The following is a 72089-nucleotide window of genomic DNA, read 5'->3' as shown; positions in this document are numbered from 1 at the left end:
TCCCAGGATAACTCTGTAGTGTTCAATGTACACATCTTTTGACTTCCTGACTTTTGACGATACTGTCTTGTTAATTTTAATGTCACTATAAAATATCAATTAATGATTTTATTTTTAGATGGCTAAATATTACATAAGAACTCCAAATAAAGTGTGTAAAATTGTAAGTCACAAAGAAGAGTGATGCAACTTTAAACCTGTTAACAGCAAAGCATTAGCATGTTTTTCAATTTTACTCAGCATGATAGTTCTAAATTTATATAAAATAAAAAAAATTGTGTCATATTTAAGGATTCATAAAACATTTCTGCCTGCATATAAATTTTGCTTTCCCTAGTTTTGTAAGTAAGCTTACTGAGACTTTAAGGGACAAGTTTCCTATCTATAATAATATTTAGTAATACAGCCATGTCTTCATATTGTTTAAAATATTACCCACATGAATGATTAATCAACAACATAAATTTGATTTCTGATCAACTTCACAGTTACATTAGAAATTGCATTTTATATTATTACAAAGTATGTAATTCATTGTTTAGTATACTATATACTAAAAATGTATATGTTTCAAGAGAAAAGCATTAAGTGATAATTTACATATTATCTATCTAAATTTCTGTTATGTTTGTTTTAGTGTTCCCTCACTATCACAATCATCTGAAGTTATGACATTATTAAAGGAAAAAGATTTACTTTTATTTCAGTGCATCATTTATTTACTAGGATTCTTTTAAGTCTGTTATCAATCATCATGGTGGGAGTACAGAGCAGAACAAAACTCCTTACCTCATGATAAAGAATCTAGAAGACTAAATTCAAGTTAGGAAAATACATTCCTACAATCTCCTTCATGGACATATTCCTAGTCATCTCATGATTTTTTTTCTAAACACCTTCTCTTTTCATCTCTTAAAGTTTTTGTTTCTTCCCAACAAGTCCTCCCAGAAAACAAGCCCTAAAAGAGTTATATAGGATTCACACTATAGGATTATATTAATGACTGATATTTAATGACAGTTAAAGTACTCTATAAAATTATTTGTATTATTGCCATTTCATTGCATTTATACATCTTTCTATTCTATAACACAATAAATATTGCCAAAGTTTAAGTGCTTTTGGAATCCAATTTGGATTTGCTTGAAATTGATAAACTAATATAGCATTACTGCAATACAAAATGTCTTTACAGTAATATAGAGTTCTTTTATGTTTGATTATAAGATTCAACCAAATTCACTATGAGTTCTTTTGTCTAGAGATTTCAACATATATACCACTTAGACTGTGAATGTGGTATACCATAATGTATTATTATAAGAAAAATTTAAGAGGTTACCCCAGGTATTATGAGATTAAAGCAAATACTTCACTAGAAAATAAAGACATAAATTATGATGTCAAGTTAGATAAAATATTAGAGCAAATATGTGCTATTTATAAAAATTCCAATATTAAAATTATAAAATAAAATACATATAAATTGATTTAGTAACAATAGTAAGACAATACTATATATTATCAAATCTAGAATGCCTTCAATTTTAAAATGTAAAATACAGGAAACTATAAAAAAATTAAACTCTGATTGCCATAAGCTAATGTTCATTTATTTATTTTCATGCAAAGTATTATGTTTCATTATGCCATTCTCAAACAAGTTTTATTTTTGTTGACTTTCCTGCCCTTCTTTTCCTATATCTTCCCTCCCTGCCTTGTACCCTTCCAGTCCCTATAGCCTCAGTGTGTGTGTGTGTGTGTGGGTGTGTGTATACAAGAATATATGGAAGAATAATGGGTCCAGTTAATACATGAACTAACTATGAGATATGACCCTGGTCAATCTACAAATTGTATTTATATTCTTGCTTGCAGTATTTTCTAGTTAAATTTTGTTAACTGGAAGTTTTACTTTCATGTAGGAACCAATACCAACTTATGTAATGTGACACATTTTCTTGATTATTACATCTGTTAATGTACAACTGGGCTAATTTCATTTCCTAAATATTATGAATAGTTCACAAATACATATGGATGGGAAAACATGTCTGTGGTAGAATACAGAGTCCTTTGCCTATGTTCCTATGAGTGATATAGGTGGGTCATACAGATTTTTTAAGGAAATTGCTCATTAATTTCCATGGTGGCTGTATCAGTTTTCACTTCCATTAACAATGAATAAGTATTCCACTTCCTACATAATCTCAGTAGAATTTGTTGTCTTTCTTCTTGCTGATACCCATTCTGACTTAATCAGTTAGAATCTTAACACAATTTTATATTTTATTGCTTGTATAGTTAAAATACTCAACTTTAAAAAAATACTACTTGTCGTTTGTATTTCCTCTGAGGAAATACACTCTCAAACTATGTATCAATAGACAATTTGGGCTTTTGACTTTTCCCCCCTGTTTTCTATATGTTGAATACATGTATCCTCTGCCTTATTTCTAACAAAAATTTTTGTCTCATTACAAATATTATCCATGTGTTCTTGATATGTCATAACTCTAAAGGGATATCTTAACATCAGGAATAATAAAATATGAAAAATTGTGAATTATGGCATATTCTAAAGTATTTGAACATTTTGTTATTTAGCAATACTCATGTATAAATAATTCTGTATTATAAGAGTTGGTAATTGTCATGTAATTGAATCTTATTAAAATCAGTATCTTTTGTAAGTTTATGATATTTAAAGATATATTCAAATGATTTAGTATAATAAATAATGTATTAATAAATGGCTTTGTTTTATATATTAAAAATACTGAGCTTGTTTTTTGTATGGTCATTTCTATTGGTTGCTTGAATTTTTTAATAGAGTTGAGCATTAATATATTTTCTGTGTAAAATATCAATAGATATTTATTATGCCACCTCCAACAATATAAGCACATGAAGAAGCAGGTAACACACAAGTTACATCAAGAAATCACTCAAAAGCCGGGCGTGGTGGCGCACGCCTTTAATCCCAGCACTCGGGAGGCAGAGGCAGGCAGATTTCTGAGTTCGAGGCCAGCCTGGTCTACAAAGTGAGTTCCAGGACAGCCAGGGCTACACAGAGAAACCCTGTCTCAAAAAAAAAAAAAAAAACAAAACAAAAAAAAAAAAATCAAAAAAAAAAAGAAATCACTCAAAATACATGAATATTATATAGATTTTAATTGATTTCTAAAGGAAAGAAACATCAAATAATGAGGAAAGTTAAATCCCTTTTTCTCATTCCAATTCTCAGAATAGATCTCAAAGCTGTAATACTCATTAATGTAATAAAACAATGTGTATAGACATGATATTTTCTAGGCTTAGAAGTCAATAGTACTGGTTGCTTTAAAGGAGAAGTGGAGTTTGAGTTCCAACACCACGACATTTGTACATGTACCCCAACAGACACACAAACACACACACACACTCACCCTGGAGCTCTTGTCTCTAGCTGCACATGAATCAGAAGATGGCCTAGTTGGTCATCAGTGGAAAGAGAGGCCCATTGGTCGTGCAAACTTTATATGCCTCAGTACAGGGGAACACCAGGGCCAAGAAGTGGGAGTGGGTGGGTGGGGGAGTGGGTGAGGGAACATGTGGGGACTTTTGGGAAAGCATTGGAAATGTAAATAAAATAAATACCCAATTAAAAAATAATAAACAAAAAAGAAAAAAAAACAAAAAAAATTGAGCTACTGACCATGATTATTATACTCAAATTTCTAAGTAAATGACCAAGTTTTAAAAGCCTAATTTCAGAGCTAAAAAACTGGTCATTAAATATTAAAGTTCACCATACATGTCATAGCTTTTCCAGAGGTTCATATAAAATCTCTATATCCCGAGAAGTATTATAATCCAGACTTTTTCAGCAAAATATTAAAAAAAATATTCCAGTCTATTTTGTGTTTATAGTGCAGTTGACATAGCCCATACCTGTCAGATATGAATTGTACTGTTTTATTATGTGACAGTCTTAGGTTGATATCATTTTCAGTGTTATTTTAAAAATGAATTATTCAATCAATATGATGAAAGAAATAGATGTAGCTGGTTAAGTAGAATGTAACTTCAAATTGAAACCATCATGGACCAGTACATAATAATGTTCTATGCAAAGTATTATTCTCTTTGTGATACTGTAAGTAAGAAATGAATGTCCTTTCTTTGCCTCTTATTGCAGAATTTTTCCAGATGCTAGGCTTCTACATGGCCTGTTTTTAAAGTAAAACAAAATATCTTGTTTTGTTCAACACAAATTAGTTGCTTGTGTTTATTCTCTAGAGATGGACTTCAATTGCTGTTGTGTTATTTTTTTTTCTGTATTAATAAAACATGGGAAGGTTAAAAACAGCATGGCTGAGGGTCACAAATCCCATCTGGTCAGCATCAGCACTGGGTTACCTTGGGCACAAAGTCGGTGGACACCCTAGAGGATGCTCCACGAGATCTTAGGACCACGAGTGAGTTGAACACAAATTCTGTTCCATTCCAATCGCACTGGACCTGAGATAGCATTAGGGCAGCCCTAATAGAAACTCTAGGAAAGAAATCTGGAACCATAGACTTGAGCATCAGCAACAGAATACAAGAGATAGAAGAGAGAATCTCAGGTACAGAAGATTCCATAGAGAACATCAGCAAAACAATCAAAGAAAATGCAAAATGCAAAAAGGTCCTAACTCAAAACATCCAGGAAATCCAGGACAAAATGAAAAGACCAAGCCTACTGATAATAGGAGTAGATGGGAATAAAGATTTTCAACTTAAAGGGCCAGGAAATATCTTCAACAAAATTATAGAAGAAAACTTCCCAAACCTAAAGAAAGAGATGCCCATGAACATACAAGCAGCCTATAGAACTCCAAATAGACTGGACCAGAAAATAAATTCCCCCTGACACATAATAATCTGAACAACAAATACACTAAATAATGATAGAATATTAAAAGCAGTAAGGGAAAAAGGTCAAGTAACAAATAAAGGCAGGCCTATCAAAATTACACCAGATTTTTTACCACAGACTATGAAAGCCAGAAGATCCTAGATAGATGTTATACAGACACTAAGAGAACACAAATGCCAGCCGAGGCTACTATACCCAGCCAAACTTTCAATTACCATAGATGGAGACACAAAAGTATTCTAAGACAAAACCAAATTCACACATTATCTTTCCACAAATCCAGCCCTTCAAAGGAAAATAACAGGAAAAAAAAAAAAAAAACAAAAAAAAAACAAAAAAAAAAAACAAAAAAAAACACAAGGACAGAAACTAAGCCCTAGAAAAAACAACAAAGTAATCCTTCAATAAACCTAAAAGAAGACAGCCACAAGAACAGAATACAAACTCTAAAATAATAATAATAATAATAATAATAATAATAAGCAACGATTACTTTTCCTTAATATATCTTAATATGAATGGACTCAACTCTCCAATTAAAAGACATAGACTAACAGACTGGTTACACAAACAGGACCCAACATTTCACTGCTTACAGGAAACCCATCTCAAGGAAAAAGACAGACAGTACCTCAGAATGAAAGGCTGGAAAACAATTTTCCAAGCAAATGGTCTGAAGAAACAAGCTGGAGTAGACATTCTAATATCTAATAAAATAGTCTTCCAACCCAAACTTATCAAAAAAGACAAGGAGGGGCACTTCATACTCATCAAAGGTAAAATCTTCCAAGAGGAACTCTCAATTCTGAATATCTATTCCCCAAATGCAAGGGCAGCAACATTCATTAAATAAACTTTAGTAAAGCTCAAAGCACACATTGCACCTCACACAATAATAATGGGAGACTTCAACACACCACTTTCATCAATGTACAGATCGTGAAAACAGAAACTAAACAGGCACATAGTGAAACTAACAGAAATTATGAAACAAATGGATTTAACAGATATCTACAGAATATTTTATCCTAAAACAAAAGGATATACCTTCTTCTCAGCACCTCATGGTACCTTCTCCAAAACTGACTATATAATTGCTCACAAAACAGGCCTCAACAGATACAAAAATATTGAAATTTTCCCATGCATCCTATCAGATAACCATGGACTAAGGCTGATCTTCAACAATAACATAAATAATAGAAAGCCAACATTCACGTGGAAACTGAAAAACACTCTTCTCAAAGATACCGTGGTCAAAGAAGGAAAAAAGGAAGAAATTAAAGACTTTTTAGGGTTTAATGAAAATGAAACCACAATATACCCAAACTTATGGGACACCATGAAAGCATTTCTAAGAGGAAAACTCATACCTCTGAGTGCCAAAAACAAAACAAAACAAAACAAAACAAAATAAACAAAACAAACAAAACAAAACAAAACAAAACAAAACTAGAGAGAGCACACACTGGCAGCTTAACAACACACCTAAAAGGTCTGAAAAGAAAGGAAGCAAATTCACCCAAGAGGAGTAGATGACAGGATATAATCTAACTCAGGGGTAAAAATCAACCAAGTGGAAACAAAAAGATCTATTCAAAGATTCAACCAAACAAGGAGCTGGTTCTTGGAGAAAATCAACAAGATAGACAAACCCTTAGCCAGACTCACTAGAGGGCACAGGGACAGCATCCTAATTAACAAAATCAGAAATGAAAAGGGAGACATAACAACAGATCCTGAAAAAATCCAAAACACCATCAGATCTTTCTACAAAAGGCTATACTAAACAAAATTGAAAAACCTCGATGAAATGGACAAATTTCTAGACAGATATCAGGTAAAAAACTTAAATCAGGATCAGGTTAAACAGTCTTATATCCCCTAAAGAAATAGAAGCAGTCATTAATAGTCTCCCACCAAAAAATCCCAGGGCCAGATGGGTTTAGTGCAGATTTCTATCAGACCTTCAAAGAAGATCTAATTCCAGCTCTTCACAAGCTATTCCACAAAATAGAAGCAGAAGGTACTCAGCCCAATACATTCTCTGAAGCCACAATTACTCTGATACCTAAACCACACAAAGACCAACAAAGATAGAAAACTTCAGACCAATTTCACTTATGAATATCGATGCAAATATACCCAATAAAAAACAATCATCAATCCTGACCAAGTAGGTTTCATTCCAGAGATGCAGGGGTGGTTTAATATATGGAAATCCATTAACATAATCCACTATATAAACAAACTCAAAGAAAAAAATCACATGATCATCTCCTTAGACTAGGAGAAAGCATTTGACCAAATCCAACACCCATTCATGATAAAAGTCTTGGAAAGATCAGGAATTCAAGGCCCATACCTAAACATGTTAAAAGCAATCTACAGCAAACCAGTAGCCAACATCAAAGTAAATGGTGAGAAGCTGGAAGCAATCCCACTAAAATCAGTGACTAGACAAGGCTGCCCACTTTCTCCATGCCTATACAAAATAGTATTTTAAGTCCTAGCCAGAGCAATTCAACAACAAAAAGAGATAAAGGGGATACAAATTGGAAAGGAAGAAGTCAAAATATCACTTTTTGCAGATTATATGATAGTATGTATAAGTGACTAAAAATTCCACCAAAGAACTCCTAAACCTGATAAACAGCTTCAGTGAAGTAGCTGGATATAAAATTAACTCAAACAAGTCAATGGCCTTTCTCTACATAAAGAATAAACAGGCTGAGAAAGAAATTAGGGAAACAACACCCTTCTCAATATTCCCAAATAATATAAAATACCTTGGTGTGACTCTAACTAAGGAAGTGAAAGATCTGTGTGATAAGAACTTCAAGTCTCTGAAGAAAGAAATTAAAGAAGATCACAGAAGATGAAAAGATCTCCCATGCTCATGGACTGGCAGGAACAATATAGTAAAAATGGCTATCTTGCCAAAAGCAATCTACAGATTCAATGCAATCCCCATCAAAATTCCAACTCAATTCTTCAACAAATTAGAAAGGGCAATCTGCAAATTCATCTGGAATAACAAAAATCCTAGGATAGCAAAAACTCTTCTCAAGAATAAAAGAACCTCTGTTGGAATCACCATGCCTAACCTAAAGCTATACTACACAGCAATTGTCATAAAAACTTCATGGTACTGGTATAGTGACAGACAAGTATAACAATGGAATAGAATTGAAGACCCAGTAATGAACCCACACACCTATGGTCATGTGATCTTTGACAAGGGAGCTAAAACCATCCAGTGGAAAAAAGACAGCATTTTCAACAAATAGTGCTAGCACAACTGGCGGTTATCACATAGAATAAATCAAATTGATCCATTCCCATCTCCTTATACTAAGGTCAAAACTAAGTGGATCAAGGAATTCCACATAAAACCAGAGACACTGAAACTTATAGAGGAGAAAGTGGGGGAAAGCCTTGAAGATATGGGCACAGGGAAAAAAATTCCTGAATAGAACAGCAATGGCTTGTGCTGTAAAGTCTAGAATTGACAAATGGGACCTCATAAAATTTCAAAGCTTCTGTAAGGCAACATACACAGTCAATAAGACAAAAAGACCACCAACAGATTGGGAAAGGATCTTTACCTATTCTAAATCAGATAGGGGAGTAATATCCAACATATATAAATAACTTAAGAAGGTAGACTCCAGAAAAATCAAATAACCCCACTAAAAAATGGGGCTCAGAGCTAAACAAAGAATTCTCTCCTGAGGAATTCCCAGTGGCTGAGAAGCACATGAAAAAATGTTCAGTATCCTTAATCATCAGGGAAATGCAAATTAAAATGACCCTGGCATTCCACCTCACATCTGTCAGAATGGCTAAGGTCAAAAATTCATGTGGCATAAGATGCTGGCAAAGATGTGGAGAAAGGAACACTCGTCCATTGTTCGTGAAATTGCAAGCTTGTACAACCACTCTGGAAATCAGTCTGATGGTTCCTCAGAAACATGGACATAGTACTACCAGAGGATCCAGCAATACCTCTTCTGGGCATATATCCAGAAGATGTTCCAACTGGTAAAAAGGACACATGCTCCACTATGTTCATAGCAGCCTTATTCATAATAGCCAGAAGCTGGAAATAACCCAGAAGTCCCTCAACAGAGGAATGGATACAGAAAATGTGGTACATTTATACGATGGAGTACTACTCCGTTGTTAAAAGAATGAATTTATGAAATTCCTAGGCAAATGGATGGACCTAGAGGGCATCATCCTGAGTGAGGTAACCCAATCTCAAAAGATCTCACATGATATATACTCACTGATAAGTGGATATTAGCCCAGAAACTTAGAATACCCAAGATACAAGATACAATTTGCAAAACACATGAAACTGAAGAAGAACAAAGACCAAAGTGTGGACACTTTGCCCCTTCTTAGAATTGGGAACAAAACACCCATGATACGATTTACAGAGACAATGTTTGAGATGAAAGGATGGACCATCTTGAGACTGTCATACCTAGGGATCCATCCCATATTCAGCCTCCAAACGCTGACACTATTGCATACACTAGCAAGGTTTTGCTGAAAGGACCCAGATATAGCTGTCTCTTGTGAGGCTATGCTGGGGCCTAGCAAACTCAGAAGTGGATGCTCACAGTCAGCTATTGGACAGATCACAGGGCCCCCAATGGAGGAGCTAGAGAAAGTATCCAAGGAGCTAAAGGGGTCTGTAACCCTATAGGTGGAACAACAACATGAACCAGCCAGTACTCCCCGGAGCTCGTGTCTCTAGCTGCATATGTATCAGAAGATGGCCTAGTCGGCCATCAGTGGAAAGAGAGGCCCATTGGTCTTGCAAACTTTATATGCCTCAGTACAGGGGAACACCAGGGCCAAGAAGTGGGAGTGGGTGGTTAGGGGAGTGGGGGGAGGGTATGGGGGACTGTTGGGATAGCATTGGAAATGTAAATAAAGAAAATATCTAATAAATAAATTTAAACAAATAACAAAAACAAAAAATCAACAAACAAACAAACAAAAAACAAAAAATCCAGAACAAAACAAAACAAAACAAAACAAAACAAAACAAAACAAAACAAAAATCAGCATGGCCACAGGAGAAGCATTAATGAAAACCCCACAGCTGAAAGTAAATTTAAAAAGAAATGAACAAATTATGACCACACCATGGTGCTAATGCCACAGTACCTGTCCCTTTACTCTTTGTCATGTCTGCAAGTCAGGATCAATCTCTTTTCAGCCTCATATTTTTTTTTCATTCAAATGAGCAAATGATTCTTTGATGATGGTACTTAGATATAACATTCCTTTCCAGTTTTAAAAATCACCTTCTCTATAAAGATCTGTATTTGTTGTGTCTTTTCTTTCTAGTTGGTCATTGATCAGCATACTATTCTATTGCTTGTTTGATCAGAGAATAAAGAGAAGAGGTGGGAGAGCAGTGTCAGTCTTTTACAATGACTTAAAAATATTCACAATTAACTCTGTCAGCACCATTTCAAAGAAAAACAAACATTACATTACATAAATTTGGTATCATGGCTACAAGAAAGAGACAAAACCCTTCATTCCATTTGAGTTGCACAACAAAAGGCTTCCATTTACTTGTCATATTTTTTCATTGACTATGACATGGAATGGCTTTGGAATTTTCACATCATCAGTTTGAGATGAAGTAATTACAAGATTCAAAGCATATTTTTGCATGTGAGCCTATCTTTTAATGGCTGAACCATTTGTCTTGCCTGCAAGATGTCCAGGGGGAAAAGGTGGCACAGGAATTGCACAAGACTAATCAATGGCTGTGTCAACTGATGGAAACAGAAGTAGAGACCTACTGTCCAACATTTGGCAGAGCCTCAGGAATCCAGAAGAGGAAGGATATAAAGCATTTTACAAGCCAGAAGGTTCAAGGATATCCACAAGAAATCCCACTGAACCAATAAACCTGAGATCATAGGGACTCAAACAGACAGATCTTATAATCAGAGAGCCTGAATGGGTTTCACCTAGACCCTTTGCATATATGCATGTTATGGTTATGTAGCTTGGTCTTCTTGTTGGATTCCTCTAACAGTTGGAGCAGGGGCTGTCTCTGATGCTTTTGACTGCTTCAGGAATCCTTTTCCACCTACTGAGTTGCCTTGCCCAGTCTTAATATAAGGGGAGCTACCTAGTCTTATTGTAATTTGACATGCCATGTTTGGATGATATGCCTGTGTGGCCAGTCCTTTTTTGAGAGGACATAGAGAAGTAGATTGGGAGTGAGGGTACTGGGAGGAAAGAAGAGAGAAGAAACTGTGGTCTTGATAGGAGAATATGGGATAATAAATATTTTTAATTCAATCCCTATTTAATATGGGAAGTATTTGACACTATTGACAAACATTGTTTTTATATGAATCTATAAATAAATTTTGCTTTTTAAAATATGACTGAAAAAATAAAATGAAATGTGACAGAGCATAGCTGTTTATTGATGGTAGTAAGAGAATTAAATAAATTCTAGAACATGTGTCAGTAGTAGAAAGTTAGGTCATTTGTGCGAATGGGAAAATATTTGAAATGATACATTAGAGGAACACCACTCTGATTTAACAATATTGCTAACAGTTATTCTAAAATGTGGACATGTTAAAAACCAGTTTCCAAGTTTCACTGGATGTTCTGTGACACCAGCCAGAAAGAGCTGTGAAAGACCAAACTGCTCCAGAGGGAAAATGTATTCACTATCAGAAAGAAAACCTTGTATTAAGGATTAAGGGTGGCACCAAGCAGAATTTAAAATATCTTTCTTAACTAACCATTAATCTACCACATGGGCACACACTTGACTTTATGTGCTCCATTTGAATATTTTTCATGCAAGACTTTTATCAGTTACCCCTAATAGGTCATAGATGTTATTAAGATTATTTATACTATTCCATTTTTATTTAGTTGTGTGTGTGTGTTGCACTCATGCTAGTTGTGTGTTTGTGTCTTGTGTGCAAGTGTACAGAGGCCATAGCAAGATCGCAGAAGTCTTCCTCTGGTATTAACTGATTTATTGTCTTAACAGAGGTTTACAATGAACCAACAGTTTATCATTTCAGTTAGGCTGGGTCAGTATATCTTAGATTTTGTTTGGTTGTTGTTATTGTTGTTACTGCTGTTCCTTTTATTTTATATGGGCACTGATAATTTGAGCTTAGATCTTCATACTTGAATGAAAAGATTTTTTGCTCATGAGTCAAAATTCACTGTTCTCTCAGTAGAGGTCACTTGTGATTTCTCAGCTGGTAATCTCTAATATATAGAATATAGAATATATAGATAATATGTATATTCTAATATGCATTCCTGCATCATTAAATATATTAGCTTGCTTGTTGCATTTTTATCAACAAATATGTCCAAGACAGATTCATCTTCTCTAAAATGAAATTCTATACCTGTTAAACAATACATTCTCCATTTCTATGGACTGGGAAAGCTACCATTCTGCTTTCTGTCTTGATGTTGTAAGTTTTTTTGGTAAGTGAAATCACAAAATACATATTCCAAAGATTAGCTTACCTCATGCACCCTAACGACATCAAGGTTCATTCAGGCATGCAGCAAATTTTTTTCTCACTTTAAAGCTAGATCCCAATGTTTTTATATACCACATTTTGATTCTTCACCTGTTGAAGCCTTTCCCTATGATGAATAATGCTGTTGTGAGCATGAGTATACAAATATCTGTTTGAATCCTGGCTTTCAAACCTTTGGATTATTTATCCAGAAGTAGGATTGATTAATCACTTAGTAAATCTTTGTTTAAACTTTAAGGAGCCACTATATATTTTACAGAGTGGCTGCATCATTTTACATTTTGACTAACAATGCATAACAGGCTCAAGATCTTTCAATTTTTACCATCAATCCTTAAGGCAAATTGAAACAAAAATGATTAAGAAAAACTATATTAGTGCTGATCCAAGCTGGTTTGAAAGAAAAAAGAGGCCTTAGCAGATTTTGAATATGTAATTCCTGGATTTAGAGATTAAAAAAAACCACACACACAAATGATGAGAGATTGCATCAGGTATATGTCAAGACTTGATTGGTATGTGGTAAAAGAACCTGTTCCTTGTTCAAGGACCTATTCCTTGTCTTTAGTTCATGAAGGCTTGGAGAAAGGAAAAGAATACAAAACTGAATCTTTGGAAAGGAAAGGGAGTACAGGGTAATCAACTTTGGAGGTTATGTAGAAGATTGGAATATTCCAATTTAGTCCACACTAATTGAGTATACACTGTCAGTATGCAAACCACAGGATCTCATGATGTTTCATTGTACACTGGCAAAGGGATTTACATTTCTTTATAGTAAAAAAGAAAATCTCTGAGGTTCATATGATTGAAGTGTGGTCCCTCAACTTACTGTAGATTCTTCTATCTACTTCTTACTAGACCGAGATGATATTAAAATAATTTGATTTATATTTCATTGATGTGAAGATTTGAATAAGAATTGACCTACATAGACTTATATTTGGTTGCTTAGTCACAACAAAGTTGACCTTATTAAATAACTGTGTCACTGATGGTGGGCTTTAAGGTTTCAAAAGTTTATACCAATCTCTGTCTCTCTGTCTCTTTTTTTCTCTCCCTCTCTCTCTCTCTTCCCCTCCCTCCCTCCCTCCCTCCCACCTCTCTCTCTCTCTCTCTCTCTCTCTCTCTCTCTCTCTCTCTCTCCCTCTCCCTCTCTCTCTCTGACTATTAAACAGGATGCATCTTTCAACTGTTTCTCTCTAGCATCATGCCTGCCCTGATGTTGTGATACTCCCTTCCATGATATTTCCCAGCACCAAGGGTTGAAGTTTAGCTTATTATTTAATCTTCTGATTGTTTGTATTAAATGTAAGAACTTTACAATTTTTTCTTTTTTAAATTGCATATTTTATTTGTTTACATTTGAAATGTTATCTCCTTTCCATTTTTCCTCTCTGAAATCCCCCAATCCTATATCCCCTTACCCTGCTTATATGAGGGTACCCCACTCCCATCTCACTGCCCTAACATTTTTCTGCACTGGAGCATCAAGCCATCACAAGACCAAGGGCCCCCCTCCCATTGATGCCAGATAAGACCCCTTCAGCTTCTTTAGTCCTTCCCCTAACTCCTCCATTGGGGTCCTGGTGCTCAGTCCAATGGTTGGCTGCAAGCATCAGCATCTGTATTGGTCAGGATACGGCAAAGCCTCTCAGAAGACAGTTGTATCAAGCTCCTGTCAGCAAGCACTTATTGGTATCAACAATAGTGTCTGGGTTTGGTGTCTGTATGTGAGATAGATCTCCAAGTGGGCTGTATTTGGATGGCCTTTCCTTTAGTCTCTGTTCCACTCTATCCCTGTATTTTTTTTTTTAGACAGGAGCAGTTTGTGTTAAAATTTTGGAGATGGGTGTTTGGCCACATCCCTCAAATGTGGGGCCATGCCTAACCTCTGGATGTGGTCTCCACAGGTTCTCCCCCCCATCCATGTGGAGTTCTGGGAGGCTCTTAGTTTCCTGGCATTTGTGACTTTCTGGTTGCTACCCTTAGTTCCCATCCCCTGTTGCTACACAACTCTATTCAATTTCCTGACACTTTGTATATCTCCTCCATCCAAGTAACCCTCTCAAAAAATGGGAATCAGCTTAACAGAGAATTATCTGTTAAATTTGAATGGATGATAAGCATGTAAAGAAATGTTCAACATCCTTAGTCATCAGGGAAATGCAAACCAAAACAATCCTGAGTTCCCCCTCACAGCAATCACAAAAACTAAGATCAAAAACTCAGGTGATAGCAGATGCTGATAAGGATGTGGAGAAAGAGGAACACTCCTTGATTGTTGGTGGGATTGCAAGCTTGTACAACCACTCTGGAAATCAGTCTAGTGGCTTCTCAGAAAATTGGAAACAGTACTATCTGAAGACACAGCTATACCACTCCTGGGCATAGACTCAGAATACTCTTCAAAATATAATAAGTACACATGCTCCACTTTCTTCAGAGCAGCCATATTTATAATAGCCAGAAGCTGGAAACAACCCAGATGTCCCTCAACAGTGGAATAGATATAGGAAATGTGATACATTTACAAAATGAAGTACTACACAGCTATTAAAAACAATGACTTAACAAAATTCACAGAAAAATGGATGGATCTAGAAAATATTGTCTTAAGTGACACAACTCAGTAAAAAAAGAACACACAGGGTATGTACTCACTGATAAGCAAAGAGAGTGAAATACCCACTATACAGCTCCTGGACCATATGAAGCTAAAGCAGAAGAAAGACCAAAGTGTGGATGCTTCAGTCCTACTTGGCAGGGGGGACAATATAATCATGGGAAGTAGAGGGTGGTAGGGACTTGGGAGGAATATAGGAAGGGAGGGGAAAAGAGGGTCAGAATCAGAACTTTAAATTTTATGTTACAGTTTCTTTGTGTGCTGTGTGTGTGTGTGAGTGTGTGTGTGTGTGTGTGTGTGTGTGTGTGTGTTAAAGAGAGAAAGACAGAGAGACAGAGACAGAGAAAGAGAGAGACAAAGAGACAAAGAGACAAAGACAGACAGAGACAGACAGAGAAAAAAGCAGAGACAGAGACAGAGAGACAGAGAGAAAAAGACACAGAGAAAGACAGAAAGAGAGACAGAGAGAAGGGGAGAGGAGAGACAACAGGAAATTCCTCATTTATTGGCTTAATACTGAAAGTGACAAAAGTTGGATTTGAGATAATTAATCTTTTATTGTTTTTGGTTTGTTTGTTTGTTTGTTGGATTTTTTCATTGAGACAGTATCATGTAGCTCAGGCTGAACTCAAATTTCTTTTCTTTTCCCAGAAGTAATTTATTATTAAATAATGATGGTATGTGCTCATATGATGATACACATATGTATATGTTTCTCTTTTTTAACACTTTTTATTATATATTTTCTTCATTTACATTTCAAATGCTATCCTGAAATTCCCCTATGCCCTCCTCCTGCCCTGCTCTTCAAGCCACCCACTCCTGAATCCTGGTCCTGGCATTCCACTGTACTGGGGCATATAATCTTTGCAAGACCAAGGGCATCTACTTCCAATTATGGCCAACTAGGGCATCTTCTGCTACAAATGGATCTAGAGACACAAGCTCAGGGGGTACTGGTTAGTTCATATTGCTGTTCTTCCTATAGGGATATAGATCCCTTCAGCTCCATGGGTTCTTTCTCTAGCTCCTCCATTGGGGGTTCCTGTGTTCCATCCAATAGATGACTGTGAGCATCCATTTCAGTGTTTGTCAGTCATGGACATAGCCTCACAAGAGGCAGTTATATCATGGTCATGTCAACAAAATCTTGTTACCATATGCAATAGTGTCTGCATTTGGTGGCTGATTATGGTATGGATCACCTGTTGGGGCAGTCTCTGGATGGACCTTCATTCTGTCTCAGCTCCAAACTTTGACTCTGTAACTCCTTCCATGGGTATTTTGTTCCTCATTCTAAGAAGGGATGAAGTATCCACACTTTATTCTTCCTTCTTCATGAGTTTCATGTGTTTTTCCAATGGTATCTTGAGTATTCTAAGTTTCCGGGCTAATATCCACTTATCAGTCAGGGTATATCGTGTGAGTTCTTTTGGAATTGGGTTACTTCATTCATAATGATATCCTCCAGATCATTTGCCTAAGAATTTCATAACTTCATTGTTTTCAATAGCTGAGTAGTACTCTATTGTGTAAATGTACCACATTTCCTGTATCCAATCCTCTGTTGAGGGACATCTGGGTTCTTTCCAGCTTCTGGCTATTATAAATAAGTCTGCTCTGAACATAGGGGAGCATGTGTCCTTCTTACCGGTTGGGACATCTTCTGGATATATGCCCAGGAGAGGTATTGCTGGATCCTCCGGTAGTACTATGTCCAATTTTCTGAGGAACTGCCAGACTGATTTACAGAGGGGTTGTACAAGCTTGCAATCCCACCAACAATGGAGGAGAGTTCCTCTTTCTCCACATCCTCTCCAGCATCTGCTGTCACCTGAATTTTTGATCTTAGCCATTCTGACTTGTGTGAGGTGGAATCTCAGGGTTGTTTTGATTTGCATTTCCCTGATGATTAGGATGTTGAACATTTTTTCAGGTGCTTCTCAGCCATTTAGTATGCCTCGGATGAAAATTCTCTGTTAAACTATGTGCCCCATTTTTAAATGGGATTATTTGATATTTTGGAGTCCAGCTTCTTGAGTTCTTTGTATATATTGTATATTAATCTTGTATTGGATTTGGATAGGTAAAAATTCTTTCCCAAACTGTTGGTGGCCTTTTTGTCTTATTGACAGTGTCCTTTGCCTTACAGAAACTTTGCAATTTTATGAGGTCCCATTTGTCAATTCTTAATCTTATAGCACAAGACATTGCTGCTCTGTTCAGGAAATTTTCCCCTGTGCCCATATCTCTGAGGCTGTTCCCCACTTTCTCCTCTACAAGATTTAGTGTCTCTGGTTTTATGGGAGTTCCTTGATACACTTAGACTTGAGCTTTGTACAAGGATATAAGAATGGATAAATTCTCATTCTACATGATAACTGCCAGTTAAGCCATCACCATTTGTTGAAAATGCTGTCTTTTTTGCACTGGATGGTTTTAGCTCCTTTGTCAAGTGACCATAGCTGTGTCGATTCATTTCTAGATATTCACTTCTATTCCATTGATATACCTGTCTGTTGCTTTCCCAGTACCACGCAGTTTTTACCACAATTGCTCTGTAGTACAGCTTGAGGTCAGGGATGGCGATTCCCTCAGATGTTCCCTGATTGTTGAGAATAGTTTTTGCTATCCTAGTTTTTTTGTTATTCCGGATGAATTTGCAAATTGCCCTTTCTAACTCGATGAAGAACTGAGATGGAATTTTGATGGGGATTGCCTGAATCTGTAGATTTCTTTTGGCAATTTAGCCATTTTGACTATATTAATCCTGCCAATCCATGAGCATGGGTGCTATATCTATCTTCTGAGAGCTTCTTTAATTACTTTCTTTAGAGACTTGAAGTTCTTATCATACAGAGCTTTCATTTCCTTAGTTAAAGTCACACCAAGGTGTTTTATATTATTTGTGACTATTGTAAGGGTGTTGTTTCCCTAATTTCTTTCTCAGCCTATTTATCCTTTGTGTAGAGAAAGGCTACTGATTTGTGTTAATTTTATATCCAGCTACTGCACTGAAGCTGTTTATCAGGATTAGGCATTCTCTGGTGGAATTTTTAGGGTCACTTATATATACTATCATATCATCTGCAAATAGTGATATTTTGACTTCTTCCTTTCCAGTTTGTATCCCCTTGATCTCCTTTTGTTGGCTAATTGCTCTGGCTAGGATTTCAAGTACTATATTCAATAAGTAGAAAGAAAGTGGGCAGCCTTGTCTAGCCCCTGATTTTAGTGGGATTGCTTCCAGCTTCTCTCCATTTAGTTTGATGTTGGCTACTAGTTTGCTGTATATTGCTGATTATGTTTAGGTATGGGCCTTGAATTCCTGATCTTTCCAAGACTTTTATCATGAATGGGTGTTGGATTTTGTCAAATGCTTTCACAGCATCTAAGGAGATGATCATATGGTATTTGTCTTTGAGTTTGTTTATATGATGGATTATATTGATGGATTTTCGTGTATTAAACCATCCCTGCATCCCTGGGATGAAATCTACTTGTTCATGATGGATAATCATTTTGATGTGTTCTTGGATTCTGTTAGCGAGAATTTTATTGAGTATTTTTGTATCGATATTCATAAGTGAAATTGGTCTGAAGTTCTCTATCTTTGTTTGGTCTTTGTGTGGTTTAGGTATCAGAGTAATTGTGGCTTCCTAGAATTAATTGGGTAGAGTACCTTCTGTTTCTGTTTTTAGGAATAGTTTGAGGAGAATTGGAATTAGGTCTTCTTTGAAGGTCTGATAGAACTCTGCACTAATCCCATCTGGTCCTGGGCTTTTTTTTTTTTTTTTGGTTGGGAGACTATTAATAAATGCTACTTTTTTAGGAGAAATGGGACAGTTTAGATAGTTAATCTGATCCTGATTTAACTTTGGTTCCAGGTATCTGTCTAAGAAATTGTCCGTTTCATCCAGGTTTTACAGTTTTGTTGAATATAGACTTTTGTAGTAGGATCTGATAATGTTTTGGATTTCTTCACCTTCTGATTTTATGTCTCCTTTTTCATTTCTGATTTTGTTAATTAGGATACTGTCCCTGTGTAGTCTAGTTAGTCGGGCTGTGTTTATCTATCTTGTTGATTTTCTCAAAGAACCAGCTCCTGGTTTGGTTGATTCTTTGTATTGTGCTTTTGTTTCTACTTGGTTGATTTCAGCCCTAAGGTTGATTATTTCCTGCAGTCTACTCCTCTTGGGTGAATTTGCTTCCTTTTGTTCTAGAGCTTTTAGGTGTGCTATCAGGCTGCTAGTGTATGCTTTCTAGTTTCTTTTTGGAGGGGAGGATAAATGAGGTTCAGAATCAGAACTTTGCATTTTTATGTTAAGGTTTCTTTGTGTAGTGTGTCTGTGTGTGTGTGTGTGTGTGTGTGTGTGTGTGAGAGAGAGAGAGAGAGAGAGAGGGAGAGGGAGAGAGAGACAGAGACAGAGACAGAGAGACAGAGCGAGAAAGATACAGAGAGGGACAGAAAGAGAGACAGAAAGAGAAGGGGAGAGGAGAGACAACAGGAAATTCTTCATTTATTGGCTTAATACTGAAGTTGACAAAAGTTGGATTTGTGATAATTAATTTTTTTTTTGGTTTGTTTGTTTGTTGGATTGTTTCATTGAGACAATATCATGTAGCCCAGGCTGACCTCAACTTAATTTCTTTCTTTCTTTCTTTCTTTCTTTCTTTCTTTCTTTCTTTCTTTCTTTCTTTCTTTCTTTCTTTCTTTCTTTCGTTCGTTTGTTCTGTCTGTCTGTCTGTCTTTCTGTCTGTCTGTCTTTCTTTCTTTCTTTCTCTCTCTCTCTCTCTCTCTCTCTCCTCCTTCTTTCCTTCCTTCCTCCCTTCCTTCCTTCCTTCCTTCCTTCCTTCCTTTCTCTCTCTCTCTCTCTCTTTCTCTCTCTCTCTCTCCTCCTTTCTTCCTTTCTTCCTTTCTTCCTTTCTTTCTTTCTTTCTTTCTTTCTTTCTTTCTTTCTTTCTTTCTTTTTCATTTTTTTCTTTTTCTTTTCTTTTTAATTTTTATTTTTTGGTGTTTTGAGACAGAGTTTCTCTTTGTAGCCCTGGCTGACTTGGAACTCACTCTGTAGAATAGGCTGGCCTCAAACTCAGAAATCCACCTGCCTCTGCCTCTCAAGTGCTCAGATTAAAGTCATGTGCCACCACTGCCCGACTGACCTCAAATTTCTTATGTAACTAAGGATGACCTTGAATTCATGATTCTTCCTGTTTCTCCCTCCTGGATTCTAGGAAATTACTAGGCAAGCACTCTACAAACTGAGCTATATTTCTGTAGGGACACGTACCACCTTGCTGCTGAGATGTGTGAACCCTGCTCTGGCAAATGAAGCACAAGAGTGGTAGGATATATTCCATCCTTGTTGTGATGGCGTGTCTGGTTTACAGAATACCCGCTCAGGGGAGGTGAGAGGCAGCCTCAGATGGGGCCACAGCCCGGGTGAGTAATGGTGCAGCCTGGGACCAAGGCTATTGTTCCCAAACTCCTGTGCAGGCAGACTCTTCTGTGAACCTTCCGGAGAGCCGAGGGGCCTTCTGCAGGAGAGTTAGGTGGCATAGCTCCTTAAGGAGGGTTTCGATCCACAGCGTTTTTTTTTTTTTTTTTTTTTTTTTTTTATGAGAGAAACAGTCCTTGCCTGTCCAAACTGTTTATTCATAGTAGAAATTGATATATACAAACTTACTCAGGGTGGATCAGAGATTAAATATCTTTTACATGCACAGAATGTAGGAGAAGGGAAGATTACTGACCAAATCCTCCAGACCCGTCTAGATTCCTAATTAGCATGGAGAACATTGGGCTCTATGCTACAAGACCAGTTGCCATGTTCTTCTTAGTGAAGTGTGGTCACATGCTCCAGGACAGGATCTGGTTGGGACATAGATTCAAATGCCTCCTATTTTCAATTATGAATTTTGCCAGGTTTTCTTAATTTGCTCTATCTTTTCAGTTTTACTGTCTGGGTACACCGTTCCTCTTGCTTCATGTATTCCCTGCTCATGTATGGCCTGGTCAGTTTGATAGAATTCAGAATCAACCTAATAGAAACACTTCTGTGTGTGTCTCTGAGGTTATTTCCACAGATTTATTGAAGGGAAATGGCATGCCCTCAAAGATGGAGGCACCTTGTAAAACAGTGGTTCTTAAACTTACTAATGCTACAATCCCTTAATATTTTTGGTGAACCCAAAACATACATTTATTTTGTTGCTACTTCATAACTAAAATTTTGAATTGTAATGTAAATATCTGTGTTTTCAGATGATGGTGGTCTTAGGTGACCCCTGTGAAAGGGTCATTCAACCCCCAAAGGGTCATGATCCACAAGTTTACTACCACTGTTTCAAAGAGTCTTAAATAAAGAAAACCAAGGAGAAAGTAGTATTACTAGCCTGTCTTCTCTACTTCCAGAGAAAGTATGCTTATTGTTGCTACTGTCTTCCGAAGATAACAGATTTGAGCTTATCTGAATTTTCGCTGTACTGAATGTCAATAGTTATTCATAAAGTATGTGTTTGGAAAACTATTAGTACATTATTTATTAGATTATATACTCCAGCTATATCATTTTGTGTTTGAGGGTGCTCAAGAAAGTCGAATGCTTTCTTTAGATATATTAAATGGACTGACAGGATTAATTGATGAATATATATTCTAAAAAATATAATCAATATTCATACAGCAATTTACACAATATGAAATATAAATATATTTACTATATATTTTAGTACTTTTGATGACTGCGATTTACACATTATTAGAAACATTTGGGTGTGGAGATATGGCTCAGTTTGTCAAGAGCTTGTGCTGCTTTTGCAGAGAATCTGAGTTTAGGTCCCAGTACTCATGTTGCTCATCTCACAACCACCTGTAACTATATTTCTTGGGGACTCCATTGGCCCTGACCTGTGTAGGCACTTGTATTAATTCATACATACACATACACAAACACAAAATTTATACATAATTTGCAAATTAAATTCTTAAGTAAAAGCCATCTAACATAAACATTGTTATTACTCTATGCCCAAATGATGAAATTAATATCCAAGACAGTAAAAATAATCATACCATAATTACATAATATGTAATAGGAAAAGGAATAGACTGTTTTTTAGGCACTATGGCACACTGTCTCCATAAATGGTATATAAATGTGATAACATTTATTCCCTGTCAACCGTTTATTGATAAATCATTTCATATCCCTTCTTTGACTAACACAAAATATGACAAGTTGCTAAATAAGAAAAAAGATGTTTTATTGGCACATATTAGTAGTTGATAATAGTTTGAAGGTATTAGCAATGTTTTTTTATTGATGGCTCAAGGAAAGCAAAAGAGGATAACTCTCAAATGTCAAAGCTTCAGAAAAATCAAAGAATAATATATCAGTCATAGTACTAACTAAAAGGAGCTGATGGGTTGAAATGATTTGAGGGGATTTTAATAAAAGAAGTACTTAAATATTAGTCAGCAATTAGTAAAAACAAACAAAAGACTTGGCTTGAGATTTTGGTATTGGTAGCATGAGCGTGAGTGAGGTCATAAGAACTGAAAAGGAAAGAGAAAAACTGTCTCATAGGTACAGAGCAACATGAACTATATAAAGAGATCATCCAAATAGGACCTATGACTTTGCCTTAAGGGATGCACCCAGTTCATAAAAGAATGCAAACGATTAATTGTGTTACTATTACTGTTCTCAATCTCTCTGTATTTCTATCAGGGTTCTTTATGTATTAGTTAAGCCCAACAAAGGGGTCTTTTTTCATATGATCTATACATACTAGTTTCTGGAAAAAAATATCAGGTACAGCAAGGATGTGAAGGAAAAGTGAGAAATATCCAGTGCAGAAATAAATGGAGAGATTTTCTATTTTAACATTCATGCCACCTATTTAATGACAACATTTTCCCCCTGCATAAAGTCAGCTCTGACTCTTCTGGTCACCTTGTATATCAGTCCCATTTGTGCCAATAAGGGCACAGAAATAATAAATGGATGTTATATCTTGGTATTTAACCACATGACGTCCCAGTAAATACTCATTTCTGATTTCTACTTTTCTGAGTCTGTTAATCCAGCTCATGCCATGTTTATTTGAATTTTTGAAAGAAAGTTGGAATCTTGAACTTCTTACAATAGGAATGCTACTGAAATTCAAGATCTTGGTCTAGTATCATTCACACATTGTCTTTGGCCTCAATTTGTCTTCTGATCCTAGGTGCATTGAATATAGATAGCTAAAACTATTTGCCATGCTAGGCCTAAGGTTATTTGGTGTGTTCTGTAATAGCTATGGCAATATATAACTTTCTTTTTATAGAATGTGAGAGCACAAAGGAAGTTCCAACTTCTGACTCATTGTTAGACACTAAAGCTGCCTTCTTGCTTGGTGAACACAGTAAAACAGTTTTGTATAAATTAAATTGGCTGATGGCTTTTCATGGTCTGCTAGATCATTCTGAGTTATGAACGAAGTTTCAACACCTGGAAAATGAGAATAGATATTATCAAACATTAATGAATGTTTCACATCTTAAATCTCTAATATCCAGATGAATATTTACTCCATGTCTTCAAAATACTGGGATCTGAAACATTCCATCTTGATTAGTTCTCAAATTATTCTTCTGAATTTTATATTGCTGAAATTAATAATGTCAATAATTATATAATCAAGCAAGAATACTAATAATAGCTGTCAGGCATAATATTTTGGAAAAGTTGGCTAAGAAAAGATAGAAGTTTAAGACAAAGGATATAAAATTGTTATAACAGAAGTTCAGTAAATTTAAACATGACTTTAGAAATGATTTAAAATCCAAATATTTAGTAGAAAAATTATGAGAAAAATACCAAACTTCCTAATAGTTTAATCTCATTATTAAGTACACATAGTAGTACCTTGGTGAAATGTACATCTAAACATTCTCTTGCCATTAAAATACACTTTGGAGAGAGACAATGATACAGAGTCAGACATGATTATTTTCAATGAACTATCACAAAGAGATTTATATTGTTTATTAGATCTGCCTTTCAATGATCCTAAAGTGATAGAACAGAAAAACTGAGTAATATAGAGGCTAAGACAATTATTTAGTAATTATTCACCCTCAAGTTTCTGTCCTTTACTTGTTGCCTGGCTCTAACATATTGCTTAAATCTTTTGAGTCTGCTTATCTATCCAAGTAGGTTTTCAATAGCTACCTTATTAAAATGTCATGCAGATTGGGAAGGTTGTTCCTCACAAAATGTTTATCATTGTATCTGGCATATGGCAAGTGTTCAGTGGAAATCTATTAACACGTTTCAATGTTTAGATAATTCACAGCCTGAACCTAGTTTATAATAATCACTTTACTTGGCCTATTTTACTGTTTTTAAGGAAGTTTCCCAAATTTAGTCCCTGCTGATACTAGCCTAAACTTTCCACCTATCTCTACACAATATCTCACTTTAAAGTACTTCTTCTGGAGTGATATGCAAAACTGCATGCCTTTATTTAAATATAGCTAGCTGCAATTCCTACCAGAAGGGGATACAGAAGCTAAAGTAGCTACCTCCTGTAGTCAGGTAGGATTTCCAGAGGAGGGAAGAGTCAACCAATGACTGTCCCAATTTGAAACCAATCTCATGTGAGATATCCAATCCCTGATACTATTAATGATACTCTGCTATGCTTGCAGACAGGAACCTAATATAAGTTATCTCCTGAGAGGCTTCATCCAGCAACAGATGGAGGAAGATGCAGAAATCCACAGCCAAAGATCAGGTAGAACCCAGGCAGTCTTTTGGAAGAATGGGGGATAGAGTTGAGTAAGATTTAGGGTTCAAGGACACCACAAGAATTCACACAGAGTCAACTAACTTGGGACCACAGAGATTAACAAAGCCTGAGACACCAACCACAGAGCATGCATAACTTAGACCCCCTACATATTTATATGAAATGTACTGTTTGGTCTTCATGTAGGTCCCCTAAAAAGTGGTGTAAGGACAGTCTTGATCTCTGTTCCCTGCATTGAATCTCCTTCCTCCCACCTGGACTGCTTAGTTGGCCTCAGTGGGAGTAGATGGGTCAGGTCCTCCTGGGATTAGATGTCTAAGGGTGGTGTGGTACCCAGTGTGGGGCCCCAATTCTCTGAGGAGGGGGAAGCAATTGGAGGAGGAAATTGTAAGGCTAGGACTGGGAAGACAGGAGAGAAAGGGCTCTGATCTTTATATAAAGAGAATCAAAGAAATAAAGCTAAATCTACCAACACCAAATGCCTAGAAATGTATGAGATAACAGGAATTCTCATTCATCATGATGAGAATTTTGAAAGTGTCATACCTACCATAAAAATGAAGTTTGGTTATTGCTTATTTAAAAAGAAAAGAAAAGGAAAGGAAAGGAAAGGAAAGGAAAGGAAAGGAAAGGAAAGGAAAGAAAAGAAAAGAAAAGAAAAGAAAAGAAAAGAAAAGAAAAGAAAAGAAAAGAAAAGAAAAGAAACAGTTTTAACAGGAGATCCATTAGTCACAAACTTAGCTATTTATCACAAGGAAATGAACACATACATTTACACAATATTCTACAGAGGACTGTTTATTAAGCACCTTGGTTTATGACCACCAGAAACAGAAAGAAACCAAGATATTGATCCTTTGATTTCACTGTGGTATATCCCAATAAGGGTTTACTGTATAATGATAAAAAGGAACCAAATAACATTTAGTGCATTAGTATGAACTGATATTAAATCCACCTTTCTGATACATGAGAAACTAGGATCTGTTCTCCATTCTTTTAGTATCATTAATAAAAGAATTTAACCTATAACAGACTACCTGCAGGTGCCTGTCCCCCCATTCTGTTTCCATTTCTTGAGAACTCAACAGATCCACATATTATCCCTCTCTCAACCTCAGCCTTGACTTCCAATATCTGAAGTGACTTAATACCTGGGATTATACTGGCCAAAACAGCCTGGAAATCAACTAGCCAAACTCTACTGTTCTTGTCTTCCATTACAAATTCCTCACCCTTGTTCCCAGAACACCACATGTAAGCACCTGTTCTACCTATCTACTACTACTACTCCCTGGTTACTCTAATACGCCTCATGGCAGATCCAGTTCTCATCTTTCCTGTGGATCCTCTCATCTCCCCTTCTCAACTGCAGTCATTTCTTCCTGTCAGCACACAATAGCTAGAAACATATTCTATACAGGACTCTCAGTGTCTAGATGTAGCAGAGGCTCAGAAACACTTCCTGCCAGTCCAATATCCAAAGAGGGTAATATGAATCAAGGAACAGAACACCTAAACAACAAAGAAAAGACTATAACTGAACAACTGGGATTACAATTTTGCCATACCCAGATTCCTAGACAGTAGCTTAAAAACATATAAGATGAAATTTCTCCTCTGGATCTCAGTAACTCAGTAGCCTCTCAGAAAACCAATATAGTTAAAGTACAAGACAAAGACTTTAAAAATAACTATTTTAAATATCTTCTTAAGTATGCTAAAGAAAATTTGCACAAACCCTTTCATGAAGTCTGTAAAGATGCAAACAGTGGAATGAAACGATAAAAACAGTTCAAAACATAAGAGCAGAGATGAAAATATTAAACAATTCAAACAAAGAAAAATGGAAATGATAAATTTAGGAAATCAAACAAAAATATCAGAAGTAAGCCTTATCTACAGAGGACAAGAGATGAGAGAGGAGATCTCAAGCATTTAAGACCAAATAGATGAAATGCATATTTCCATCAAAGAAAATAATAAATATTATATATAAATACATAGGCACATAAGACATCTAGAATTTTGAGAAAATATGAAAAGAAAAATCTATGAATTATGGGAGTAAAATATTGAGAAGAAACCCAGATCAAGAGAACAGAAAATAGTTTTGCTTTGTTAATTTATTTTAACTTTTCCCCCTTAATTTATTTATTTATTTACTCAATTTACATCCCAATCACAGCCACATTCCCTCTTCTACTTCCAGTCCCACATGACATGCCCTCATTGCCTCATTTCCTTCTCCTCTGAGAAAGTAAGGCCCACCATGTGTACCAACCCATTTTGGTATACCCAAGTATCAGCCAGACTAGATGTATCCTCTTACACGGAAGTAAAATGCCGCAACCTAGTAAGGGGAAATGCATCCAAAAGGAGGCAACAGAGTCAGAGTTAGCCCCATGGATTCATATGGAGGTCGTGCTGCACATCTGCTACATATATGTAGGGAGCCTAGTTTCAATTCATGGATACTCTTAAGTTGATGGATTAGTCTCTATGAGATTCCTTAGGGCCAGGCTACTTTACTCTGTAAGTCTTCTTGTCGTATCCTTTACCCCTCCAGCTCCTTCAGTCCTTTAGTCCTCTCAGAGGACTATTATGCTAGGCTCTTATCTGCATGTATAGCAGGGTATCATCAATAACCCATGGGGGCAGGTCTCAAAGGATGAGTCATTCCCTAAATCTCTGCTTCATCTTCATCCCAGCACTTCTTGTAGGCAAGCCAATTTTTGGGCCAAAGATTTTATGGGTAAACTGGTGTCCCACTCTCTCTAATGGAAGTCCTACCTAGCTATAGTAATATACTCCCAGGAGTGGGTCAAATTGATTTCCAATGTGGTTATGCAAGTTTGTACTCTCACCAGTAATGAATAGATGAGGGTTTGCTTTCATCTACATCACTTGAGAGTGTTGGGAACTAAGGGAGTGAAGGGAAAAATGGGGGAGGGAGGAGCCTATGTCCTGCCAGAGTTCCTCCTGTGCTCTGGGCCAGCAGATGCTGGAGGGCTGCCAGAAGCTTTCCACTAGGCCCCAGGTGGGCATCTAAGCCACTGACCCCACTCAAAAGGAGATGGACAAGGGGCAGGCCCTAATGCCAGGGGCCCTGGGGCAACACCTTTGGCCCCAGTGTTACAGTAGAGAGGAGAGAGAGAGAGAGAGAGAGAGAGAGAGAGAGAGAGAGAGAGAGAGAGAGAGAGAGAGAGAGAGAGAGAGAGAGAGAGAGTCCTTTTTGTGTCAAATTTTATAAGGGAAATTGGTCTGAAAATTTCGTTCTTTCTTGAGTCTTTGCATGGTTTAGGTATCAGGGTGATCATACCCTTATAGAATGAGTTTGACAATGATCCTTCTGTTTTTATTTTTGGAATAATTTAAGTAGTAGTGGTATTAACTCTTCTTTGAAGGTTCAGTAGTATTGTGCACTAAAACCATCTGGCCCTTGGTATTTTGTTCATTTGTTTGTTTGTTTGTTTGGTTGGTTGGTTGGTTGGTTTGGTTTGTATTTTTGGGGGGGAGGGTTGGGAGCCTGTAAATGTCTAACTCTTTACAGTTTATAGGGCTATTTAAGTCTTTTATCTGATCTTAGTTTAACTTTTGTAAGTGGTATCTATAAACAAAATTGTAATTTGGTTTAGATTTTGCAATTTTGGACAGTATTTTGAAGTAAGATTTAATGCTTTAAAATTTTTCCTTAGGATCTACTTTTATGTCCCATTTTTCATTTCTGATCTCATTAAACTTGATACTGTCTCCCTGATTTTTAAATTAGTTTGGCTAAGGGTTTGTCTTTCTTGTTGATTTTCTCAAATAAGGAACTCTTGGTTTCATTTATTGTTTACATTTTTCTCTTTGTTTCTAACTCATTGATTTCAGCCATGTGTTTGTTTATTTTCTGCCATCTAATCCACTTAGACGTGTTAGAATATTTTGTTCTACAGCTTTCATGCATGTTAGCTTGCTACTATTAGATCTTAACAAGTTCATTATGGAGGCAATCAGTAATATGAACTTTCTTCTTAGCACTGATTTCATTATGTTCCATATATTTGAGTGTGCCATGCCTTCATTTTCATTGAGTTTTAGAAAGTCTTTTGTAATAGTATTTTTTAAAGGTTTCTAGTTTTTCTCTACCCCCACCTAACCCCCAAATGAATGAGACTTGGAATACTAGATTTATTGAATCAAATATTACAACAGAAATCCTTTGTAGTCATTGATCAAATGTAATCCACTAGGCTAATTTGGCTACCTCCAAGCCAAAATACCTGATATTCTTGAATTTTAGTATTGGTTGGGCTCTCAGAGCTTCAAGTATGCTGTCCCATTATGTCTTTCTGAAATCCATTTCTCATGGAGAACCTTCTCTTACTCCTTTATTTTTCTCCCTGCCCTTATTGGCAGAATTTTTGCCCTATTTATCTTCACCCTATCCATTGGCTGATCAGCTTTTATTGACAAGGCAGAGAATAAATGGTGAGCATTGTTTACATAAACTTAAACAGGATATATTTTCAAAAATTATTACAATGCCATGTCTGAATTGCAAGAAGATAGAATGACAGAGAAATCAACATTTGAATAATACAAGAATAATCTTTACACAGTACACAAAAACATTATGCCTACATTTCCTCCCTTTTTTGCCAATAAAAGAATTTTTATGTAATAATAATAAAGTCTATGTACAATAATAACAATTATGAAGACTATCAGGTAAGATTTTTTTTTCTAAACAGGCAGAGCTGAATGTTATCACCTCTGGAGATTGGGGCATTTTCTTTCTTTTTGTTTTATTACTTAATTTTTTATTATTTAAATGCATTTTATACATCAACCATATTAATAATATTGAGTATTTTGAGAATCAAATAATACATAAAAATGTTCAACTTTTATATTCATATCATTTCATACCCTAAAAATGACATTAATGAACATTTAATATTATCCATAACTGAGGATCCTATATCTAATGTTGAATACTAAAATGTTTCAAAACATACAAAATGTTCTTTGGGAATTAAGCATAGTATAAGAGTATAAAATATTAAAAATGAATCATTAAGAAATATATTCAAAAGCCCTTATATGATGTTACCTGACATAGTGAGAGAGTATTTAAAATGCATTAAATATCTGTGTACATTGTCTAACTATAAGTTTACTTATAAAAGACTATTAGTGTTTCTAGGAGAGAAATTATTTTATCAGTAAGTATATTTTAAAATTTTCAAAATAGCAAATTTTAAGCACAGTGGGAAAATATCAATAATATTACCATGGTGCTTATAGAACATGATTTTAATATTTTTACCTCTTAATAGTCAACAAATGAAATAATTGATTTAAGATATATTTCATTGTTATGTCTTCCTTTTCATTTCTGATTTAATTAGGATACTGTCTCTGTGCTCTCTAGTTAGTCTAGCTAAGGGTTTATCTATCTTGTTGATTTTCTCAAAGAACCAGCTCCTGGTTTTGTCTATTCTTTGTATAGATCTTTTAGTTTCTACTTTGCTGATTTCAGCCCTGAGATTGATTATTTCCTGTCATCTAATTCTCTTGGGTAAGTTGGCTTTTCCAGTGTGGTGGTGTATCCAGGACTTGCTATGGTGGGAGAATTAGGTTCTGATGATGCCAAGTAACCTTGGTTTCTGTTGCTTATCTTGTTATGCTTGTTTCCTGCCATCTGATTATCACTAGTGCTACCGGCCTTCGCTATATCTGACTGGAGCCTGTCCTTCCTGTAATCTTAGTTGTGTAAGAACTCCTCAGAGTCCAACTGTCTCTATGATCCTGTGATTCTGGGATCCTGGGATTCTGGGCCTATTAGAGCACCTGGGAGTGGAGCTTCCTCTGGGTGTTGTGGGAATGGCTGAGGAGTTAGAGCCCAAAATCTGCTCAGGGAACAGGCCCAGACCAGAAAGAACCCATGCCACTGGTTGGGCCGAGTTCTTGGGTGCCCGGGTCCCACTGGTCCCAGCTACTTCTTATGTTGGGGCAGATGTTGTGTCCTCCTCACCTCTGATCATATGATCTTGAGAGTGTTAGAGCACCTGGGAGTGGAGCTTCCTCTGGGTGTTGTATCAGGTAAGATTTACATTACAATGTCTTTCCCATATATATTGGGCATTTTTGGATAAAGTACTCTATTTTCTATTCTATCCTGTTGAGTTCAGAGAATATACACTTAGTCCTCCTGTGACTTAACGTACCAGGAAGGTTTGCTACTCATGGGGGAGTCATTTTCTCTGAGGAAAGGGGGATTGAGGAATGGGGGAATGGGGTAAAAATGAAACTGTGAGTAGAGAAGGGAATGGGGGCTTAGATCAGGCTATAAAGTGAATAAACACATTTGTTAATAAAATCAAACAAACAAACAGACAGACAAAAAGAGATGACAAATGGGCTGAGAAAGATATCAGGAAAACAGTCTTTTATGGTAGCCTCAAAAACAAACAAACAAACAAAGAAACAAATATAAAATATCTTGAGGTAACTCTAACCAAGCAAGTGAAAGACTTTTATGTTTATATGAATAGGATTTGCACAGGTTAAAGGCTGATTTGTTCCCAGTACTGACAGACAACATAGATAAAAGCCCTCATCCCTAATCTGGAACCTATTTCGAATTGACAACTACTTGCAAAAAATTTAAAAAATGAACAAATGGTTTCTCCAATGGATTCTCACTGGATAGGTGAACCATACTTAAGGGCAGATCGCATACCCAGCAGAGGATGGCCAACATAAATAAAACTCAAGCATTTTTGTTTTGGGGTTTTTTTTTGGGGGGAGGGGGAGATTTATTATTGTTGTTTTCTCTGTTTTTGTTTGTTTGCTTGTTTTCTCATAGTTATTTGTCTGCTTTGCCTTATTTTTTTACTCACAGGTGTTTTATTTACTTATGGTTTATAATTTTGTGTTTTCTTAAATATGTATATATATATATATATGTGTGTGTGTGTGTGTGTGTGTGTGTGTGTGTGTATCTGTCTGTCTGTCTGCCTGTCTGTCTGTCAGTGTCTTTATGTATTTCTTGTACTTTTCCTTTTGCTGTTTTGCTTTGTGTATTTTTACTGTTTTTGTTTGCATTTTTTTTATCTTTTTATTCTGACTTGTTTGTTTCACAAATCTTTCTTGTTTTCCAATGACAACGAGAGAAAAGATATGGATTTTGTTTAGTGAAGATATGGGTTAGATCTGGGAGGAGCTGAGGGAGAGCAAACTATGTCCTGAATATATTGTGTGGGAAAATTCTCTATTTTCAATAGTAATTTAAAAAGAATTTAAGAGGGCTAGAGAGATGACTCAGCAGTTAAGAGCACTTCCTACTCTTACAGAGGTTCTGAGTTAAATTCTCAGTAATCACATGGTGGCTCACAACCATCTGTAATTGGATCTGATCCCCTCTTCTGGTGTGTCTGAAAAGAGTTACATAATTTAATTTAAATAATTAAAAAAAATAAAAAATCAAACTGCAAGTCTAACCCCTGCAGATTATTAAAAAAAAATTAAGAATGGAGTTGACTGGAAGTTCAAGGACAAACTTGAAAAGAAAAACACCATGTTAGGCAAGCTATAAAACCTTAGCAGTTACCGAGATGTACAAAAGAGAGAATAGTAAGGGAAAACTCTGGATTTTTAAACTGGCATGGAGGTCAGACACATGTCAAATAAATATCCACATGGCATAGAAGGAGGCTTTAAAGATACCCAAAATGTTGGGGAATCCCAAAGTGTCATGGAAAGTATGCTTAGAAAACAGATAAAAGAAAGAAGAGCTTGTTCCTTGTAGTGGTTTCAGTGAGAGTGATTCCTATAGACTTATATGTTTGGTTTCTTGCTCCTCAGTTATTTAAACTACTTTGAGAAGGATTAATAAGTGTGGCCGTGTTGGAAAAAGACATGTTACTGAGGGTGGGCTTGAGTCTTCAAAAAACTCATTCTAACTCAATGATACTCTTTGTGTCTGACTTAATATTTCTATTGCTGCAATGAAACACCATGACTAAAAAACGAGTTGTGGAGGAAAGGGTGATATTTCAGTATCAGTGTTCATGATCAAAAACTCAGGACAGGAATTCAAACAGGGAAGGAAACTGGAACAGGAACCAATACAGAGGCCATGAAGGGATGTTCCTTACTAGAATGCTATCATGGCTTTGTTCAGCCTGCTTTCTTATAGACCCCAGAAGCACCAGCCCAGGGACAGCATCACCTACCATTGGTCTGGACCTTCCCAAAATAATTAATAAAACGCCTTACAGCTGCATCACAGAAAGGCATTTTCTCAGTTGTGTTTCTCTTCTTTTATATGACTTATCTGCTTGTGTCAAGTTGATATAAAACTCTGCAGGACACTATCTCCTGCCTAGAGATCAAGATGTGAGCTCTCTAATACTCTTGCCACAATACCCATATTCTGCCATCACAGATTCAATCTGAAACCCTAAACCCAAATAAATATTTGCTTTTACATGTTTCCTTGGTCATGTGTGTATTATCACAGCAATGTTAAAGTAACTAATATTCCACTCAGACGTTAGTGGATTCTTGAAAAAAAATCAGCCACATATTTTGCTTTCCCTGATTGTTATACTTCAAGATTTGCTTTGTTGTCAACTTTGTGAACTTTGACAAATTCAGGTTTCCTTTGAAACAATTTGGGTGGCTATCTTTTGGTGACGTTGTCTTTTGATCTTAAAATATTGGAATATTGTTGTTAAGCACAGTCACAGTTATCATGACAGTGGAGGAAAAAGAGTGCTCACAATAGTATTGAGATTCTGACAATAACTCAATAGTCAGCTACTGTAGAAACATCAGGATATTACTTTGCCACTCCTGCAGTCAGAAGCTTATAGAGACATGGTTATGTCTCTTTTGTCTTGAGTCTGCTTTCTTTCCTACAGACATTTCTATATTTCAACCTTACAGAAGGGGCTTCACAGGTCAAGAAGAACACATGGCTAGAGTTTTTCAGACAGTGAGATCAGACTTCCTGGAGTTATAAATATCTTAAAGGAATAGAGCCACAATATAACAGTAATACTATTTGCAGGACAGTCCTTCTAAATTTGGAAGCTCTTTGAGCAAGTTTGTAGTTCTTTGAAACTCTGCAGCATAATCCATTTGACAAGAAAGGTTTGCAGTTCTCTTGAACCATTGGAGTTCTTTTGGATGATTTGAAATACAGAAAAGGGGGATGGTAAAGAGATCCCTCCTCCCTCCCTCCCTCCCTCTTCCTTCCTTCCTTCCTTCCTTCCTTCCTTCCTTCCTTCCTTCCTTCCTTCCTTCCTTCCTTCCTTCCCTCCTTCCTCTCTCTCTCTCTCTCTCTCTCTCTCTCTCTCTCTCTCTCTCTCTCTCTCTCTCTCTCTCTCTCTCTCTTATTTATTTGGTTTTAGAGACAGGGTTACTTTGTATAGATAGCATTGGCTGTCCTCCAACTAACTCTGTAAACCAGGCTGGCCTTGAATTTAGACATCATTCTGCCTCTCCCTCCAAGTGCTGCAACTTAAAGTATTACCACTTTAACTATCTTCTTTATAAGGAAAAAAAACTTAACACATAAAAATCTCATGAAGTATTGAAAATTGTGATTGGTGGACCTTTAAAAAATATGTGTGTATGGAGAACTCATTTAGACAAAGCACAATATTCACCTTAATCAGCATAAAGGGTACTTTGTTCTGAAGCCAAATATGAGTGACCAGGGCCTGAGAACAGAGATTTAAGTTGCCAAAAATTATATATTCCAACTTTATATATTCATAAATTTCTACTAATAGAATAAATATAAATAAATAAATACCTGTACATGCCGACACTTTTCAAATAAATTGAGGGAAAAATTGAGTATGTGGTTATATGAAAACAGAGAAATCTTAACTACCAGAAATCACATGTTGTATAACAACTTTTTTTTTTTTCTCATTAAACTTGTTTTAATGGTCTCAAAATTCTGTGACAGATTTTTTGGTCAAGTTGTTTCCATTAAAAAGTACTGATTTTGAAAACTAATAACTTAAAACTGCCACACACACAAAAAATGGTCCACAAAACATTCTTTCCTTCTGAAGGTTTTACGATGCATTGTTATCATTAACCAGTCTTTTACTATTAAACTTAAATGGCCAATTGAGACAAACAGTTCTGAGACCGTTCTTCCACCACTGATTAAGACTGGGGTGGCAGGTGTTAGGGGTAATATTCATTTAGCCTTCTGAGCTTTCTGGGCAGACTTGGTGACTTTGCCAGCTCCAGCAGCCTTCTTGTCCACAGCTTTGATGACATCCACAGCAACTGTCTGCCTCATGTCACGAACAGCAAAACGACCAAGTGGAGGATAGTCAGAGAAGCTCTCAACACACATGGGCTTGCCAGGGACCATATCAACAATGGCAGCATCACCAGACTTCAGGAATTTGGGGCCATCTTCCAGCTTCTTACCAGAACGACGATCGATCTTTTCTTTAAGCTCAGCAAACTTGCATGCTATGTGGGCTGTGTGACAATCCAGAACAGGAGCATAGCCAGCACTGATTTGGCCTGGATGGTTCAGGATAATCACCTGAGCAGTGAAGCCAGCTGCTTCCATTGGTGGGTCGTTTTTGCTGTCACCAGCAACATTGCCTCTTCTAACATCTTTGACCGACACGTTCTTTACATTGAAGCCCACATTGTCCCCAGGAAGAGCTTCACTCAAAGCTTCATGGTGCATTTCAACAGACTTGACTTCAGTTGTTACATTGACTGGAGCAAAGGTAACCACCATGCCAGGTTTGAGAACACCAGTCTCCACTCGGCCCACAGGGACAGTGCCAATGCCTCCAATTTTATAGACATCCTGGAGGGGCAGTCGCAGAGGCTTAGTGGTGGTTGACAATAACTCAATAGTCAGCTACTGTAGAAACATCAGGATATTACTTTGCCACTCCTGCAGTCAGAAGCTTATAGAGACATGGTTATGTCTCTTTTGTCTTGAGTCTGCTTTCTTTCCTACAGACATTTCTATATTTCAACCTTACAACCTTAGGCAAGTTGGTGGTAGGATACAATCCAAAGCTTCCAGCAGCGTGGTGCCACTGGCACTGCCATCTTTGCGGGTGACTTTCCATCCCTTGAACCAAGGCATATTAGCACTTGGCTCCAGCATGTTGTCACCATTCCAACCAGAAATTGGCACAAATGCTACTGTGTCAGGGTTGTAGCCAATTTTCTTAATGTAGGTGCTGACTTCCTTAATTATTTCCTCGTATCTCTTCTGACTGTATGGTGGCTCGGTGGAATCCATTTTGTTGACACCAACAATCAGCTGTTTCACACCCAGGGTGTAAGCCAGAAGAGCATGCTCGCGGGTCTGCCCGTTCTTGGAGATACCAGCTTCAAATTCACCAACACCAGCAGCAACAATCAGGACAGCACAGTCAGCCTGGGATGTGCCTGTAATCATGTTTTTGATAAAGTCTCTGTGTCCTGGGGCATCAATGATGGTCACATAGTATTTGCTGGTCTCGAATTTCCACAGGGAGATGTCAATAGTGATACCACGCTCACGCTCAGCTTTCAGTTTGTCTAAGACCCAGGCGTACTTGAAGGAGTCCTTTCCCATCTCAGCAGCCTCCTTCTCAAACTTTTCGATGGTTCGCTTGTCGTTTCCACCACATTTGTAGATCAGGTGGCCGGTTGTGGTGGACTTGCCGGAATCTACGTGTCCGATTACGACGATGTTGATGTGAGTCTTTTCCTTTCCCATTTTTGCTTTGAATTAGCGGTGGCTTTCACAACACCTGCGTTCTGACGGCAAACCGGTTGCGAAAAAGCGTATAACAACTTTTAACCTTTGGTAGTAACTATTGTTTTATAAAGTTAATATATTCTAAATACTGTTTAACTTTAAGATGCAGGATGCTGACTCTGACACACAAGTAAGCAGGAAATGGCTATAAAGAGGACTAAAGATCATGTCCCAGAAGTTAGAGTTAGATTTGGATTGCAACATTCCAAACTCTGTGGATCACTATAATTCAGTCTACCAATAAGACATTGTAGACAACTTCTCTCACCAAATTCTCACTTACATTGTTTTGGTTCATTTTGAAGTCATAAAAAAAGAACTGTGGCAGTCTATATTTTTAACAGCCAAAGTCCAAAGATTCAAGAAAATTAAAAAAAAAAAAAAATAGAAACTGATTTCTAAACTTCACCTCTAACATGCGTATCTAAATTACTAATTAAAATGTTAAAGGTCACTACATAATATGGCTTTGTTCTGGTATTTTCATATGTTTATTATGAAAACGTAGAGAGAAAAATATGATTCTAGGATTTAAGGTCAAAACCTAATGCTACATGAAAATACCTTTATTTATGTGTTTAAATATATTTGAAGTGCTTTTGCTATATATACTTAAAATATAAAATTGAACAATTAGTTTTAGATTGACTCAAACTCAGAAATGCTTTTGCCTTGGTTCATTTAAAACATATATATTTTGACAATGTAAAGATGTAAATATTTTTGCTTTGAAATAGAACCAAAGAGATAATAAAATGTGTTGCAAATATATCTCAAGATCAAAGTATGTTGATGTGACTCCCTACTCCTAGTTCTCAGTCTCCTTGATGTTTGACTTTGGAAACAGGGCTCATAAGGAAGCATAAGGACCATTATTTGAAAGAAAGAAAGAAAAGAAAGAAAGAAAGAAAGAAAGAAAGAAAGAAAGAAAGAAAGAAAGAAAGAAAGAAAGAGAGAAAGAAAGAAAGGAGATTGGAAGAGAAGGGAAGGGAAGGGAAGGGAAGAAGGGAAGGGAAGGGAAGGGAAGGGAAGGGAAGGGAAGGGAAGGGAAGGGAAGGGAAGGGAAGGGAAGGGAAGGGAAGGAAAGGAAAAGGAAGGAAAGGGAAGGAAAGGTATTCACAAGAACATGGGGTCATATTGTCTACTACCTCTACCAAAACAAACTCAGAGACATTAACTAGTGGAGAAAAATAGTGCAGAGACCATCTTCCTCCCACAAATGCAGTCTCCATTTCAAAGTTGTAGGTCCTCATAGAAATTTTTATTGGTTAATAGTTTAAAAAATATCCTCACAATAATGGTGATATCACAAATAATGGTGATAAGTGGTGATAAATGAGCCAATAGGAGTGCTTGGCAGGACTTGACTTTACATACAGGGCTTAGCTAAGTAAAGCTACCTGTTTCTGTCTCCTTTAGAAATTTACTTTGGTCCATTCTGTTATTGTTGAAAGAAAAAAAATAAATAAAACAAAACTAGCAAACAAAAACAATGCCAGGATAAACATTTGGATTTTGATTAATAACCAACAGTCTAAGATAAATACCTTAAAAGTAAAAAAGATATTTTTTTTGAAAATTAAAGCTTAAAAATAAGACAAACTCAATGAATATCTGGTACACAGCAATGTTATAGGAGGAAACGATAGTAACTGATGCTATTATCTTTGGGAAAGATGTAAGGAGCCGCCCTCACATTCGCCATTACAAGATGGCGCTGATGGCACTGGCACCCGTGTAATCAAACCATCTGTGCATGCACCCATGTGCTCTGCCTTCCCCGTGACGACAACTCCGGCCGATGGGCTGCAGCCAATCAGGGAGTGACACGTCCGAGGCGGAGGACAGTCCTCCATAAAAGGGACGGGTTTCCGCCATTCTAGCGATCTCTCTATCTCTCTCTCTCTGGCTCTCTTCTCCACTGGCTCCTGAAGGGGTAAGCGATAAAGCTTGTGCCGCAGAAGATTCCGGTTGCCCTGAGCGTGTTCTTACCAGGGGGAACAAAAGCGCAGGCAATAGAAAGAGATAAAACAAGGACTGGGATGCTTCTCTAGATGTTTGTATTACTTAGAAAAATGGGAGCTGGGATCCAAAGATGATATGTAAGGAATAGTCCACCCCGGAAAGCTTCTCATTTTGGTAATGACTGTATCTCATCTAAATTTAAATAGTATTAAAGCTTTATTCTCACAAATGCAAGGAGAAAGACTACCAACCACAAGTTATATAGTCAAATCAATGCTTTTTTTTTATTATTAATCATTTTGTTAGTTTACATTTCAAATGAAATTCCCCTTCCCAGTTATCCCTCCACAACCCCCACCACATCCCCACTCTTTCCTCTCCATTTTGCCTCTATGAGAGTGCTTCTCTACCCACTCCTGTACATAGCAAAGGTGGTCCAGAAGCTCGCTCTCCATAAGATGTGGTTCAAGAATTAATGTCTTGTGAGGGCTAAAGTTATGTTTTACATTTATATTAGTATGCTTAAAAGATCTATTAGACAAAAGTGCCTCTAATCTGAAGCCTCACTCACCCAAGGACAGTTTGGAATTTTGGGGGCTATTGTTCATGTAAAATGACAAGCTACAAGTGCTTGCTCCTGTAAACAAAACATGGTTGTACCAACTCAACAAGATGTACTTGAGCATATGAGTTTCCCTTTTCTTAGTGGATTACAGGCCACCAGCCCACAAAGGCGAAGGGAGCAGAAGTAGCAAGAAGGTTTCAGAAAGCCATGAGTATAACAGAAAGAACTTATGGTAGTCAGTTTCAGAGTGACAGCTTATTTTATTGTTCCAGGGGTAAGGTATAAAAAGGTTCTTATGGTTACAGGAGGGAAAGGATGATTTGTCATAACACAGTACCTAATTATAATATGGCCAGGGGGAGACTTATGTGCTGAATCATGCAACACTTGCAGGCAGCTCTGTGCAGAGTCATCCTCCAAATAATATCAATAATCTCTGCTTAAAGACACTCTCCAATAAAGGTTGGACAGCAAAGAGGAAACCCATGCTGAGAAAAAGAGTCCTCCATTTTGTGCTGATCTCTGAGAGCTATCCAGCTGTGACCTGAATAGCAAGGTCTTACACATAGGTGGAAGTTCCATAGGCAGGAAGTAAGTTATTATGTATGCTAGCCCTTGCTTGGGCAAAGGCAGGAAGTATGTAGATTAGTACATACTTTGGCTAAAACTTCGTGGTAGTTGTCTTATTCTTGCTTGACAGGATTAATATTTTCTGGGGGCCTCCGTGAAATCAAACCATTCACTCAAATTCTACAGCAAGAACTTCACTCCCGAACTCCAGGACTGAAGGGCTGCCTCGGGAGAAGAGCATCTTGAGATGGTTCAAGGTTCTTAAGCATGCCTTCAGTTTTCTGCACTATTAGAGTAAATTTCTATGCTGAAAAAAGCAGCACTTCTGGTAAGTCATAATATGATTCTGTTTTGTGAGATGCTAATCTTGAATGTGAACTACTGTTCCAAATGGGGCAAAGGTCAAGATGTTACCCACCCACCTGGTTCTGTTTGTTTGGAAAGTTTTATTTATTTTGTGTGTTTGAGTGTGTTTCAGTAAATCTCTCCATCCCAAATATGCCCCTGCAATGAAAACACAAAACAGTTAATATGAATACATGCTGTGCGCCTAGACTGGGCAGATCTACCACTACACTACCATCTTCCACAGCTTATGAGACCCCTTCGAACTTGTGGTTTCTCCAGGCCATGTGCTTCTGCTCTGCTTTTCTTCCTCCTCCTCCTCTGCATCCTTTCCCTCTTCCTTTTTCTTCTTCTTCTCTCCCCACCTTCTGTTCCACCTTCCCTTTATCTGCCCAATCATCAGGTCTCCTTTATTTTACAAATTAAGGTGGGAATCCGGTTTACAGGAAATCACCTGAGTGCTGACTCATTCCTTGTTCACAACCACTAACAGGCAAACGGAATTAACATCAAATATATTGACCCAAGGCTATCCACAACAGGGTGGGTTTATATTTTCTGGTGTTTTCAAAAGTTTTCCTGCAAACTTAAGAGCCAAGGTAGATATGGGTCAGACTCAGGTGAACATATGAATGATGGTAGCCCTCATGTTTTGTTTCTGAATGGTCTCTTTTGAGTGTGTGAGCTTTCCATATTTATTGGTTCTCTATTATCTCTGGTTCTACCAGATGCTAGCCACCACCATTAACACCACTGGCCACAGCTGCTTTGATGGCGAGGGCTCTGAATTTATCTCTGAGCTTTCTGGTCACTGGATTTTTTTTTAGAAGAGATGCAAATGTCTTTTGGGTATGGATATCTTAAAGTTGTTTTTCACTGTTATCCTTTATTGAATAGCTGGTCATGGAGTTGTGTTACGGCTATTTCATTCTCTAGATCTAAGCACACAAGAGTTCCTTTCCTGGAATCTCTGTAGGAACTATATTTCTGCCACACAAGACTAAGCAGAGCAGTGTTAAAAATGCTGGTAACATGTGATCACCACCAGAACCAAGAGCCACAATGAAATGGAGCCAGCTAGAACCTAGAATACAGGCTGTTTTTATTGCCAAGAGAAAAACCAGAGGAGTGACCTGAATCCCTTGAGGAAGTCAAAATGATTATTAGTAAATACCAGATATTGATCATTGAGTAGTTTGTACTGTTAGAGTTTGGTTTTGCCTTGTCCAACTTGTGGTTGTGCCCTGTTTCTTCTTCTTTCAGTAAAAATTGCTACTTTATTTTCATATTATAGGAGCCCAGAGTTGAAAGATTTCTCAACTTCTTTAAAGGGCAATTTTGGAGTTTCATAGAAAATTTTAAAAACTGGGTATTTTTAATGAAAGGTTTAAATATTTCAATTTATAAGGCTCTGGGACACTTTAAATTTGTAGTGCGTTTTATATTATGATGTCTTATTAATATATAATCTCAATAAATAATTAAAAGTCTAGAATTAGGGCCACAGTTATGAGCACCAAACACTAAACAGCAGAAACTGGGACATTTTATCTTATGATGCACCTAGACAATGACTTAAGCAATCTGACAAAGAATCTATAGAATGTCTTCTACTTATCAAAGGTTTATTCAAATTAACAAAGAGTGACTTAAGAATTATGTCTAGCCCCCTCATTTGTTGCTAAGATTTAGGTAATTTGATATACCGAATCATACAAGTAGCTTAGCTATGCTGTGATATTATGCTATTAAAGAGCCAGGAAGATATAATAAAGTAATAAAAATATAATAATCATTCCCTATGAACTACTTTTACAATTTAAAGATATATTTTTATACTAAAAGAGCTTCAATTCAGAAATTATATGTTAGAGATCAAACTTAACAGAGATAAACCTACAAATCTTAATTTCTTAAAAGCTACTAACATATAGTAAACTGTTAAAGATAATTAAGATATGCAAGTTAATGGTCAGTCACATTATAAATGCTCAAATTCTCTAATGTTTTCAGAATTATGTTTGTAACCACACTAAGTTCAAATGTAATACATTTATAATGACAAGTTTTATTTAGTCATATATATATTATATATATATAATTACTTTTTAAAGACAGAGTTTCTCACTGGCTAGCTTTTGTGGAATAAACAGGCCTTGAACTCACAGAGATCTACCTACTTCTGCCTGAAGAGTGCTAGGATTAAAGACATGGGCCACCATGCCTAGCTCCGGTATGTGTTTTCAAGTTTAAGTCTAAAGCATTTAACGAACTCATGTATGCTTATTAGACAATGATGCTCAAACTTTTCAGAGATCTACTGAATATGACATTTAAAATGTTTAATAAAAATGCTTACTATTATAGACAGAAATACCAACTCCTAGTAGGAACCTTAGTGTCTCCAAGGAAGATACACAGTATAAAATGACACTATCTGAATTGTGATAACACTAATCTCTAAGAAAACTTACTCTTGACCATGTCTAACCTCCCATTAAGTTCATATACATACTCTCAACAGTTTTATGTTGATTGTCCTACTTCATCTGGTCAAAATAAGGTCAGTTTCTTCATGTTTCTTCTCCACAGAAAAATCTGTCAAATCTGGTTCTGCCAGCTGCTCTATATACCAGCTGAATATTAAATGCTGTCTTCTATGGCAATTTAAGATGGACTACTGCCCCAAATGAAGCCATCAAGAGGACAAGAGCCTGGGGCAAACATCTACGCAGTAGGTAAGTCAGTGCCATTTTAATTGATACATCAGACATTTCGATAATACTTCCTGCTATAGTTTGTTATTCTTAAATCTATGATGGCATTGACAGCTAGGTTAACTGGAGCTTTGTAAGTTTGGCATCAGCAGGCAACCAGATTCTTCCCTAAGGCTGCAGCTACCTTATTAGTTCATTGCATAGGTTAACAACCAGGCCTTACTTTTTCTAGTGCTATTAGTTCTGATGAAAAAGGCAGAAAGGTTTGCTACAAGGATTCATATTAAAGGATAAACAAGTTTCAGATAGAACATTTTATTCCTTTATTTAAAGAACTTGCTTAATAATTACTGCTTTCAGTAAGTAGTAAGTACTTGTGTCTCTGGTAAATTACTAGATGGAAAGAAAGGGGTTTTCAGTATAAGTAAGTTCTGAGGGTCTAGGAAATGATTCTAAGGCATATAAAGATATGAAAATGTGAATTTTAAATTCTGAGGGATAAGAAAGTGTTTTAAGTTATGTAATACCTTAAAATATAAGATATAAGAAAGGGATTCAAGGTAATGAACAAATGTTTCAAATTTCTTTCCCCTTTTCTATGTTGCTGTTTTACTAAGATTTCAAAAGTTCACATTTTAACATTGCTCAGTGAAATTCTGATGTTGGTAATGCTCTGACTACTATTATCAGTCAGAAGCTTAAGTATCCAAATTTTCTTTGGTTGTCATCTAAGTACAGACTTAAAAGTATTTCTCATCTGGCTAAAATCATTTCTGTCCAGTCTATTTCTATTTCTATTCAGCACTTTAGACAGAAAAAAAAAAAAAGGTTTCATGACTTTTAACCCAGAGCCACAGCTTTTGCTATAATTTGAAAGGGTGAATCTATTCCAGAAGTTTTGTAGACACCTGCAAGCTGCTTTTGCTACAATATGAATTTAATTACAGATTGAAAATTGTAGCAATAGTAATATATCTAAAATTTTATCTATTTTGTAAACTAAAAAAGTCATGTACTCTTAATCTTGCTTCCCACTTGCTTCTCTCTCACCCTTTTCAGCTGTTCCTTCCCCCTTCCCTTCTTCCTCTCTTCACATGATCATGGCCTCTCTCTCTCTCTCTCTCTCTCTCTCTCTCTCTCTCTCTCTCTCTCTCTCTCTCTCTCTCTGTCTCCCTCTCTCTCTTCCTTTCTCTGCCTGTAGTACCCTCCTTAACTCCAATACCCATGCCCTGAAAAAACTCACTTCTATAAAAAAAAAATCATGCAAACTTCACGGAGTCATAAGATTTGGATTCACCTCACCTCTCACATGTGGAATGGACTCTAAATAAGTACAACCTAAGTTTCCTAACCTGCCCATTTGTCCATGTTCTCTCTCTCTCTCTCTCTCTCTCTCTCTCTCTCTCTCTCTCTCTCTCTCTCTCTCTCTCTCTCTCTCTCTCTCTCCATTCTGTCTGAATATTCTCCTACCCCTTGCCCTACTACCAGGACTATGGGCCTGAATGTTCTAAATGTAAGACTTTCCTTTCAGTTCCTAAACTTTAATTTCTCTCCCTAGTCTATATCAGTCTCAGCAGATTTCCACTTGGCTAAAGGACACCATTAAGGCATCAGCTGCATATTATGTATTGCCCCAAATGGATGGATGCTAGTCCTAGACTTGATGGAAGTTGATGTGAACCAGTCCAACTTATGTGATTGTTCCCTGTCTCTTCAGCAGGGTCTGAGAACCAGATGTTTCTGATGAATATCCCATTGCCAGATGCCACTCCTGACTTTTGACTAGCATTCCAGTTTCTCTGGTCCCTGACAATGATGTGCTAGTTTCAGCAATAAGTTGTTACAGAAGAGAGTATATCATCTCTTATCATCTACAAATAGCTAGAACATTAGACCCAAAGGAAACTCGCTGGCATTAGGGAATAAATGGCCCCATATAATACCTATTGGCATACCAGGAAACATACCTATTAAATCAAATAAACCTAGATATATCAACAGGTAAATTTATTTACTGAAGTAATTCTACAGTATGATAGGGTACCCAAACTGCTTCATGTTAAAAAGAAAGGAGGTTATTGTGTAGCATTAATAGAAAATTATTATTTCTATACAAAACCACTTGAGAATCTTAGAAATAATTTGGACATGAGAGAGAGAGAGAGAGAGAGAGAGAGAGAGAGAGAGAGAGAGAGAGAGAGAGAGAGAGAGAGATCCAATGTGAAGGAAAAGAACTAGTTACCATGATCACAGTAACTCTGATATCAGCCAGCACAAGGTTTTTGGCCATTCTATTTCTGGAAATTTACTATTTGTCCTTACATCATTAATACCTCAACTAAATTCATAAATACATGTCTGGGTATCATTAAGATGATTTTATTACATCCCAGTATAAAGAGGTACTCACCACAGAGTCAAGGATTTGAATCCATAGAATTCAAGGAGGAAACTGAGAGATAAAGCTATGTTTTACATTTAAATTTTTGTGCCTAAGAGGTATATAAAACAAAAATGTCTCTCACCTATAAGCTCCACTTGCCCAAGGACAGATAACTTCCTGGAATGCTGGGGGCTGTTATTCATGTAAGATACAATGCCACATGATTTCACTTCTATAAAAATGTTTGTTGACCCAACTGCATAGGATATTCTTGATCTTAGTGTATGCTTGTCCTGAAGGCAGAAAGCCTTTGACTTTTCCCATTATAAGCACCTGAATAACATAATTGGTGGACATTCTCTGGGAATCCAGGGTATGGTTCGGGACAGTGTTTATTGATCTGTCAAGTATTTAATAAACCTTGATTCACATTTGTTTCAAAAGTTGTGGTAGTGGTATTACTCTCACCTGGTGAAACTAACACCCTAAGCCATTTTTCCAAGCCTCTTTTTTTGGGAAAAACCACCAATGTGGGAAGTTGCTGTCAACAGTCATTACAGAACATTTGCTACAGCCCATGATTGCAAGGGTGGAGCACAACCCAATTCTGAGAAACAGAAGCTTAAGTTTTACAGTAAAGACAAACGTAACTATAGACGCAAAGGCTCCAAGGCACCAAATGGAGTTGGGCTGATTCCTCTAATGGTTCATTATAAATTAACTAGAAACAAAACCAGTATTTTCACAAAAGGGGTATGTTAGATTTGGAGTATGAATTCACTGGATGAGGTAATGAGATGTATAGCTAGATTGTTCCTATGATACATATCTAACTGACAAATACAGAATGATAAAATGCTATGAAATTTTTCATTACTTTTGATTACAGATAAATAGTTTCAAAGTCAAATCTATTTGGAAGTTTGATTTTACTTTTCTGTGTTTTAAAATTAAACACAATAACTCCATTTCCCATCCTCACCTGAGAATCTTTCTTTTTATTTTTTTGTCTCCTGAAGTATTCATACTTGTTTCTTTAAACACTTTGTAATAAACTGTGCTAAGATTTTCTATATTTAAAACAATAATGCTATTTATTCTTTGTGGTATCACTCTGTGTGCTTATTAATATGTTAGATATAATAGTTGTGGTTCACTTTTATTACTAACAATTTGCACATGTTATCACATATATTCTTGTCTTTATTGTTTTTGATGAGAAGCCAGCTGTGAATTTTATCTTTTTTTTTTGTATGTCACGGTTAGTCATTGTCATTTTGCTCATTTTATGATTCTCTTTGCCTTTTACTTGAACCTGAGCATTGGCTCCATTATTTTCCATGCTCCATAGTTTTCTGTTGTAGACTGGATGCCTTACATAATATATGATGGCCCCTGGGCTACTGATCCCTCCTACCTTGTCTGTGGGTTAATATTTCTATTATTTTGTGAGAGAAATGTATTTGTTTCATGACTTGGATAAAATAGTTTGGTTGTCTTTTCTCATGAGAAACAGAGCTTCACATAACTTTGTTCAAAAATTTATTTTTGTTTTCACCTTTTAGCCTAGCTACCTCTTGGTCATCTCTTTGTCGTAGTCTTCTTCTTCTTCTTCTTCTTCTTCTTCTTCTGCTGCTGCTGCTGCTGCTGCTGCTGCTGCTGCTTTTCTCAAAGAACCAACTATTTGTTTCATTGATTCTTTATATTTTTTGTTTCTACTTTATTGATTGTGGCCCTGAGTTTTATAGCATTTGAAATGTAAATGAAGAAAATATCTAATAACAACTTGTTTAAAAAAAGTAAAAAAATAATTGTAGAAATCTCATACTAGTCATCTCTATGTCTTCTTAAACAATGTATTCATCACAATGGTGCTTAATTTGCCTTGGAAGATTAAACATTTGCCTTTTTAAATTCATTACTTCTGTCAGTGACTTTGAGGTTACTATTTTTGATTCATTCAGAACTATATCTCTGTAAATTGTGTTTCTTGATCCTTGGGTATACACACAATTTTCAAGATATGGAAGCCTCTGATTTTATTTTTATATTAGGTTTCCATGAAGTTCCTCTTTCATTCAAATAGCTTATTTTTCCATGCAGTGTCTGATTAAAAATTGAGACATAAGCCTCTAGTGGAATAAGTTTCCAGCCTTTGTCAGTTTATTTATGTATAACTTTGGAAGTATTTCAAGTTGACCATTAATATCGCTCTCATTGGTTCTGAATAAGTGCAGAATAGTACAAGTTTCCTGGCCTTAATATTGACTATGGCATAAGATATACCATTACTGAAATTTCTGATTTTCTCTTTGTTAAACCTCTGACTTGTCTGATATTTGCATTTTTGTTATGAATGATAACTATATAGCACCCTTGTAATTGGCTTCTACCAAGATGTGAAAAATACATTGCTTCAACATGGACTTTGTTTTGGAGTTTATTCTATTTGAAGTGACTACTCTTTTTAAGGTAGATCTGAACTTTCCCCCTAAGGAAGATACTGCTGCATTATGATGGGTACAGAAACCAACTCCTTCTATGGTGTTTTGTTCATAGCCAGACACTGAATATGTATGTCTTAATCTTTTTTATTTCCCTTCTACCTGTTTCTTCTATGCTGTCAGGGCACTAGTTTGGAATAAATACATCATAGTATACTTAATTCATTGTGCTTAGGATCACAACATACTCAGAAGTATCATCTTGTTATGGTACTTTGGGACCTTGGGTGCAGAAGGAAATTCCACACCTCTTGTTTGGACATGCTTAGTATGGAATCAGAGGATATGGGTAACCTACCACCATTTAGTAAAAACCCTGCCCCTAGACTATAAACTATGGGCAAAATGAGCCTCATCATCTTAGCCACAAATATTGAAGAGTTTCCATTTCAAAAACTGTGGATAGAAGCAATGGATGCTTATGTCTCGATGTATATATTCATTTATATGTTAATACTTGGTACAATTTCTTGAGGGAGTGACTCGTCATTAAGCACTTTCAGGAATAATTTTATCAAGTTAAATGGCTATTGGAGAGAAAAGGGTATGACATATTCCTCAATTCTTCATGTGGTAATTGTTCAAAACTGATATTGGTATACTTATTATATGTTATATATTATTACTTAATTAATTCATTAGTTACAGTATCTGTTATGTATAGATTTTACAGTTTTTACATATACATTTTTGTCATCTTTAAATACAGATTCTGGCCAGGCATGGTAGCACACGCCTTTAATCCCAGCACTCGGGAGGCAGAGGCAGGCGGATTTCTGAGTTTGAGGCCAGCCTGGTCTACAAAGTGAGTTCCAGGAAGGCCAGGGATACACAGAGAAACCCTGTCTCGAAAAACAAACAACAACAAAAAAACAACAACAAAATACAGATTCTGATCTTCACTCATAATATGGAATGGATTTTATTTTTGTTGTCCAATTACCCTAGTTAAAACTCCCAGTACACCATAAAAGAGAACTGAGAAGTACAGTCATATTCATTCTAGCTCATAAAGGAAAAAATAGTGTTTTATTGCTAAATAGAATTCCAGCTGCAATATTTTGCACATATTCCTGTCATTTAATGAAATATTCCTTTTTATTATTAATTGACTGAAGTTTATTATTAATTACTAAATTTCTGGAATGTTTTCTTTTACTTCTTTTATTTTTTATGGATTTATTGTTTCGTTACATGTGTGTGTGTGTGTTTGTGTGTGTGTTGGTGCATGTGTTTCATGACATGTATGGAGTCCAGTGGACAGGTTGTGATAATCATTTCTCTCCTTCGATCATGTGGGATCTAGGGAATCAACGTCATGATGCCTTGGTTTACCACCTGGGTCATGTTACTGACCTTTTGGGATATTTGAAATGTTTTTTTCTTAAACTATTGAATTTGTGATGGTTCTCCCTTTTGATACAATTTTCTGTGTCACATTGGTTTTTTGTTTGTTTGTTTTCTTGTTTTACTTTTTTTTTGGTTTGTTTTTGTTGTAGTAGTTTATTCTTTAATATTTTTTACATTGCAGTCTTTTTCCCAATTCTGGTCCACCATCTGACTGTTCCAAATCCCATACCACCTCTACACCCCAAACCCTGTCTCCAAGAGGATGTAATCACCACCCATCAGCCCTACCTACTCCCTGAGGCCTCAAATCTCTTGAGGGTCAGGTGCATCTTCCCTGTATTGAGTCCAAACCCAGCAGCCCTCTGCTGAATATGTGTTGGGGGTGTCATATCAGCTGGTGTATGCTGCCTGGTTGGTGGCTCAGTGTCAGAGGAATCTCAAGGGTCCAGGTTAGTTGAGACTGCTGGCCTTCTTATAGGGTCCTACTACTACTCAGATTCTTCCAGCTTTTCCCTAATTCTACCACAGTGGTCAGCACCTTGTGTTCATTGGTTGGGTTTAAATACCTGCATCTGATTCATTCAGCTTCTTGTTGGGCCTTTGGGTGGAGCAGTCATGATAGGCCCCTGTTTGTAAGCACACCATAGCATCAGTAATAGTGTCAAGCCTTGGGGCAGCCCTTGAAATGGATCCCAATTTAGTCTTGTCACTGGATGTCCTTTCCTTTGTCTCTTTTCCATTTTTGAGCCTGCAGTTCTTTCACACAGGAATGATTCTGGGTCAGAGTTTTTGACTGTGGGATGGCAGCCTCATCCCTCCACTTGATGTCCTGTCTTTCTACTAGAGGTTGACAGGACAAGTCCCCTCTCCCCACTTTCATTCACTTATTGGATATTTTCTTTATTTACATTTCAAATGCTCTCCCCTTTCCTAGTCCCCACCCCAGGAACTTCTTATTCCATTCCCCCTCTCCCCTGCTGCTATGAGGGTCTTCTCCCACCCACATACCCACGGCATCCTACCTGCCCTGGCATTCCCTATATTCTTAACGAAGATATTCTTTATTCTTTTACTTTCTTACTTTGATTCCTGATTTGATATTCGTTATTTTCAGTCTTATTTTTACTTTGAGGTTAACTGGTTTTCTCCTCTATATCCATAAACCTAGAAAAAATAAACTCATTAATTACAGCTTTTTTACTATTCTAAAATGGTGTTTAATGCTGTACATTTTTATTTAAGTATTAAGTCAGTTTGAATTCCGCTTTCTAAAACCCAAGATTAGAAATATACTAAATGATGAAAATAATTCACTTCTATTTTGCTATGTATTGTCCCTTAAAATTTTTAAAATAATTTTTCACAAATGAGATATATCATGTACAAATACACACAGACATAAACATGCACACACAAAGCAAGAAGGGGAAGTTGTTACTATCTATGAATTATTATACCTTGCTTATGACTTGGTTGTTTTCATCAACTTTCTTCTTTTTTTTTATTTTTTTCACAAAAAATAATGGATTTTATCACGGTAATTTTCTTTTTTTATTATTTTAATTTGGTATTTTCTTCATTTACATTTCCAATGCTATCCCAAAAGCCCCCCATACCCCCCCATTCCCCTACCCATGCACTCCCTCTTCTTGGCACTGGCGTTCCCCTGTACTGAGGCATATAAAGTTTGTAAGACCAATGCACCTTTCTTTCCAATGATGGCCTACTAGGCCATCTTCTGATACATATGCAGCTAGAGACACAAGCTCCGAGGTGTAGTGGTTAGTACATATTTTTGTTCCACTTGTGGGTTGCAGACCCCCTTATCTCCTTGGGTATTTATTCTACCTCGTCCATTGGGGGCCCTGTGATCCATCCAATAGCTGACTATGAGTATCTACTTCTGTGTTTGATAGACCCCAGCATGGCCTCAAAAGAGACAGCTATATTAGGGTCCTTTCAACAAAATCTTGCAAGTGGATGCAATGGTATCAGCGTTTGGAGGCTGATTATGGGGTGGATACCCAGATATGGCAGTTTCTAGATGGTCCATCCTTTTCTCTCAGCTCCAAACTTTATCTCTGTAACTCCTTCCATGGGTGTTTTGTTCCCAATTCTAAGAAGGGGCAAAGTGTCCACACTTTGGTGTTCGTTCTTCTTGAGTTTCATGTGTTTTGCAAATTGTATCTTATATCTTGGGTATTCTAAGTTTCTGGGTTAATATCCACTTATCAGTGAGTACATATCATGTGAGTTCTTTTGTGATTGAGATGATGCCCTCCAGGTTGGTCCATTTGCCTAAAAATTTCATAAATTCATTGTTTTTAATAGCTGAGTAGTACTCCATTGTGTAAATGTACCACATTTTCTGTATTCATTCCTCTGTTGAGGGGTATCTGGGTTCTTTCCAGCTTCTGGCTATTATAAATAAGGCTGCAATGAATATAATGGAGCATGTGTCCTTCTTACCGGTTGGAACAACTTCTGGATATATGCCCAGGAAAGGTATTGCGGGATCCTCTGGTAGTCCTATGTCCATGTTTCTGAGGAACCGCCAGACTGATTTCCATAGTGGTTGTACAAGCTTGCAATCCCACCAACAATGGAGGAGTGTTCCTCTTTCTCCACATCCTTGCTAGCATCTCCTGTCACCTGAAATTTTGATCTTAGCCATTCTGACTGGTGTGAGGTGGAATCTCGGGGCTGTTTTGATTTGCATTTCCCTGATGATTAAGGATGCTGAACATTATTTCAGGTGCTTCTCAGCCATTTGGTATTCCTCAGGTGAGAATTCTTTGTTTAGCTCTGAGCCCCATTTTTTCATGGGGTTATTTGATTTTCTGGAGTCCACCTTCCTGAGTTCTTTATATATATTGGATATTCGTCCCCTTTCTGATTTAGGATAGGTAAAGATCCTTTCCAGACAAGTCCCTTCTGGTCAGCGCCAGCAGAGGGCCACCTTGGGCACAGAGTTGGAGGACATCTCCAAGGTCCCCTAGAGGACTCTCCATGCAATCTTAGGAAAACCAGTGTGTGGAACACAACTTCTGTTCCAATCCAATTGTGCGGGACCTGAGTTGGCATTAGGGAAGCAGAAAACCCAGCCTGACCAGGGTCACAAGTCTCTTCCGGTCAGCTCCAGCACCAGGTCACCTGGGCTCAGAGTCCATGGACACCCCCAAGGTCCCTAGAGGTGATCTTCTGATACAGACCCCATTTCCGGCTCCAGACATCCTGGATCCTTCCCTGCCAGAGGAGAGGTGTCCGCTCTGCCCGGGAGGGTTTGCCAGAGCACCCTGAGGAGCCATCTTGGTTCCCATATCCAGCCAAGACTAGTCTGTGCAGGTGAGAGTGTGGACTACAGAAGCTAACAGCTTCTGTGACAGGCCTAAGGGACACAGCTTCTGGGACAGGTCTGGTTTCAGGCCTTCATCTTCTGCCAGGAGGCAGGTACAAATGCCAGATATCTGTGCACTTTCCCTGTAAGAGAAGAGCTTTCCTACAGAGAGTGCTCTGACCACTGAAACTCAGGGGAGAGCTAGATTCCCACGTCTGCTGATAGAGGCTAACAAAATCATGAGAGGAACAATCTCGAACCAGAGAAAACTATATCAACTAACTCCAGAGATTACCAGATGGCTAAAGGCAAACGTAAAAATCTTACTAACAGAAACCAAGACCACTCACCATCATCAGAACGCAGCATTCCCACCTCGCACACTCCTGGGCACCCCAACACACCCGAAAAGCTAGACGCGGATTTATAAGCATATCTCTTGATGATGGTAGAGGCCATCAAGAAGGAATTTAATAACTCACTTAAAGACATATAGGAGAACACTGCTAAAGAGTTACAAGTCCTTAAAGAAAAACAAAAAAGCACAACAAAACAGGTAGAAGTCCCTAAAGAAAAACAGGAAAACACATCCAAACAGGTGATGGAAATGAACAAAACAATACTAGACCTAAAAAGGGAAGTAGACACAATAAAAAATAACCCAAAGTGAGGCAACCCTGGAGATAGAAACCCTAGGAAAGAAATCTGGAACCATAGCTGGGAGCATCAGCAACAGAATACAAGAGATGAAAGAGAGAATCTCAGGTGCAGAAGATTCCATTGAGGGCATCAGCACAACAATCAAAGAAAATGCAAACTGCAAAAAGATCCTAACCCAAAACATCCAGGAAATCCAGGACACAATGAGAAGACCAGGCCTACAGATAATAGGAGTAGATGAGAATGAAGATTTTCAACTTAAAGGGACAGCAAATATCTTCAACAAAATTATAGAAGAAAACTTCCCAAACCTAAAGAAAGTGATACCCATGAACACACAAGAAGCCTACAGAACTCCAAATAGTCTGGACCAGAAAAGAAATTCCTACCTGCACATAATAATCAGAACAAGAAATGTACTAAATAAAGATAAAATATTAAAAGCAGTAAGGGAAAAAGGTCAAGTAACATATAAAGGCAGGCCTATCAGAATTACACCAGATTTTCACCAGAGACTATGAAACACAGAAGATCCTAGACAGATGTTATACAGACACTAAGAAAACACAAATGCCAGCCCAGGCTACTATACCAAGCCAAACTTTCAATTACCATAAATGGAGAAACCAAAGTATTCTACCACAAAAACAAATTCACACATTATCTTTTCATGAATCCAGCCTTTCCAAGTATAATAACAGAAAAAAAAAATACAAGGACAGAAACCATGCCATAGAAAAAGGAAGAAAGTAATCCTTCAACAAACCTAAAAGAAGAATGCCACAATAATAGAATGCCAAACTCTAACACAAAGATAATAGGAAGCAACAATTACTTTTCCTTAATATCTCTTAATATCAATGTACTCAATTCCCCAATAAGAAGACATAGACTAACAGACTGGCTCCACAAACAGGACCCAACATTTTCCTGCTTACAGGAAACCCATCTCAGGGAAAAAGACAGACACTAAATCAGAATGAAAGGCTAGACAATAATTTCCCAAGCAAATGGTCTGAAGAAGCAAGCTGGAGTAGCCATTCTAATATCTAAAAAAATCGACATCCAACCCAAAGTTATCAAAAAAAAAAAAAAAAAAAAAAAAAACAAGGAAGGACACTTCATTCTAATCAAAGTTAAAATCTTCCAAGAGGAACTCGCAATTCAGAAAATCTATGCTCCAAATGCAAAGGTAGTCACATTTATTAAAGAAACTATAGTACAGCTTAAAGCACACGTTGTACCTCACACAATAATAGTAGGAAATTTCAACAAACCACTTTCATCAATGAACAAATCATGGAAACAGAAACTAAACTGGGACATAATGAAACTAACAGAAGTTATTAAACAAATGGATCTGACAGATATCTACAGAACATTTTATCCTAAAACAAAAGGATATACCTTCTCAGCACCTCATGGTACCTTCTCCAAAATTGACCATATAATTGGTCACAAAACAGGCCTCAAGAGATACAAAAATATTGAAATTGTCCCATGCATTCTTTCAGACAACCATGGACTAAGGCTGAACTTCAATGACAACATAAATAATGGAAAGCCAACATTCATGTGGAAACTAAACAACACTCTTCTCAATGATACATTGGTCAAGGAAGGAATAAAGAAATTAAAGACTTTTTAGAGTTTAATGAAAATGAAACCACAACATACCCAAACTTATGGGACACAATGAAAGCATTTCTAAGAGGAAAACTCATACCTCTGAGTGCCTCCAAAAAGAAACTAGAGAGAGCACACACTAGCAGCATGACAACACACCTAAAAGCTCTAGAAGAAAAGGAAGCAAATTCACCGAAGAGGAGTAGATGGTAGGAAATAATCAAACACAGGAGCGAAATCAACGAAGTGGAAACAAGAACTATTCAAAGAATCAACCAATCAAGGAGCTGGTTCTTTGAGAAAATCAACATGATAGATAAACACTTAGCCAGACACAATGGAGGGCACAGGGACAGCATCCTAATTAACAAAATCAGAAATGAAAAGGGAGACATAATAACAGATCCTGAAGAAATCCAAAACACCATCAGATCCTTCTACAAAAGGCTATACTCAACAAAACTGGAAAACCTGGCCGAAATGGACAAATTTCTAGACAGATACCAGGTACCAAAGTTAAATCAGGATCAAGTTAACAATCTAAACAATTCCATATCCCCTAAAGAAATAGTAGCAGTCATTAATTGTCTCCCAACCAAAAGAAGCACAGGACCAAATGGGTTTAGTGCAGAGTTCTACCAGACCTTCAAAGATCTAATTCCAATTCTTCACAAACTATTCCACAAAATAGAATTAGAAGATACTCTACCCAACTTATTCCATGAAGCCACAATTACTCTGATACCTAAACCACAGAAAGATCTAACAAAGATAGTGAACTTCAGACCAATTTCACTTATGAATATCGATGCAAAATACTCAATGAAGTTCTTGCTAACTGAATCCAAGAACACATTAAAACAATCATCTATCCTGACCAAGTAGGTTTTATTCCAGGTATGCAGGGATGGTTTAATATTCGGAAATTCATCAAAGTAATCCATTATATAAACAAACTCAAAGACAAAAACAGCATGATCATCTCCTTAGACTAGGAGAAAGCATTTAACAAAATCCAACACCCATTCATGATAAAAGTCTTGGAAAGATCAGGAATTCAAGGCCCATACCTAAACATGATAAAAGCAATCTACAGTAAACCAGTAGCCAACATCAAAGTAAATGGTGAGAAGCTGGAAGAAATCCCACTAAAATCAGGGGCTAGAGGAGGCTGCCTGCCCACTTTCTCTATACCTATTCAACATAGTATTTGAAGTTCTAGCCAGAGCAATTAGACAACAAAAGGAGATCAAGGGGATACAAATTGGAACGGAATAAGTCAAAATATCACTTTTTGCAGATTATATGATAATATATATATATTGGGTCATATATATATATGACCCAAAAATTCCACCAGAGAACTTCTAAACCTGATAAACAGCTTCAGTGCAGTAGCTGGATATAAATTTAACTCAAACAAGTCTATCTTCTTTCTGTACACAAAGAATAAACAGGCTGAGAGAGAAACTAGGGAAACAACACCTTTCACAATAGTCACAAATAATATAAAATACTTTGGCATGACTCTAAGGAAGTGAAAGAACTGTATGATAAGAACTTCAAGTATCTGAAGAAAGAAATTAAAGATCTCAGAAGATGGAAAGATCTCCCATGCTCATGGATTGGCAGGATAAATATAGTATAAATGGCTATCTTGCCAAAAGCAATCTACAGATTCAATGCAATCCCCATCAAAATTCCAACTCAATTCTTCAACAAATTAGAAAGGGCAATCTGCAAATTCATCTGGAATAACAAAAAAAAAAAACTAGTATAGCAAAAACTCTCCTCAATGATAAAAGAACCTCTGGTGGAATTACCAAGCCTGACCTAAAGTTTTACTACAGAGCCATTGTGATAATAACTGCATGGTACTGGTATAGCAACAGACAAGAGACTAATGGAATTCAATTGAAGACCCAGAAATGAACCCACACACCTATGGTCACTTGATCTTTGACAAGGAAGCTAAAACCATCCAGTGGAAAAGAGACAGCATTTTCAACAAATGGTGCTGGCAGAACTGACTGTATCATGTAGAAGAATGTGAATTGATCCATTCCTATATCCTTGTATTCCTTGTCAAATCCAAGTGGATCATGGCACTACACATAAAACCAGAGACAGTGAAACTTATAGAGGAGAAAGTGGGGTAAAGCCTCAAAGATATTGGCACAGGAGAAAAATTCCTGAATAGAACAGCAATGCCTTGTGCTGTAAGATCGAGAATAGACAAATGGGGCCTCTTAAAATTGCAAAGCTTCTGTAAGGCAAAAACTTACAGGATTTGAATTTGGTTTTAAGTTTGGTTTTGTCCTGGAATACTTTGGTTTCTCCATCTATGGTATTTGAAAATTTTGCTGGGTATGGCAGCCTGTGCTGGCATTTGTGTTCTCTTAGTATCTGTATAACATTTGTCCAGGATCTTCTGGCTTTCATAGTCCCTGGTGAACAATCTGGTGTAATTCAAATAGGCCTGCCTTTATATGTTACTCGACCTTTTTCCCTTACTGCTTTTAATATTCTATCTTTATTTAGTGCATTTGTTGTTCTGATTATTATGTGCCAGTAGGAATTTCTTTTCTGTCCAATCTATTTGGAGTTCTGTAGGCTTCTTGTATGCTCACGGTTATCACTTTCTTTAGGTTTGGGAAGTTTTCTTCTGTAATTTTGTTGAAGATATTTGCTGGCCCTTTAAGTTGAAAATCTTCATTCTCATCTACTCCTATTATCTGTAGGTTTGGTCTTCTCACTGTGTCCTGGTTTTTCTGGATGTTTTGAGTTAGGATTTTTTTTTTTTGCACTTTGCATTTTCTTTGATTGTTGTGCTGATGTTCTCTATGGAATCTTCTGCACCTGAGATTCTCTCTTCCATCTCTTGTATTCTGTTTCTGATGCTTGCATCTATAGTTACAGATTTATTTCCTATTTTTTTTCTTTCTTAAGAAAAGATAAGTTTATTTTAATATTTTATCCATCCTATTTGTTTAGGGTCATAGTATTTCAGGTTAAATGCCATTAACAGAAAATGTGGGATTTTGAACAATTTTTTTTAAAATACTTTTTATTAGGTATTTTCCTCATTTACATTTGGAGTTGCTTCACTTTGGGTTTTCTTTATTGTGTCTACTTCCCTTTTTAGGTCTAGTATTGTTTTGTTCATTTCCATCACCTGTTTGGATGTGTTTTCCTGTTTTTCTTTAAGTACTTCTACCTGTTTGGTTGTATTTTCCTGTTTTTCTTTAAGGACTTGTATCTCTTTAGCAGTGTTCTCCTGTATTTCTTTAAGTGAGTTATTAAATTCCTTCTTGATGTCTTCTACCATCATCATGAGATATGCTTTTAAATCTGGGTTTAGATTTTTGGGTGTGTTGGGGTGCCCAGGACTGGCTGAGGTGGGAGTGTTGGGTTCTGATGATGGTGTGTGGTCTTGGTTTCTTTTAGTAAGATTCCTATATTTGCCTTTTGCCATCTGGTAATCTCTGGAGTTACTTGTTATAGTTGTCTCTGGTTAGAGTTTGTTCCTCTTGTGATTCTGTTAGCCTCTATCAGCAGACCTGGGAGACTAGCTCTTTCCTGGGTTTCAGTGGTTAGAGCACTTTCTGCACCCAAGCCCTCCTCTTGCAGAGAATGTGCATAGATATCTAGTGTTCAGACCTGCCTCCTGGCAGAAGATGAAGGTCAGAAACAGGGCTTTGTCCCAGAATCTGTGTATCTTCTTTAGTCCACACTCTAACCTGTGCTAGTCTAGGCAGGATCCAGGAACCAAGATGGCTCCCTCCGGTGCTCAGGAAAAACCCTCCTGGGCAGGGCAGACATCCCTTCTCTGGCAGGTAAGGTGCCCAGATGTCTGGAGCCAGAAATGTGGTCTGACTCAGAAGCTCTGTGGCTTCTGTCTGTCCCAGAAGATGTTAGCTTCAGTAGTCCACACTCTCACCTGAGCAGACTAGTCTTGGTGGGATCTGGGAGCCAAGATGGCTCCCCCAGGTGCTGTGGCAAAGCCCTCCTGGGTCGTGTGGATACCTCTCCTCTCTCAGGGAAGGTGCTGGATATCTGGAGCCCAAAATGGTGGTTTGCCTCAGAAGCTCTGTGGCTTCTGCCTGTCCCAGAAGCTATTAGCTTCTATAGTTCACACTCTCACCTGTACAGACTCTTCATCAACTTTCAGGGATTAAATTTGAAATATTTTGCCTCATGCTTTGAACCTCTAATGAGAACAAGTATGTAAAGGATCTAGATAGGTAAGACCTTCGGTAACACAATTTAATACTCTATATCCAGAGAGTTACTAAAAAAAATAAAAAAAAATAAAAAACCTTCTTTGCTTGCAAAAAGAAAAGAAAGAGAGAGAGAGAGAAGAATGAAAGAAAGAAAGAAAGAAAGAAAGAAAGAAAGAAAGAAAGAAAGAAAGAAGAAGAAGGAAGGAAGGAAGGAAGGAAGGAAGGAAGGAAGGAAGGAAGGAAGAAAGAAAGAAAGAAAGAAAGAAAGAAAGAAAGAAAGAAAGAAAGAAAGAAAGAAAGAAAGAAAGAAAGAAAGAAAGAAAGAAAATTCAAAGTTCATCTTCTCAACTTCCCTTAAGGCATCACCCTAACTCCACTAAACTTTTTTTATCTTCTTTTATTTTAGCTGTCAAGTCATACTTAGTTTTTAGTTAACTTCTCCATTAAATATCTAAAAATCAAAGTCTTTTTATAAAAAAAAAAATCTGTCATTTATTTTATTCCTGTACATGATAAACAGGAAAACAAAAAATATGAAAGATTTCCCATATTTAAAAAAGATATCAAATATTATCTATTTATTAGTAATCTTGAAGTTTTTGTTACATATTTCTTTATTTTTCTTTTTTATTATTTTCTTTATTTACATTGCAAATATCCTCTTTCCTGATTTACTGCCCGAAACCCCCCTGTCCCCTCCCATATCCTCCTGCTCACCAAACTGCCCATTCCCATTTCCTGGTCCTGGCATTCCCCTATACTGGCGCATAGAACCTTCACAGGACGAAAGGTCTCTGCTCCCATTGATGACTGGTTAAGCCATTCTCTGTTACATATGCAGATGGAGCCATCAGTCCCACTATGGGTATTCTTTGGTTGATGGTTTAGTTCTTGGGAACTCTTTAGGTACTGGTTAGTTCATGTTGTTTTTTCTCCTATGGGACTGCAAACTCTTTCACCTCCTTGGATACTTTCTGTAGCTCATTCATTGGGGACCCTTTCCTTAGTCCAATGGCTGTGTGCCTACACTTCTGAATTTGTTAGGAACTGGCAGAACCCCTAAGGAGACAGCTATATCAGGCTCCTGTCTGCAAACACTGTTGGCATCAATAATAGTGTATGGGTTTGGTGATTATATATGGGATAGAATCCCCAGGTGGACCATGCTCTGGATAGCCATTTCTATAGTCTCTACTCCACACTTTATCTCTGTAACTCCTTCCATGGATATTTTGTTCCCCTTTCTAATAAGGATCAAAGTACCATACCTTGGTCTTCTTTATTGAGTTTCAAGTGATTTGTGCATTGTACCTTAGGTATTCTGAGCTTCTGGGCTAATATCTACTTACCAGTGAGTGCATAACATGTAGGTTCAACTGGTGACCACCATGTAGAAGAATGCAAATTGATCGATTCTTATCTCCTTGTACAAAGATCAAGTCCAAGTGCATCAAGGACCTCCACATAAAACCAGATGCACTGAAATGTAGAGAGGAGAATGTGGAAAACAGCCTCGAACATATGGGCACAGGGGGAAAACTTACTGAACAGAACACCAATGGCTTGTGCTGTAATATCAAGAATTGACAAATTGGACCTCATAAAAATTACAAAGCTCCTGTAAGGCAAAGGAACTGTCAATAAGACCAAAAGGCATCCAACAGATTGGGAAAAGATCTTTACTAATCCTAAATCCAATAAAGGACTGATATCCAATATATACAAAGAACTCAAGAAGTTAGATTCCAGAGTACCAAATAACCCTATCAAAAATCGGGTACAAAACGAAACAAAGAATTCTCATCTGAGGAATACTGAATGGCTGAGAAGCACATAAAAAAAATGTTCAACATACTTTGTCATCAGGGACATGAAAATCAAAACAACCCTGAGATTCCACTTCACACCAGTCAGAATGGCTAAGATCAAAAATTCAGGTGTCAGCAGATGCTGGCAAGGATGTGGAGAAAGAGGGAACACCCCTCCATTGCTGATGGGATTGCAAGCTTGTACAACCACTCTGGAAATCAGTTTGGTGGTTCCTCAGAAAATTGGAATAGTACTACCTGAGGACCCAGCAATAACACTCCTGGGTATATACCCTGAAGATGTTCCAAAATGTAATAAGGACACATGCTCTACTATGTTCATAGCAGCCTTATTTCTAATAGCCAGAATCTGGAAGGAACCCAGATGTCCCTCAACAGAAGAATGGATACAGAACGTGTGGTACATTTACACTATGGAGTACTACTCAGCTATTAAAAATTATGAATTCATGAAGTTTTTTGGCAAAATGGAGGTATCTGAAGGATATCATCATGTTACATATTTAAATTGATCTGTTACTTTTAGGAAAATCTCTAGATGATGACCATTGTAACTGTTTAGACACATTAAGACTGACTCTATCTACTAACTACTATCCACAGAGCTTGTGACTCTAACTGCATATGTAGCAGAAGATGGCCTAGATGTCAATCATTGGGAAGAAAGGCCCCTTGGTATTGCAAACTATATATGCCCCAGTACAGGGGAACACCAGGGCCAAGAAGTGGGAGTGGGTGGGTAGGGGAGCAGGGCGGGGAGAGGGTATAGGAGACTCTCAGGATAACATTTGAAATGTAAATGAAGAAATATCTAATAAAAATTAAAAAAAAATACTGACTGTATCTAAAACACTGCTTCTAGGCACCTAATGTGACTATGTAGAACTCTAATAATATAGGAATATAATAGTATAGAGAGCACAAGCTTTGCAATTGGTAATGTATCAGACATTTATATGTCTGCATTATTATGTTCTTTTATTTATTTTGACAGGTCCTATTTTCTAAATTTCAAGATGGAGTTTTCGAGGATGACAGAAATTTAATAAGTATTAGGCTCATATGTGCTAACTTCAAATACATCTACCTAGATTCCAAAATTTATATCCTTTCACTTGTAACAGACACACACACACACACACACACACACACACACACACAGAGAGAGAGAGAGAGAGAGAGAGAGAGAGAGATCCTAAACCTGTAAAGATCTGGTAGAATACTATAGCATGTTTTTGAAATAACTACCCATTTCTTGTTAAGAAATATCAGTGAATTAATATAATTATATTCAATTTATATAATGTATTTCTTTATCCCAAGGTCTGTAACTCCCCATTCTGATGGTTGCTTTTTAAGGATAACAAGGACATAATACCTACCACTCATGGTAATTATGCTGTCACTTGAATATTTCGTCCTATCTCTCAAATCAATGCAGTAATAGCTTCCATTTTGTAGGATTCCCTCATGAACAAATCACTTCACATACAACAATCATTACCCTCACAGTATTCATCTGTGGATAAGTCTTCATAAATCTTGCTACACTGTAACTGGTACTACAGAAATTATGTATATTGAGAAATGTTTCAATTCAAATATATAAACACACACACAGAGAAAGCAAAACACAAATATGGATGTTTTTATATTAAAGTCTTACTCTTTCTTCACAATATCATAATGAATTTACTTATCTTCCCTGGGACTGAGAAAGATATCTTGGTCCCCGGTTGAGTTAAGGCTTGAAACCCTGGAAATTCTGAAGGGATGGTAGGCACTTTGCCTGTTCCCAGGCACCAGGAACCTGTCACAAGCTACAGCTCCCCACCAGTCATGTAAGAGCAGCACCCTTAGCTCCTCCACAGGTAGAGGACTAGAGGATATGGCCTGTAGTCATGTAGGCTCAAGAGAGATCTCCATTTTAATGAGATACCTAGAGGCCTGGAGGGCTAAGCCAATAAGCATTCATTCCCAGACATTCCTTTCTGCCAAAGGTATTTAATCTCAGGACCACCCAGAGAAGAGGGGTATGATTTTACTCATCCACTTTCCACCAAGATAATAAATGCCTTAAAACCATGGACTGCCTCTTTTCTTCAGGATCTGCCCTAGGGTGCCATAGAGAAGTCATTCGCCTATAGAGCCATTGTTTAATCTCCCATAGAAGTGCTATCTGTGTTCCCAGCCAGTTTCCACCAAACCCAAGCCCAAGCTTACTGTTGTCACTGCCATCAAGCCAAGGACTCTCCCTGAGGGACTAGTCAGAGCTATCCCCTTTTTTCCCCTGGCCAGGGTTATATCCAGCCCACAGGCCCCCACTCTATTCTCAGCACTTCTGTGGTTCCCATAGGCAACTTGGTGTCCAAGGGCCTGAGAACCAGAAGGCTGTGGCCTCCTCACAGTCCCAGGGTCATCTGAACCAGCTCCAATGGTCCTGCAACTCAGACTACACTTTCCCATCCCCAACCTGGAGCTTCCCTATAGCCCAACGCCTGCCCTGCAACAGTGTGGGGTAAATGGTCAACTTCCAGCATCCCAAATCACTGAGTGGTTGTGTCCTGTGGTGGAGTGGACACAGGACCCACAACCCAACAATCATCAATAACTTTAATCACTTCATCTCTAAATTTATTTCTTCCTTCTTCCATTCCACCTGTTCTATAATTGACTTGTATATTTGAGAGACCCTCATTTATTATCACTCTTTATTGTCAACCATAATAAGTTTATACTTCTTGCTAAATCCTTTAAAGTTATCCTTTAGAGCCAAATCGAATAAGAAAATTATCCCTTTATCAACTATCACTACACATCAAACAAAAGTATATGTGTATCTATAATAATTTGAAATGTATAAGAAAATATAGGTGATATCTTCTCTGCTACCATTATACAGTGACTAAATAGTCACAAAAGAATTATAAAGTCTTGAAAAGAAATGAGATAGCCTGGTAATTTAGATTGCTAGCATCTTAAACATTAAATTTATAATAGGAAAAGTTTTAAAAGACTTTCTTATACAAACTTCAGATAATGAACTAGTAAAGTAATTAAAAATTAGAAATTCTGGGAGTGAGGACGCTGTGTGGAGCAGCAGAGGCAAGGTGCTGCTTCCACCGCTGCTCAGGAGGGGAGCATGTTTGCAAGCCAAGAAAGTGAAGATGGCCACCAAATCGTGCCCTGAGTGTGACCAACAGATTCCTGTTGCGTGTAAATCATGTCCCTGTGGTTACATATTTATTAGCAGAAAACTACTACATGCAAAACATTCAGAGAATTCGCTGCCGTCTACAGAAAACAAGCATGAGGCCAAGAGGAGGCGAACAGAGAGAGAGTTAGGTGAGAGAAGATAAATTCTATGGTAAATAAAGGTTTAGAAAACAAAAAGAGATCTCGAAGTAACAGCCATTCAGATCATATCAGACGAGGGAGAGGAAGACCTAAAAGTTCATCCGCCAAAAAAACACGAGGAAGAGAGAGAAAAACAGGAAAAGGAAATCGACATCTATGCTAACCTCTCTGATGAGAAAGCTTTCGTGTTTTCAGTTGCCTTGGCAGAAATAAATAGAAAAAATATCAATCAAAGACTTATTCTCTGATATTTGTCTTCAAACTCTGTTGGTTGCTACTTTCTTCAGGATTGCATCAGCAAATCCTCAGACAGTCGTGGACTCTGAGGAGCACTCAGACTGTGTGGATGAGGGCCTTTGATTGCTTTCTCTGTTTTCTAGTCTGCTGCCACGCTTTGGGAGCAAAGCTGTCGGTTAGACTTTGCTGGGATTTCCTTGTTTTCCAAGGATCATTATCATTATTTTGTGTTGGGATATTACTAAATGTATTTACAAAAACAAACAAACAAAATGACCAGAAAAGCCCCGGAACCTGGATGAGTCTTTCCAGGTTGAAGGGACAGGAGTGCGGGCGGAATACACAGCTGGAGCAGCTGATGTGCTTGCTAGTTTTCAGGTTCATACCAGACATGCAGTGTCTTAAGTCCTGTCAGGAGAGTGACTTTTAAATGTATGTATTTCAGGCTTTCACCATTAACAGATTGCATATATACAATCCATTGACTTTTAATAAATTGGTAATTGATATTTTATTGAATGGAGAATTACGAATATAGATTATAAATTCTGTCTTTAATTGACCCTTTCTTGGGTGCTATTTTATTTATTTTTTTATTTTATTTTTTATTATTAGGTATTTTCCTCAATTACATTTCCAATGCTATCCAAAAAGTCCCCAATACACTCCCCCCCAGTCCCTCACCCACCCACCCCCACCCCTTGGCCCTGGCATTACCCTGTACTGGGGCATATAAAGTTGGCAAGTCCAATGGGCCTCTCTTTCCAGTGATGGCCGACTAGGCCATCTTTTGATACAAATGCAGCTAGAGTCAAGAGCTCTGGGGTACTGGTTAGTTCATAATAATGATCCACCTATGGGGTTGCAGTTCCCTTTAGCTCCTTGGGTACTTTCTCTAGCTCCTCCATTGGGGGCCCTGTGATCCATCCAATAGCTGACTGTGAGCATCCACTTCTGTGTTTGCTAGGCCCCAGCATTGTCTCACAAGAGACAGCTATATCTGGGTCCTTTCAGCAAAATCTTGCTAGTGTATGCAATGGTGTCAGCTTTTGGAAGGTGATTATGGGATGGATCCCTGGATTTGGCAGTCTTTAGATGGTCCATCCTTTCTTCACAGCTCCAAACTTTATCTCTGTAACTCTTTCCATGGGTGTTTTGTTCCCAATTCCAAGAAGGGGCACAGTGTCCACACTTTGGTCTTCGTTCTTCTTGAGTTTCATGCGTTTAACAAATTGTATCTTATATCTTGGGTATCCTAAGTTTTTGGGCTAATATCCACTTATCAGTGAGTACATATTGTGTGAGTTCCTTTGTGAATATGTTACCTCACTCAGGATGATGCACTCCAGATCCATCCATTTGCCTAGGAATTTCATAAATTCATTCCTTTTAATAGCTGAGTAGTACTCCATTGTGTAAATGTACCACATTTTCTGTATCCATTCCTCTGTTGAGGGGCATCTGGGTTCTTTCCAGCTTCTGGCTATTATAAATAAGGCTGCTATGAACATAGTGGAACATGTGTCCTTCTTACCGGTTGGGACATCTTCTGGATATATGCCCAGGAGAGGTATTGCTGGATCCTCTGGTAGTATTATGTCCAATTTTCTGAGGAACCGCCAAACTGATTTCCAGCGTGGTTGTACCAGCTTGCAATCCCACCAACAATGAAGGAGTGTTCCTCTTTCTCCACATCCTCGCCAGCATCTGCTGTCACCTGAATTTTTGATCTTAGCCATTCTGACTGGTGTGAGGTGGAATCTCAGGGTTGTTTTGAGTTGCATTTCCCTGATGATTAAGGATGTTGAACATTTTTTTCAGGTGCTTCTCTGCCATTCGGTATTCCTTAGGTGAGAATTCTTTGTTCAGTTCTGAGCCCCATTTTTTCATGGGGTTATTTGATTTTCTGGAGTCCACCTTCTTGATTTCCTTATATATATTGGATATTAGTCCCCTATCTGATTTAGGATAGGTAAAGATCCTTTCCCAATCTGTTGGTGGTCTTTTTGTCTTATTGGTGGTGTCTTTTGCCTTGCAGAAGCTTTGCAACTTTATGAGGTCCCATTTATCGATTCTCAATCTTACAGCGCAAGCCTTTGCTGTTCTATTCAGGAATTTTTCCCCTGTACCCATATCTTCGAGGCTTTTCCCTACTTTCTCCTCTATAATTTTCAGTGTCTCTGGTTTTATGTGGAGTTCCTTAATCCACTTAGATTTGACCTTGGTACAAGGAGATAGGAATGGATCAATTCGCATTCTTCTACATGATAACCACCAGTTGTGCCAGCACCATATGTTGAAAATGCTGTCTTTTTTCCACTGGATGGTTTTTGCTCCCTTGTCAAAGAATAAGTGACCATAGGTATGTGGGTTGATCTCAGGGTCTTCAATTCTGTTCCATTCGTCTACTTGTCTGTGGTTATACCAGTACCATGCAGTTTTTATCACAATTGCTCTGTAGTACAGCTTTAGGTCAGGCATGGTGATTCCACCAGAGGTTCTTTTGTCCTTGAGAAGAGTTTTTGCTATCCTAGGTTTTTTGTTGTTCCAGACGAATTTGCAGATTGCCTTTTCTAATTCATTGAAGAATTGAGTTGGAATTTTGATGGGGATTGCATTGAATCTGTAGATTGATTTTGGTAAGATAGCCATTTTTACAATGTTGATCCTGCCAATCCATGAGCATGGGAGGTTTTTCCATCTTCTGAGATCTTCTTTAATTTCTTTCTTCAGGGACTTGAAGTTCTTGTCATACAGATCTTTCACTTCCTTAGTTAGAGTCACGCCAAGGTATTTTATATTGTTTGTGAATATTGAGAAGGGTGTTGTTTCACTAATTTCCTTCTCTGCTTGTTTATCCTTTGTGTACAGAAAGGCCATTGACTTGCTTGAGTTAATTTTATATCCAGCTACTTCACCGAAGCTATTTATCAGGCTTAGGAGTTCTCTGGTGGAATTTTTAGGGTCCCTTATGTATACTATCATATCATCTGCAAAAAGCGATATTTTGACTTCTTCTTTTCCGATTTGTATCCCCTTGATCTCCTTTTTTTTGTCTAATTGCTCTGGCTAGGACTTCAAGAACAATGTTGAATAGTTAAGGAGAGAGTGGGCAGCCTTGTCTAGTCCCTGATTTTAGTGGGATTGCTTCCAGCTTCTCACCATTTACTTTGATGTTGGCTACTGGTTTGCTGTATATTGCTTTTATCATGGTTAGGTATGGGCCTTGAATTTCTGATCTTTCCAAGACTTTTATCATGAATGGGTGTTGGATTTTGTCAAATGCTTTTTCAGCATCTAATGAGATGATCATGTGGTTTTTGTCTTTGAGTTTGTTTATATAATGGATTACATTGATGGATTTTCGTATATTGAACCATCCTTGCATCCCTGGGATGAAACCTACTTGGTTAGGATGGATGATTGTTTTGATGTGTTCTTGAATTCAGTTAGCAAGAACTTTATTGAGGATTTTTGCATCAATATTCATAAGGGAAATTGGTCTGAAGTTCTCTATTTTTGTTGGGTCTTTATGTGGTTTAGGTATCAGAGTAATTGTGGCTTCATAGAATGAGTTGGGTAGAGTACCTTCTGATTCTATTTTGTGGAATAGTTTGTGAAGAACTGGGATTAGTTCTTCTTTGAAGGTTTGATAGAACTCTACACTAAACCCATCTGGTCCTGGGCTTTTCTTGGTTGGGAGACTATTAATGACTGCTTCTATTTCTTTAGGGGATATGGGACTGTTTAGATCATTAACCTGATCTTGATTTAACTTTGGTACCTGGTATCTGTCTAGAAACTTGTCCATTTCATCCAGGATCTCCAGTTTTGTTGAGTATAGCCTTTTGTAGAATGATCTAATGGTGTTTTGGATTTCTTCAGGGTCTGTTGTTATGTCTCCCTTTTCATTTCTGATTTTGTTAATTAGAGTACTTTCCCTATGCCCTCTAGTGAGTATGGCTAAGTGTTTATCTATCTTGTTTATTTTCTCAAAGAACCAGCTCCTTGATTGGTTGATTCTTTGAATTCTTCTTCTTGTTTCCACTTGGTTGATTTCACCCCTGAGTTTGATTATTTCCTGTCATCTACTCCTCTTGGGTGAATTTGCTTCCTTTTGTTCTAGAGCTTTTAGGTGTGTTGTCAAGCTGCTAATGTGTGCTCTCTCTAGTTTCTTTTTGGAGGCACTCAGAGCTATGAGTTTTCCTCTTAGAAATGCTTTTAATGTGTCCCATAAGTTTCGGTATGTTGTGGCTTCATTTTCATTAAACTCCAAAAAGTCCTTAATTTCTTTCTTCATTCCTTCCTTGACCAAGGTGTCATTGAGAAGAGTGTTGTTTAGTTTCCACGTGTGTGTTGGCTTTCTATTATTTATTTTGTTATTGAAGATCAGTCTTAGTCCATGGTGATCTGATAGGGTGCATGGGACAATTTCAATATTTTTGTATATATTGAGGCTTGTTTTGTGACCAATTATGTGGTCAATTTTGGAGAAGGTACCGTGAGGTGCTGAGAAGAAGGTATATCCTTTCGTTTTAGGATAAAATGTTCTGTAGATATCTGTCAGATCCATTTGTTTCATAACCTTTGTTAGTTTCTCTGTGTCCCTGTTTAGTTTCTGTTTCCATGATCTGTCCATTGGTGAAAGTGTTGTGTTGAAGTCTCCCACTATTATTGTGTGAGGTGCAATGTGTGCTTTGAGCTTTACTAAAGTATCTTTAATGAATGAGGCTGCCCTTGTATTTGGCGCATAGATATTCAGAATTGATAGTTTCTCTTGGAGGATTTTACCTTTGATGAGAATGAAGTGCCCTTCCTTGTCTTTTTTGATGACTTTGGGTTGGAAGTCAATCTTATCAGATATTATAATGGCTACTCCAGCTTGTTTCTTCCTACCATTTGCTTGGAAAATTGTTTTCCAGCCTTTCATTCTGAGGTAGTGTCTATCTTTTTCTCTGAGATGAGTTTCCTGTAAGCAGCAAAATGTTGGGTCCTGTTTCTGTAGCCAGCCTGTTAGTCTATGTCTTTTTATTGGGGAGTTGAGTCCATTGATATTAAGAGATATTACGGAGAAGTAATTGTTGCTTCCTTTTATTTTTGTTGTTAGAGTTGGTGTTCTGTTTTTGTGGCTGTCTTCTTTTAGGTTTGTTGAGGGATTGTCTTCTTGCTTTTTCTAGGATGTGGTTTCCGTCCTTGTATTGGTTTTTTTCTGTTATTATCCTTTGAAGTGCTGGATTCGTGGAAAGATAATGTGTGAATTTGATTTTATCATGGAATACTTTGGTTTCTCCATCTATAGTAATTGAGAGTTTGGCTGGGTATAGTAGCCTGGGCTGGAAATTGTGTTCTCTTAGTTTCTGTATAACATCTGTCCAGGCCCTTCTGGATTTCATAGTCTCTGGTGAAAAATCCGGTGTAATTCTGATAGGCTTGCCTTTATATGTTACTTGACCTTTTTCCCTTCCTGCTTTTAGTATTCTATCTTTATTTAGTGCATTTGTTGTTCTGATTATTATGTGTCGGAAGGAATTTCTTTTCTGGTCCAGTCTATTTGGAGTTCTGTAAGCTTCTTGTATGTTCATGAGCATCTCTTTCTTTAGGTTTGGGAAGTTTTCTTCTATAATTTTGTTGAATATATTTGCTGGTCCTTTGAGTTGAAAATCTTCATTCTCATCTACTCCTATTATCCGTAGGTTTGGTCTTCTCATTTTGTCCTGGATTTCCTAGATATTTTGAGTTAGGATCTTTTTTGATTTTGTATTTTCTTTGATTGTCGTGCCGATGTTTTCTATGGAGTCTTCTGCACCTGAGATTCTCTCTTCCATCTCTTGTATTCTGTTGCTGATGCTGGCATCTATGGTTCCAGATTTCTTTCCTAGTGTTTCTATCTCCAGTGTTGCCTCAATTTGGGTTTTCTTTATTGTCTCTACTTCCCTTTTTAGGTCTTGGATGGTTTTATTCAATTCCATCACCTGTTTGGTCTGGTTTTCCTGCAATTCTTTAATGGATTTTTGTGCTTCCTCTTTAATGTCTTCTACCTGTTTAGCAGTGTTCTCCTGCAATTCTTTAAGGGATTTTTGTGCTTCCTCTTTAATGTCTTCTACCTGTTTAGCAGTGTTCTCCTGCAATTCTTTAAGGGACTTTTGTGCTTCATCTTTAATGTCTTCTATCTGTTTACCAGTGTTCTTTTGTATTTCATTAAGTGTGTTATTAAAGTCCTTCTTGATGTCCTCTACCATCATCATGAGATATGCTTTTAGATCTGGGTCTAGCTTTTCCGGTCTTTTGGGGTGCCCTGGACTGGGCGAAGTGGGAGTGCTGGGTTCTGATGATGGTGAGTGGTCTTGGTTTCTGTTAGTAATATTCTTAAGTTTATCTTTTGCCATCTGGTAATCTCTGGGGTTAGTTGTTATTGTTGTCACTGTTTAAAGATTGGAGCAGACTCTGTGTTCCACTCACCAGAAGTCTCAAAATCCTGTGGCGGGTGTCGTGGGTAGCTGGCGGGTGTCAGCTGACCCTGTGCTCTAGCTACCCAGGTGCTGGTCAGACTGGAAGAGGCTTGTGGCCCTACTCAGGCCGGATTTCTGCCTCCCCAACCAAAGCAGTCTCAGGTCCCGTGCGATTGGACTGGACTGGGTTCTATTTTAATGATTTAAGTAGGAGTTATATTTTCAGAATCTTTCTGGACAGTTTGGAAATTTGGGTGCTATATGAAGAAAAGCATTTGAGGCTGTATCATATTTCAGATATAAACACCTTGTTTTCTTGAATGTTTTATTTATTGTTTTTTTTTTAAACTTTTCTGTTATCAAGATGGTGCCTGTTAACCTAAACACAGATATGTTTATTATATAAATTGCAAAATATTTTTTAGCTACTTGTGAATAGTGATTTTTTTTTGTCTGAATGAATGTTCATTTATACATAATCCTGGTAATTATTTAAACTGTTACTTCATCCTGGAAAAAAAAATAAACCTTAATATTGAAAGTGAGTAGAAAAACAATTAGAAATTCTGAATTTACTTGATATCACATGTAAGTTTCTGAAAAAGAGGCTGTAATCACTCCCCTTTCATGGCTTTCTTTCAATGTGTTCAATAAATAATGTTTTTATTTCAAATGATCTGACACTATAATAACACAATCAGACCAAATATAGTCCAGTATTAAATGATTTAAAAGCACACGATGCTAGACTACCACACCCTCTAATTTTATCTCTTAAATGAAACACAATTGAATACATATTAGAAGGTATCACATGTGTGAAATTAACATTTGTTCATGTAATAAACTGAAACTTATTCTAAAACAAAGAGATTAAAATGAAAACATATTTTCCCTCAAAACATATTATTACCATTCCTGTCACTATAAAATAGAAGCAATTTTGAATATGATGGTGTCTGAGTGTCAAGCAGTGAAGTGCTGAACTCTTCCATGTTGCTCTCATGTTCTTTTTCACTTACACTAAACTGTTTAAAGCTACAACTTAACAGTTGCTGTCATTAAGAAAAATGTGCAGCTCCCTCCTCTACTTCAGAATCACAGTAGCCAAAGAATGATTATTGATCTAAGAAAACTGAAAGGGTAAAATGCAGGGATTGAAATTTGGATTAGCTTCTTTTTATTGGACTTGGGTGCTACTTTAACATTTCCCAAAGCAGAGGTCACAGTGATAGCATCATCGATCCAGTGAAAAGTAGATGACATTTAGA

At 37.2% G+C, this 72089-nt stretch overlaps 1 protein-coding gene and 1 pseudogene across 1 annotated transcript; one reads left to right on the top strand and one right to left on the bottom strand.

Moving 5' to 3' along the window:
• Nucleotides 1-34967: 34967 nt before the first annotated feature.
• LOC147004586 (elongation factor 1-alpha 1-like) lies at nt 34968-36722 on the bottom strand. The gene is made up of 2 exons (XM_085838036.1): nt 35939-36722; nt 34968-35782 (listed from the first exon to the last, which is right to left on the bottom strand). Exons 1-2 carry the CDS (start codon nt 36657-36659, stop codon nt 35115-35117), a joined length of 1389 nt encoding a protein of 462 aa, XP_085694162.1. The 5' UTR covers nt 36660-36722; the 3' UTR covers nt 34968-35114.
• A 25826-nt stretch (nt 36723-62548) lies between these two features.
• Nucleotides 62549-64380, top strand: LOC110286373 (UPF0547 protein C16orf87 homolog pseudogene; annotated as a pseudogene).
• The last annotated feature ends 7709 nt before the right edge of the window (nt 64381-72089 follow it).

The sequence above is a fragment of the Mus caroli genome, unplaced genomic scaffold, assembly GCF_978045245.1.
Source record: "Mus caroli unplaced genomic scaffold, Mus_caroli_1 scaffold_5, whole genome shotgun sequence".
NCBI lineage: Eukaryota > Metazoa > Chordata > Mammalia > Rodentia > Muridae > Mus > Mus caroli.
The sequence above is the reverse complement of the archived record's forward strand: the minus strand, read 5'-3'. Positions and strand labels throughout refer to the sequence as shown.

Bases quoted from the DNA above. Each gene is read 5' to 3' on its own strand.
- LOC147004586 (XM_085838036.1), bottom strand. From the start codon at position 36,659: ATGGGAAAGGAAAAGACTCACATCAACATCGTCGTAATCGGACACGTA. The intron at 35,783-35,938 runs TAAGGTTGTAAG...AGTTATTGTCAA, and splicing joins TATCCTACCACCAACTTGCC to CCACCACTAAGCCTCTGCGA.